The sequence below is a fragment of the Lygodium microphyllum genome, chromosome 9, assembly GCF_053477565.2.
Source record: "Lygodium microphyllum isolate KBCC chromosome 9, Lygodium_microphyllum_v1.1.10, whole genome shotgun sequence".
In the NCBI taxonomy this organism is placed as follows: domain Eukaryota; kingdom Viridiplantae; phylum Streptophyta; class Polypodiopsida; order Schizaeales; family Lygodiaceae; genus Lygodium; species Lygodium microphyllum.
The window spans coordinates 84,314,580-84,386,668 of NC_141143.1; the positions used below are offsets into that span (position 1 = coordinate 84,314,580).

The 72,089-nt window shown below is 40.1% G+C and overlaps 1 protein-coding gene and 1 pseudogene across 2 annotated transcripts; both read left to right on the top strand.

The window, feature by feature from the left end:
* The first annotated feature begins 15,777 nt into the window (after positions 1-15,777).
* On the top strand, positions 15,778-25,040 carry LOC148031249 (trans-cinnamate 4-monooxygenase C4H2-like; annotated as a pseudogene).
* A 2,132-nt stretch (positions 25,041-27,172) lies between these two features.
* LOC148031250 (uncharacterized) lies at positions 27,173-28,343 on the top strand. Of its 2 annotated transcripts, none has more exons than XM_087685707.1 (3): positions 27,173-27,266; positions 27,427-27,674; positions 27,904-28,343. In XM_087685707.1, exons 2-3 carry the CDS (start codon positions 27,435-27,437, stop codon positions 28,270-28,272), a joined length of 609 nt encoding a protein of 202 aa, XP_087541833.1. In that variant the 5' UTR covers positions 27,173-27,266; positions 27,427-27,434; the 3' UTR covers positions 28,273-28,343. The 2 variants fall into 2 exon arrangements, with proteins under 2 accessions (XP_087541833.1, XP_087541832.1); XM_087685706.1 differs by having other exon boundaries at positions 27,208-27,266; positions 27,389-27,674.
* The last annotated feature ends 43,746 nt before the right edge of the window (positions 28,344-72,089 follow it).

The following is a 72,089-nucleotide window of genomic DNA, read 5'->3' on the forward strand; positions in this document are numbered from 1 at the left end:
GAGGACCCACACAAAATACATCTCTTGATGATAACAAATACTTTGTTACATTTATTGATGATTATTCAAAAAATATATGGATATATTTTATGAAGAAAAAGAGTGATATATTTGAGCACTTCAAAACTTTCAAGGCTGCTTTTGAAATATAAACATGCTTGAAAGTTAACTTGTTGAGATCAAATGGAGGGGAAAAGTACCTATCTGATGAATTTAGTGATTTTTTAAGGTCTCACGAGATAAAGAGAAATTTTACTTACAAGTATATCTCACAACAACATGAGAATATAGAATGAAAAAATAAACATATTGGAAATTTAGTTATATGGGCTTTGATGGCTAAGAAGAATATGCCAAAATAATTTTGTTCTGAAGCTGTTCTTACTATTGTATATATTATAAATAGAACTCTCATACCTCCGGTTCATAGGTGCTAGATGAGTTGTGAATGAAAGAAGCTTGATTCAAAGGCTAAAAAATATATTTTTATTCAATACTTCTTAGAGTAGAAAGGATATCATTGTTATAACCCTATCACAAGTAAGTTCAAAGTGAGTAGGCATATTATTTTTTATCAGATGAGTAGTTGGTATACATTTAGTGATGATGGATTGGATGATGATGATAGTTACGTTGTCATAGATTTCGTGTAAGGGCTGCTGAACACGGAGTTCAAGTTGCAACAAGGGAAGAGACTAACAAGAAGAAATCGAATTTTTGATGCCAAAGTTCACTATATTCCTTGTCAAATGAGTTACATGAGGTTCATATTCAGAAAAATCTGAAGTTTCTCATAAACTGTTTTGCATTCAGGTGTATGATGACAGTTACTTTGAACAGAATAATGGGCATTATCTAATAATCCAATCAAGCATGTCCCTTAGTGCATTGACAATGAGAGAACCAGCTGTTGTTCAACACATCTGATTTCTGATGTTCTTAGAGCTTTCTATCATATACACAAAACCAGTAATATATGGGATCTCAAAGCAGTGCAGCCATGTTCTTAAACAGGTACCGGGAGGTTGGAAGAACCAATCAAGGGCCGTCAGCTGATCAATATCATCTCAAAAATGATTAGATCTTATCAGTAGTATCTCAAGAAGACTTCAGCATCTCAGAATTTCTTGGTACAAAAAAAAACTTTCTACTCTTTGTAGATAGTAACATGACTATTCACTCCTCGCTTCTGAGGGAAAGAGATGAGTTATGGCAGAGGGCAGACTAACATTTAGATCTGATGCAGCTGATACTGCTGATTCTGAAAATGATGCTACTGAGGCATCACCTGCTGATGCTCAACTAGTTGTGGATGCTGAACCTATCAGTGAAAATTCCCCTGTTGAAGGAGAGAGTTAGTAGCTTGGGCATTAGGTACAGCTGCAAGGACCTGCTGTTGTCGTAGATACTGCATTTTGGAATTATCTGGAGAGGACACATTGGTCGGTCCATATGCCTTATCTACAGTTGATGACAAGGGTGTGGCCCACTGAACTCTTGTTCAAAAGGATGGGGCAGAAGGTCGATTCAAGCTCAATACACCCCTATCAATTGAGTATTCACCTGGTTGCTGCTCTGAATGTCGAATACCAGGGTTTGAAGTCACAAGAATGACTTTGCTAAGATTGTGAGCAAGTGGACTGGTATTCCAGTGTCGAATCTTCAACGCAACACTCTCAACATTGGCTTACTTGAATTCTGATATTCATCCGAAGCTTTCTCAGCTGCTTCCAGCTGTCTTTGAAGAGACATGAGACTGCCATATCTTAAGCTCTGCAACTCCATTCAGGTCATAATCCCCTTCAGCTTTCTGTCTCTCCCTATTCACCCCTGCAATACCCTCACGATCTGCTTTTTCATTGTCAGACGTACCCTCTCAATTAGTCTTCCCTTCTCCTCTTTTAGATGAGTGACCAAAAAAAACTCCTCTTTGACAAGAATAACTCTAGTTTCTTTACATCCATAGGAGATCTATGCACCAACTTTGATTTTGCCCTTGAGGACTAACGTAGGGTATCTTTGGAGTCATCAATTGCCCCATTAACAGTCAGCTTCGAGATGGGTGATCTGTGCACAAACTTCAACTTCGGCCTTAAGAACTGGGTGGCAAAATGTTCTCTCGGTGCTTCACTAGTGCTTTACTCGCTTAAGCAGCTTTTGAGAGACTTTCTTCAACTCTATGTCATGGGAACTTTTGAACTTAGATGATCGGCTTCCACAAAGCTTCCTTTGATTCCACAATTCCCTGCACTTTTCTTAGAGATCATCATTGAAATAATCAGCTTGATAATTTCCTTTGGCATGAGTTTTTTTTATATTTTTCTAACACACACACACATCATGTATCCAAACAGAAACACACACACACACTAGCGGAATATATACATTGGATGCGGGTACTGAAAGGACGGATTATCATAATGCATCAATCACACACACAATGAATCACACGTGGAAAAATAACACAAATGCACAACAAAAAAAATGGAAGTGTATACGGCTCGGATGCGCAGCAGCACGACATCCACCCCCTCTAAACCTGCGCATCCTCCAGATGAGCCAACTATCCAGGATCATTCAATTCCACAAACAGGTCGAGTCCTTCATCAGTTTCTAGTGGACTTGTTTCTCCATTTGCTTCATCATCCATATTCTCTGCTTCTTCTGCTTGACTTTCTTCTACCTGCTCTTCTTCTGCCAATGCTTCAAGTGAATATTCTTCATATTCTCTTCTCTTGAAAATCTTGACTCGTTTTCTAGCAATGGGCACCCTTAATACTGTTCCATCTAATTCAGCCAACTCATAGGTACCATTGCCAAAAACCTGTTTCACCTCATACGGTCCAAACCATCTTTGAACCATTTTTCTCATGCTACTATGCTGATTCTCTAGACTATTGTCGTAGACTAGAACCTCAATCTCCTTCTTTTATGGCTCTAGGCCTCAAGCGATGCCTCAAATCAAACCTGTCCTTGTTTCTGAGTCGGGCTGCCTTCAAACGATCAACTGCTAGCTGCACATCTTCTGTCCTTCTCTCTAGTTGACGAATCCGAAGAGCTAGAAGCTCCTCCCTTGATAAATTCTCTTGCCATGGAAGAGCACTCCACGTGAGAGCACAGATTTCTGTAGGCATGACAGGCTTTTGCCCATACATCAACTCTGCAGGCATATATCCAGTAGTCACACTATGTGTAGAGCGGTCTGCCCACAATGCAAAAGGTAGTAATCTCGGCCAATCCCCAATCCGACCTCTACAAGCTTTTGCAAATGCTTTAACTATCGGTGGATGTCCTCTTTCCCTCTTCCCATTTCCCTCTGCATTATAAGCAGTAGTAAGAGCCAACTTAATCCCAAGCTGTGAGAAACATTCTCTAGCTTCGTCTGCATCTAGCTCTCCACGATCAGCTGTAATCTTGCCTATACATCCATACCTGCAAAATATTTCTTCCAACAAGAATTTGCATACTGTAGTGGTGGTCTTCGTCCGCAAAGATCTGCCTTCAACATAATTTGTAAGATCCTCCCTAGCCAAGACAAGATATCTCATCTGCCAAAGTCCCACTGGCAAAGTAACCAAGTCTACCACCCACTTATAAAGCATACATAGTGGATAGGTCGGATGCAACTCATCACGATGAAATTTCTGCCCCTTTCGAAGCAGCTGATAGAGAACATCTGCTATGTGAGCAAAATGAGGAATCCAAATCATGTAAAATACACAAGCTCCCACAAATCTCCGCACCTCTGAAGTAGTCGAGCAATACTCTGCAATCCTGCTTATGGCATCCACCTTTGCAGGTGAAGGCTTCCTGCCATAATAACCAACCATATGCCCAACTATGATGACTTCATTAACACCAAAGACAGATTTCAGCCCTGAAAGAGTCAAGTTTACCTCCTCTAATCGTGTCAATATTTGCTCACAAGCAACTAAGTGGTCAGCCACAAACTGTCTACATCCTCGCAAATCAAGACTTTCATTCTTTTCTTCTTCTGCACAACCCTTAATAAGCACATCATCTAGGAAAGGCATGGTATACTGCAGAATATAGTCTCGTAGAACTCTATGCATAGCATTCATCATATGAGCAACTGAGTTGGTAGCACCTTGAGGCAAGGTACACATCCTCACAAGACCAATAGGTGTCCACATAGTAGTAATATCCCTACTTTCCAAGGCAAGCTGAAACTGATCATAACCAGAATACAAGTCACCTAGAGAATAGATGGCTCGTCCTACAAAAGCCTCAGCAAATTCATCCACAACTGGACCTGTTCCCACATTCCTGATTGTCACTTTGTTTACGGGCTGCATATCCTGAATAAACCTCAAAGTACCATTCTTCTTTGGTATAGTAAACCACCTGTTAGAATAGGGCGCAGAAGAGGGTTCCAAAATCCCCATCTTAATCTTCTCATTCAGCAACTCTATCAGCTTTGGCAAGTGTGCTTTAGGCACAGGTATAGGACGTATATTCCATAGTACATGAGGGACAGTGAAGATGACCATAGGTGCAACCAATTCGGGACTAATGCAGCCAATTTCATGAGGAAAGAAAGCAAATGCCTTACCATGACGTCCAAGCATCTCTCTAAAACATTCTTTTTCCATTGGAAGCAAGAAATCATCATTTCCAATCTTCAATTCTGCAAGAGTTTCAGCTATAAATTTATGTCCAATATTTGCAGGATCTCTCAATATAGGGTGCTTCATAGCTTTTTCTATCTGCTCATCACTATCAGGAGAAAGCGGCCCTGCAACCGACTTAACCTTCTTATCAACTGTTTTATACTTCGTGTCAACCTTGGCATCAGTCAGGCACTCTTTTCTTTGCTGCAATTTCTGCAAATTTTCAGCAACTCTCAACTGTGTTGGCTGAAAGATTTTAGCCCTTTGCTCTATGGACTGCATGGGTGCAGCTTGAAACTCTGTATGCTGAAATTTTTCAGCATTAAACTCTGTTGGCTGAATGAATTCAGCCCTCTGCTCTATGGACTGCATGGGTGCAGCCTCCTACTCCATATGCTGAATTTTTCTAGCATTTAACTCTGTTGGCTGAAAGGTTTCAGCCCTTTGCAACTATGTAAGCTGATCAAGATCAGCCATAATTTCAGTTTGCTGAGTTTTCTCAGCCTCTAACTCTGTTTTCAGCATAAAATCAGAAATTTCCTGAAACATATCCAAGGTTTGCACAGGTATGATCTTTGAACCCTTACATACATCAGTTTTCAGCATTGTTTCCATCTCAAACAATGTATATGCATAAGACATCCCTTCATACAATCCATCTACATGCTCTTCTGCTTGCAAAATACCTGCAATTTTCAACTCTTTCTCCTTACGACCAATGTACTGCCTGGCAGCTCTAGGTAAATCTGAAATTTTCTGATAACTCACTGAACTATCTGAAGAAAAACCAACAAAATTAGTGGAGAAAGACTGGCTGCCAGGAGGCGAGATATCCTCTTTTCTCCACTCCGTACCACTGGCGTCTCGCAAGACAGCGGTACCTAATGAAAATCCAACTCCTTCGCAGGTAGTGGTGCCTCACGCAAGGAGTCCCTGTTTCTCAGATGATTTACCCCAACAGTCATAAACTGAACAGCTCTCATACCATCCTTACTATGTATCCGTGCATAGGCTGAGCCGTCATCCATCACTTTCGTCTCCATTCTTGCTTCTCTAATGAAAGGCTGTCCAAGAATAATCAGATAAGAGCAAGAATCCTGAACAAAGTAATGATAATCCTCTTCAACATTACCAATAGAAATTCTGATGCTCGGACAAGCAGCATACATATCACCAGAAGTATTATTGGCGACTCTCATGCGCCAGCCATGCTCTGCATCCATAGGCCACTTGCCACTTTCATAAACACCTCGAGCAATAAGATTAATCTCGGAACCATGATCGACTAAAGCGACCAAAGGAATCTGTTTCTCTCCAATCCTTACCACCGTCTCAGTGGTTCCTCTAGCCTAATGACTACGTGAAAAATGACTGCGAGGAATGAGAATAGGGGTATCATCATCTTCATACTGCATAGGCTGAACTATTTTCTCCAATTGCGGATTGACAGAAGCATTCTCAACCATCACTGCATCATCATGCTCTTCCCCAAGAGCTCCATGCCATAATCCCTGTAAAGCACGTCCTTCCATCGCATGTCATTTCCTCCGCAAAAGATCCTGCATCTGATCCTGTATTTCTCTTCTAGCAATCCCAAAAGCTTCTCCAACAGTTAAAGTGACTTCACTATTCAAAATTCTTTCATGAAAAAACTTACTCATATTCGTCTGCATATCAAGGTCTAACAAGAGCTTGAATCCTGCCTCCTTTCTCGGTTGCCTCTTCTCTTTCATCTGCTTGTCTCCCATAGGTTGTTCAGGACCTGATTGAGCTAGAGAACTTGACATAGGTGGAGCTGTAACAGGTGGTGAAACAAAGTCACCCCCTCTAGTCTTTTTGGCGGTACTGAGACCCTCCTCATCTCTTCTTCTCTTTTCCTCAACCATGGCATCTAAACCCTGTGTTTTCGCCATATAAGCAAAAATAGAATACTTGTCAACAGGAGAATCCCATCCCATTTCTCCTCGAATGCTGGAGCCCACACAAGTCATAGTAGATGCCTGAACTTTTCCTCTTCTCGCTATCTCCAAGGCAAAGGACCATAAAGCAGAGTCTCCATCTGATTTCTGCTCAAGCTGGCCTCCATAATCTGAAGCATCTCCTCTAACACTCACATAAGCTGATCGTGTAGCCATATCATCAATGAGCTTCTTCATGCCTCCCTTACCAAAGTTCGTGTCAAGAGGAGCATCAGTCTCTGTCAGCCATATCTTCCCATCTTGTCCCCAGAACACTACATTCTTCTTACGCGCTTCCTGAAAAGCATCACAATCTCTGCAGTGTTGGTGCTCTGTACTATCGCACCAAATACATCGTCTCCCTTTTCTTTGACTAGCTGGAAAAGCAGTCGCTGGAGCAGGTGCTACAACAGGTACTGACATAAGTTGCTCCTTTAACTTGCCAACTTCAGCTTTGACTGCTTCAATAGTCAAATCTGCCAAGCCTTTAATAATATCATCTACATATAAGGGCACTGGAGCAGCAGGAACTGGTGGATTTACAATAGGAGGAGTAGGCTTAGGCATAGAACTTGCAGCAGGGGTAGAAGAAGAGGTCTCCAAGGATTTTTCAGAAGCAGATCTTGTATTACGATGCAATCGTACTCTCATGCGCTGCTTCTTAACAAGAGCATTCATAGCATCAATGACATGTCTCCACTTGGTCTTTAAACCTGAATCGATAGCTTGATCTTCCAAAAGATCATCCAACTTTTCTTGTAAATCAGCATCAGTAGCTTGTAAAAATAATTCCACTTTCTGCATCTCCAAAGCTTGCTACTCAGTTCCATCCAACTGATCATAGCGGCTCTCAAACTCTCGCAGAAGGGCAGTAACTGAAAGTCCCTTATTAGGCATAGAAACCCATGCTAAGAAATTCCTACGGTTCATAAGACCTGTATCCTCCAAGAAATATTCATCTTTTAATGCCTTCTTAAACTCTGCCCAACCAGCATGTGTTTCTTAAATTTCTGAAATTCGGACTTCAAGAGCGCGCACCACGATCCGCAAGAAGTAATGGCTCCAAACATCTTGAGAAACCCCAAAAAACTTCATCTTTTCTTCATATAAATGCAGGTAAGTTGACACTTGTTGGCCATTGAATTGCTTCATCTCCTATTGGACAGCTTTCAAGGCATCCATGGCATCACTATCACGTTTTGCGTGAGCTTGCTACTGCATACAGGTTGTAAATGATTGAAACAGGTTCTTCATGACATTGTCATCTGTCATCTCTTCTTGTGAGTCTCCCATCTTGCTGAAAAGTGACGCAGCACTTTCACGTCGGGTTCACTAGAAATGTCATAGATTTCGTGTAAGGGCTGCTGAACACGGAGTTCAAGTTGCAACAAGGGAAGAGACTAACAAGAAGAAATCGAATTTTTGATGCCAAAGTTCACTATATTCCTTGTCAAATGAGTTACATGAGGTTCATATTCAGAAAAATCTGAAGTTTCTCATAAACTGTTTTGCATTCAGGTGTATGATGACAGTTACTTTGAACAGAATAATGGGCATTATCTAATAATCCAATCAAGCATGTCCCTTAGTGCATTGACAATGAGAGAACCAGCTGTTGTTCAACACATCTGATTTCTGATGTTCTTAGAGCTTTCTATCATATACACAAAACCAGTAATATATGGGATCTCAAAGCAGTGCAGCCATGTTCTTAAACAGGTACCGGGAGGTTGGAAGAACCAATCAAGGGCCGTCAGCTGATCAATATCATCTCAAAAATGATTAGATCTTATCAGTAGTATCTCAAGAAGACTTCAGCATCTCAGAATTTCTTGGTACAAAAAAAAACTTTCTACTCTTTGTAGATAGTAACAGGACTGTTCACTCCTCGCTTCTGAGGGAAAGAGATGAGTTATGGCAGAGGGCAGACTGACATTTAGATCTGATGCAGCTGATACTGCTGATTCTGAAAATGATGCTGCTGAGGCATCACCTGCTGATGCTCAACTAGTTGTGGATGCTGAACCTATCGGTGAAAATTCCCCTGTTGAAGGAGAGAGTTAGTAGCTTGGGCATTAGGTACAGCTGCAAGGACCTGCTGTTGTCGTAGATACTGCATTTTGGAATTATCTGGAGAGGACACATTGGTCGGTCCAGATGCCTTATCTACAGTTGATGACAAGGGTGTGGCCACTGAACTCTTGTTCAAAAGGATGGGGCAGAAGGTCGATTCAAGCTCAATACACCCCTATCCATTGAGTATTCACCTGGTTGCTGCTCTGAATGTCGAATACCAGGGTTAGAGGTTGGCACACCAGAGGCAGTCATGTTAACCTTTCCAAATAGTCCCGAACTAGGCTGCCCATCTGCAACAGCAGCACCATGCTGTGCATTAGCAGTCGGCCTATTGACAGCTGCTATATCTTGACCTTTAGCAGCTATTGAGTGTAAATGGTGGAGACCAGCAGGTCTCACCTCAGCAGCCTTTTGCCTTGCTGCAAGCTGTGCCGGAAGCTGTGGTGGTAGGAATTGCGAGTGCATGAATTGACCAGAGGCTATAGCACCTCCTGCATTTGAATCCACAACGCTTAAGACGTCGAAAAGCTAGAATCTGGGACTTCAGAACTAATAGTTGTTTCCTTGTGAAGCAAAAGCGCTGCTGTTGCTGCAGATTGGCCACACCTCCTTCTTTTGTCAGGCAAAAATCTGAAAGTGCACAAGCGTAACGATAGAGCAGACATGGCAGGCATAGCAGGGCGATTCTTCTTGAAGGAGGTTAACTTCCAGCATATCTTTTGGGTGTTGCGCTGAAGATTCGACACTGGAATACCAATCCACTTGCTCACAATCTCAGCAAAGTCATTCATGTGACTTCCTCTCTCAACATTGGCTTACTTGAATTCTGATATTCATCCAAAGCTTTCTCAGCTGCTTCCAGCTGTCTTTGAAGAGACATGAGAGTGCCATATCTTAAGCTCTGCAACTCTATTCAAGTCATAATCCCCTTCAGCTTTCTGTCTTTCCCTATTCACCCTTGCAATACCCTCACGATCTGCTTTTTCATTGTCAGACGTACCCTCTCAATTAGTCTTCCCTTCTCCTCTTTTAGCTGAGCGACAAAAAAAAACTCCTCTTTGACAAGAATAACTCTAGTTTCTTTACACCCATAGGAGATCTATACACCAACTTTGATTTTGACCTTGAGGACTAACGTAGGGTATCTTTGGAGTCATCAATTGCCCCATTAACAGTCAGCTTCGAGATGGGTGATCTGTGCACAAACTTCAACTTTGGCCTTAAGAACTGGGTGGCAAAATGTTCTCTCGGTGCTTCACTAGTGCTTTACTCGCTTAAGCAGCTTTTGAGAGACTTTCTTCAACTCTATGTCATGGGAACTTTTGAACTTAGATGATCGGCTTCCACAAAGCTTCCTTTGATTCCACAATTCCCTGCACTTTTCTTAGAGATCATCATTGAAATTATCAGCTTGATAATGTCCTTTGGCATCAGTTTTTTTTATATTTTTCTAACACACACACATCATGCATCCAAACAGAAACACACACACACACACTAGCGGAATATATACATTGGATGCGGGTATTGAAAGGACAGATTATCATAATGCATCAATCACACACACAATGAATCACACACGGAAAAATAACACAAATGCACAAGAAAAAAAATGGAGATGTATACGGCTCGGATGCGTAGCAGCACGACAACGTGTAGAAAGAGAAGCAAGAACCATGGAGCCCTAGTGGACCAAAAGCATCATATGGTACTACATCTATATTTAGTCCTTCATCTCGAAGACTAAGGAGTGGCCTCACACCTTCAACTACATTTACAAGTGTTGTAGGTAAAGACAAAGAGAAGAAGAAAGTGTCAAATGTTAGTGATGCATCGACTAGTCCTTTGGGATTTGATGGAGATTCTAGTGGTTCAAAGAGTTTGGATGATGAGCTTGGTATTCCTTCAATGAAGACACCAGACATATAGAGAGCACATGGTAATGTAAAGGCTCCACTAAGTGAACTAGTGGTGCGTAGGTCTAGTAGGGTTAGATGTCTTGTTAAAAGATTGGGTTTTGAAGGTTATGAAGCTCACAATTATGCTTATATGATAAAGGTGGTTGAGGATGTTGAGTCAATAAGACTTGGGCTCTAGTACCTTTAAGTAAGGGCAAGAAATCTATTGGCTATAAGTGGGTTTACAAAATCAAGCATAATACATATGATTCTATTAGTAGGTATAAGACTAGGCTAGTTACAAAAGGCTATGCTCAAACATATGGCATAGATTATGAAGAGATATTTAGTCCAATTCCTAGGATGTTCATTATCTCCTCTTTCATGTTGATGGAAACCAATGATATGTCCTAGTAAATTCTACACATGCTTCTTTTATGTCCTAGTGTAGATTATGATCCCTATTATGATGGGCTATCCTCTATGCTAGCCTAGCAATAATCATTTATGTGTCCATAAAAGTACAACTGATCGTCATCATATAATGCATTATCATATAAACATAATAAGGATAATCTATGTTAACTTATATGCATGCATTGCCATCTTTCTATCCTATGCAATCCATGCCACCTCATAGCTATAAGTGCTAGTCATAACTTCAAGGTATGACAATCATGTATAGTGAGAGTAGTTATATGTCAAGTCGTAGCAAGAAGCATTGGGAAGTATTGAAAGGCATCTAAAGATATTTGAATGGTACAAGAGATATGTGCATATAATTTGGGTGAAGTAATAGTTTTGTACATGGGTATAGACGCTCAGACTATGCAAGGAATATTTACAACAGAAGTCAACCACATGAATGGTTTTGCCTTGTATGTGGGTGTAGCCTCACAAATATTTCACTTGCACAAATACATGGCATTCTCTACCACTTAAGTTGAGTATATTGTAGCAATGGAGGCATGCAAAGAAGCCATATAGGTTACTCCTCTAGTTAAAGACTTGGGCCTCAGTGAAGACATGCCATTTTCATGGTGATAGCTAGAGTGCCATCATGTTAGCAAAGAAGCCTTTGTTTCATGTGAAGAATAAGTAAAAAGAGGTCAAAGATTACTTCATTCCTTATGTGATTGAGGATAAGCAAGTTAGTATCATCAAAGTTCATACTAATGTTCATCATGGCAAATGTCTCACCAAGATTGTGCCCAGGGAGATGATGGGCATTGGGTGATAGTAACTCACATGTTTTATATGTCACACATTCTCTCATTGTTTTCTCTTCCTTAAAGCCACATTGAGTCTTTTAGTGCAAGATTATTAGTGTAAAGGCCAATGTGGCCTATCACTCACCTTACTCATTAATCCAAACTATGTATATCAAGACTTATTCTTTATTCTTTGAGTGATAAGATAATACGTTCCTTCTCACAAGAGGACTATTGAAGAGAACTATTGGAGGCACCACAAACATAGCATCTTCTCTCTCTCTCTCTCTCTCTCTCTCTCTCTCTCTCTCTCTCTCTCTCTCTCTCTCTCTCTCTCTCTCTCTCTCTCTCTCTCTCTCTCTCTCTCTCTGTGTGCATTCTCTATTCTCCTTACAACTCCAAAAAGAAGCATGATAATGCCATACAAGATACTAGAAATAAATGAGGGTGATGATTACACATAACAATGCCTTAATATAAAGTTTTTTTTTCTACGTAGGTCTATAAATATGTAGCATATCAAATCTAAAATAGGACTTTGTGTAAGGGTGAGAAAATGTACAACACTTATTGCTCTCTAGGTAAAGTCACAAATTGGACTCCATGAGATATACACATTGGATAGGCCATGCCATCAAGCATGGTACAGAAAAACACTTCTTTCTTGTCCAAAATGCGAACTTCTTTATACTTGCAAAATCCATAAACAACGTGACAATAGAAAATTGATGGTTCACAAACAATTAGGAGACTCTAATTCAGAGAAAATGTCAAGAGGCTCAATAAGTCAATAACCACATAGAGATACTAAAAGACTTATGTACATCTCTCAAGGGACTTCATGGAAACCTTCAACTTAGAATCAAAGAACCAAGGATGAGATGAGGGAGCATTATATTTCTACTCACAATATTCAAGCTTTCGACTTGTTTGTTATGAATCTTAGACTTTTCAAGATCAAGGAAGAGTAATTCCTTGTAACCAAGAATAATAGACAAAGTACAAGTGCTTCCACCTCCTTCTAACTAAAGAAACTCAATATAAAATTTTTAGACTGACAAATAATATAGCTCACTCACTTACATAATTAGGCCCAAACGCAAATGTGAGCCTTATATAAGAATCTTGGAGTGGTTTTTTTTTTCATGACTTAAATATTGATTTATATTTACTTTGTCAAAAAGCATGTGTGTAATATTTTGGAGGTAGAGTATAAGATAAAGCTTTGTTTTATGTTACAATGTTGTGTCGCTATGTGGACAGAGTGTGAAAAAACATAGAGTGCATCATCATCCATCTTTCTTATGAATCTAGAGAGTAAATTCCAACTTAATCATCAGTGCTATTGTCCATAGTATGGTTAGTTCCAGAATACGGGATTTTTGGATAATTTTAGCATTTTTTTGATATTTTCGATATTATTTCTTATAAATATCCAATAAAGGTGTAGAAAACTTCTAGAATAGGGTAAAAAGCAAGTTGCTTTTTCAATCGTTTTTGGAGATCCCATGTGAAAAGAAGGGCTTTTGAAATCACGTGATGCACGATTGTACTTTACAGGTAGCAAACAACACTCTGAAAAAACAAGGAGAAGAAGAAAGAGTGATCTGGGAGAATTCTAAGCAGTTGTCCTAGAGTTTTACCCCCCTTTTGGAGCCAACATAACCATTAGATTTTCCGTTTGAGCAGCAAAGAAGAAGCTAGTTTTTAGTGCACATTTTTCGTCTACTAGGGAGCTCTAGGAGATCTAATACTTCGAGATTGCTTCTAAGTAGTCCGAGAAAAGGATTTTGTTTATCTTCTTAGGTTCCATCAATATAGAATACTTTAATTCATTGAGCTTTGTCATTATCATGTGTACTTCTTGTCTTTTCTTTTTCCTCTCTTCTATCTTCTATTCTCTACTTCCTTCTCTCTCTCATCCCTAGTGGACATGACCTCTCGACTAAAATCCCTCTGACAATGGATATTTATAAGAAAAACGTACTAGTATCAATGAAAGCATGCTCTTTTCTCATGCTTATGCATGCAAGCTTTACTGGTCAAAATCTCATATTGATCTACTCTCAATGCTACTATAGATATGGTAGACCAACTCTACACATAATAGGATGGTCATGATCTCTTCTTTCACATTGATGCACAACAATGATCTGTCCTGGTGAATTGTAAATATGCTTCTTGATCTATTCAACTCAATTGTAAACATGCTTATTTTAGGTCCTAGTCTAGATCACAATCCCTATTATGATGGGCTATCCTCCATGCTAGCCTAGCAATAATTGTTTCTGTGTCCATAAAAGTACAACTGATCATCATCATATAATGCATTATTCTATTAAACATAATAAGGATAGTGTATGTAAACTTATATGCCTACATTGTCATCTTTCTATCCTATGCAATCCATGCCACCTGACAAATATAAGTGTTAGTCATAGCTTCAAGGTATGATAGTCATGTATAGTGAAAGGGAACACATGTGAAATCCTAGCAAGAAGCATTGGAAAGTAGTCAAATGAATCTTGAGGTCATTGAATGGTAGAAGAGATATGTACATATACTTTCCAAGTAGTAGTAGTGGTATATTTGAATACAAAAACTTTGACAATGTAGGGAATGTTGATAACAAAAAGTCAACCACATGATATGGTCGCACCTTGTTTGGTGGTGCAATCTCATGGATGTCTTGCTTGTAGAAATACATGGAATTATCTACCACTTAAGGTGAGTATATTGCAACAATAGAGGCATCAAAATAATCCATATGGCTTATTTGTCTTGTGAGAATCTTGGGCCTCAATGAAGACATGCTATTTTTCATAGTGATAGTTAGAGTGCCATCATGTTAGCAAAGCAGCCTTTGTTTCATGTGAAAACTAATTAGATAGAGGTGAGATATTACTTCATCTCTTAAGTGCTTGAGGATAAGAAAGTTAGTATCATCAAAGTTCATACTGATGATAATCACACAAACCATCTCACAAAGAGTCTACCCCTTGAAATGTTTGTACATTGTGAGGAGTTGATGGGCATTGGGTGAGAGTAGCTCACATGTATTATAGGTCACATATTCACTCATTCTTTCCTCTTTCTTAAAGGCACATTGAGTCATTTAGTGGAAGGTGATTAGCATAAAAGCCAATGTGGCCTACCACTCATCTTACCCATTAATCCAACTATGCATATCTAGACTTATTCTTTACTCTTTGGCTGGTAAGATAATGAGGTGCTTCTCAAAAGAGTACTATTGGGGGTACCACAAACATAGCATCTTCTCTCTCTCTCTCTCTCTCTCTCTCTCTCTCTCTCTCTCTCTTTGTGCAATCTCTATTCTCCTTACAACTCCCAAAATAAGCATGGAAATGCCACACCAGATACTAGAAACAAATTAGGGTGATGACTATCCATAGCAATGTTGCAATAAGAAGTATTATTTTTTCCTCCATGTAGATCTTCAAATATGTAGCATATTGCCATATCCCTAGTAGTGGCCCAAGAATAGGCGCCCAATTCTGATTGTTAATTGTTGAGGGAGCTGGCTAGTTCTTGGTCTAGATAGATGCACATATATATGCTATGTGAATGAATGGGAAATGTTCGGGGGGAGGGGGGGTGGGGGGGAACTCTCAAGCATCTTTTCCTGTAGTATAGGCATGCTACATTGGTGGAGATGCGAGGCATTTTGATTTCTTAGATTATGTGCCTTCTTGCACTAGTATTCTTGCGCCTCCGCTACTCCAAAGTGTAGTCGCTGGTCTTCCTATGATCTTGCTCGGTCAAGTACAGCCTTTCAATCGTCCATCCCTCTCCAAATTCTCTGCACAAAATTGATTCTCAGCCCTATTTTCAACCCTCATTTTTCTACCCAATGAGTCGCCCTAGCTCTCCACGAAATCCTGTTTCCCCAACTTATGAAGACGCATCTATGCACCCGAAGTTCTCTCAAGAGTCACCCTCTATGGCACATTTAGAGCACATGTTTGCAACCCTTTCCACTATGATGGCTCAAATCAATACAACTAACCAACACTTGGTTGGCTACCTGTCTGAGAAACAATACCCACATTACAAAGTGGATGCCAAAGTTCGACCCAAAAGCTTTGCTGGACTGCCGAGTGAAGACATACTCTCATGGATTGACCATTTCAAAAATGTGGCCAGCTATCATAATTGGGATGACAACTACAAAGCACTTGAGGTCCGCTCAATGCTGGAAGGAGTAGCCGCCACACGGTTCATACAACAATACGACCAGATAAAGGTATCTTGGCAGTTAATTAAGTAGCACCTCATTCAAAATTTTGCGCATCAAAATTTGACATAGTAAACACTTCATCAACTAACTCAACTCAAACAACAAGTTCATGAACCTATTGCACAATTCTCTGTCAAATTGAATTAGCTACTTCTTAGAGCTAATCCAACAATGTAAGAAGACATGAAGCTATTTTTCTTATGGCCATGCTTACATCACGACATTTCTCAGTGTATTCGAGATCAAGGGCCTCTTAATTTTCATGAAGCAATCCAGATCGCACAAATGAGTGAATCCAATATGCATCTGGAGTTTTCGTCTACAACAATAGTGAATCCTCCCCACAATAACAGACCTCTGCTGGAAACACCAACCCCAGTGGCCTTTGATATTCAAAATGCCGAAAGGACTCAGAAAAGGAGGCTACCAGACTGTGATGCTCAAGGACGACCCCGGTGTAATCAATGCAACCGGTATGGTCACGTACACAAGTATTGTCGTGTGCAATGCCTCACCAAATTCAGAATATTCAAGTAAATACAACAGGGCCGGTAGTCTTTGTCACAGAGGAGGAAAACATTTGAGGAGGTGGTTGCTGGGAGACACCCATCTGCATGTTATCGCTTCTAATTCTTCCAGACACATGGTCTCTACAGGCCTTCTTTGATCTAAGGGCCACGCCTTTGAGGTACTCCTCGACTCGGGTAGTTCTATATCATCTACAAGTTCACATATAGTTCAGCAATTCGATCTTCCCACCAGCCCAGCCCTTCCCATTTCTGTCCTTTTTGGTGATAAACAAGTTTACCTTAGCCAAACTATCGCTCATCTCTCCTTCTCGCTGCAATCTGGCTACTTTACACATAGTCTCTATGTTCTCCCTGCCCAACTATTCCCTATAACCATAGGATGCGATTGGTTGGTAAAACACCAAGCCAAATTAGACTTCTCCTCTCAAACTCTCATTGTCTCCAATTCTCTCATCATTCCATTTCAACAATCATTGTCTATCAAACCCCCTCGCATTAACACTCAGATCCATTATGTAGATATACAAGCACGCACACAATCAATCCGATCTCTACTGTCCCTATTCCCATCCTTGTTCAAGGCCTCAACAACAGGTGACACAATTACCTTCCCAATGCAACACTCCATCCTTATAGACAGCCTCGACCCTATCAAAATGGCTCGCCGGCGTCAGTCTCCAGAAGAGATCGAAACCATCAATGAGGTAGTGGAGGACATGCTCACCAAGGGTATTATTCAACCCTCACACACTGAATGGTGTTCCAAACCACATCTAGTCAAGAAGAACAATGGTAAATATCGATTCTGCATTGATTTTAGACCACTTAATGTAGTCACTCAGCATGACCTTTATCCTCTCCTGCAATTGAATGAACTCTTAGATCAGTTAGGGCACTCTCGGTATTTCACATCACTTGATTTGGCCTCTAGCACAAGGAACTTTAGACACTAAACTAGATAGTAAAAAGACTCACATCCAGTAAATGTATAAAATTTTCTAGTTAGCATGTAGGGAATTTTAGATCTCAACTAGGTTTTTAATTTTACTATATAGATATGAAGTTAGAACTAGTAAATAGACTAGTATCTAGCAAATGCATGTATTTTTCTAGTTACCATGTAGGGAGTTTTGGATTTAAACTAGGATTTTAATTTTATTAGATAAACATAAAGGCATCTATAACTAGTAAAATAAGTGTTTACTTAACAAATAAATCTTATAACTTATAAGTCATAGAAAATAGTCATTATCATAATAAGCTAAGTAACACTTCTTAAAACCATCTTATGCTAATGTGTTGGGCCCGAACCTATATTACTAAGTCTTGGACAACTATTAATGTAACTTACATCTCAATCTCCTCTTGCATGCTTTGCATTTCAAAGACACTTTTCATGTGTAGGCAGTGATAGAAAAACCATTTCATATAGATATTGTTTGCACCAAACATAGTTTTATGTACTAATCACATGATGTGTAGAACTTTTAATGTGATGTAGTATTGCGAAGATTCTATTATGGTAACATAGGAAACTTGCAAATTTATCAAGGTGTAAACTAGCCAATGTAATTTTTTCATATCCTATGTATTTATTCATATTCTCATGCATGGTTTATATATCTAATGTCTAGATAATCATGCATTTGCATATACACTTATTTATTAAAGTCGCACATACACATGATATATATTGTGTCACAAGGATAGTTGGGACCACCTTAAACCTTCTATTCAACCCTAGTGTAGCACAAGAAGGTGGAAGATGTGTTTACTTGGCACAACATGTTACAACTATATATATCATCTCTCACTTGACTTGGGTCTCACCTATATATACTAACTCTACATCAATATCAATCATTCTTTGGGAGCATGTCTTGTGTATCTCTCTCGTACTCTCTCTCTCTCTCTCTTAATATTCCTCCCAAATCGTGTTCCTATCAAATGTAAATGGGTTTATAAAACCAAGACCAAAGCTGATGGCTCGTTTGATAAGTTCAAAGCACGACTTGTTGCAAAAGGTTACTCGCAGATTGCAAGAGTAGATTATCAAGAAACATTTTCTCCCATTGTGCGCTCCACAACTATTCGTATGATTTTGGCTTTTGCAACACTATTTGATCTAGAAAGTCACCAAATGGATGTTAAAACGGTTTTTCTCAATGGAAATCTTGAAGAAGATATCTATATGGAGCAACCTGAAGGTTTTATGATTGCACGAAAGGAGCATCTTGTATGCCAGCTTCATCGTGCATTATATGGATTGAAGCAAGCCTCTCGTGCTTGGTATATTAAGATTGATCAGTTCCTCACATCTAAAGGTTTTGTTGCATGTTTTGCTGACCCAAATCTTTACATCAAAAGGAATGACAAATGTTTTATTATTCTTGCTCTATATGTTGATGATACTATTCTTGTGTCAAATAATATTGCTTTCTTGGATGCTATGAAGAAGCTTTTATCGACTGCATTTGAAATGATGGATCTTGGTGAGATACATTCTTGTTTGGGTATTCAAGTTCAACGACACGAACAACAAGGCATTCTTCTTCTTCTCCAGACAAAGTTTATTAATGATATTGTTGAGAAGTTTGGGTTGACAAATGCACACTCTGCCAACACTCCCATTCTTTCGAGCTCTACCAAGGGTACATCTACAACATGCAATGAAGAATCAGCCATTCATCAACCTTTTGCTAATCTTGTTGGTTGTCTTCAATTTATTGGTTTAAACACAAGACTAGATATTTTATTTGCAGCTAACTTTTTGGGATAATATCTTTCTTCCCCTTCCACTATTCATTGGAGTGGTGCAAAACGTATTCTTAAGTACCTCAAGGGTACTAAGGAGTTTGGTCTTATTTATCATCATCGAGAGGATTCTTCTTTATCTTCTTCAACTTCTCTTGACCTTATTAGATATACAGATGCTGATTGGGCAAGTTCACATTTATCCATACGATCTACAAGTAGGAATTGTTTCTTTGTAAATGGATGTTCCATCATGTACACCTCTTCGATGCGACAACCAAAGTGCTATTAGTCTTACCAATGACTATATACAACATAGTAAATCAAAGCATATTGCTAGTCATTATCATTATGTTCAACATGAAGTCAAGAAAGGTTCCATTATGGTGGAGCATTGTCCCAGTGATCAAATGGTTGCAGACATCTTCACAAAAGCTCTTAGTGAAGCTCGCTTTAGTTCATTAAGACATGCACTTAGTATTGTTCCAAGTTCTTGTCTCACTGATTGAGGCATGTATCATTGTATTCAAGAAAACTTTATAATAAATCATTTTTTTGTATCCTAGGTATGTGAAGGGGATCGGGTTTTTCCCTTGTTCTCCCCAATGATTTTTTCACTCATAGCTAGAGACCTTTGTTTGAGTGGGGATGTTACAACTATATATATCACCTCTCACTTGACTTGGGTCTCAACTATATATACTAACTCTACATCAATATGAATCATTCTTTGGGAGCATGTCTTGTGTATCTCTCTCGTACTCTCTCTCTCTCTTAACACAAGAGACACCAAGGAACCACATGGTGCACTACTGGCTTGTACAGGTGCTATGCTAATATACATGCATGGTGGATCTCCAATGGTCTTTGGGTCCTTTCCATCCTCTCAGAGATGGCATCCAACCATATCCCCTTTTTAATCTCCCTTAGGGTGATCCTCTTAGGTAAGACATCTAATGGTCCCTCCCCATTTAGACCCAACACCTTTTCTCGATGATAAACAATTTGTTCAATCCCTATGTCGCACATGGGAAGGATTCAAGGAAAACATGCGATCTCCTATGTTCGGATGGATCAAATGCTCAGAGAGCATTGTTAAGGCCTCAAAGATACATGGCACCAAGATGGTTGCTTGTAGAAGAGGGAATTTCCCCCTTGTTGCTAAGGCATGAGAAGTTGCTATGAGTGCTCTTGGCATTACTCTTTGAGATCATGTACTGCAATTGGAATCGAGGAGTTTTTTCGAAAGGAAGAAGAAAGGAAGGTCTCTATCGCTAAGGTCCAACTCAAAGGTATGTGGGACATCATGGGTGGTGCTCCAACTTTGGCTATGAGAATTAGGATATTGTTGTCCAAAGTGGTCTACCAGAGAAAATATGGTTTCATCCATGGGTGCTCTATACAGAATGTGGTTATGAACCTTGTGATTGGTATAGATGAGGCTCTGATTTACCAAATCAACTTTGTCTTTGTCAATATGGGCCTTGATAAAGCTTATGATAGAGTCAACTGGAGATTTATCACTACTACACTTTATGCCTTGTTTCATTAAGACCAAATTTCATTAAGATGGTCTCAGCATTGTTCTCCAATGCATTGGTCTCTATGATGGTTAATGGTTTGGCTGCCCCCCCCCCCCCTTCCCCCTCAAGAGGTCGATACGACAAGGATGCCCATTGGCCCGTCTACTGTTTGCCCTGATCATTGACCCTTCACTTAAAAGAAATGATAAGGCAATGGCTGATGCTGCTACCGAGGGCCTACCCATGCCTAACAAATAGCAATCCATGGTGCGATTTTTCGCTAATGACAATGCTAGCATATTGCAAGCTAAGAAAGCATGGATCCATTTACTGGTACGTGATCTATAAGGATTTTGCAACTCTATCGACATCCAAGATTAGTGTTAATAAGATTGAACTAATTCCCCTCTCTTTTGTAGGACATTACTAATGGTTGGAAGCATATGGTTCTAGGCTAATAAGTACTAGGTAGATTGTTAGGTACTTGGGATACCCCTTAGGTGTTGGGATCAACATCAAATAACAATTCCAGTGTCAGAAAGATAAAGTGGAGGTGAAGATAGCTAAGTGGAGAGAGAACCAACTAATGTTGATAGGTAGGTTGATGGTGGTCAAGTCAATCCTTACATCGAACACTATATATATGGGCTCTCCTTCGAATCAGCACAACATTGTGGAGCAAGTAGAAACAATGTTCAAATAGTTTATATGGAAGAGACATGATGGAAATGGTGGCCCAAATCTCTTGGGATACCCTGAAAATTGATAAGGAGGATGGGGGCTTTGGATTAGAGTCCCTCCCAAACAAGGCCAATAGATTGCTCTTTGGTCTACTTAAGAAGGTTCTTTCTGATAAACTATGGGTACACCTTTTAAGGGATTGGATTGAGTCCTCTCTGACTACTACGAGGCGCCATTGGCCACAATCCAAATGGTTTGATATTCTTGGAAATAGACTACCAATTAAAATCACACAATTTACCACAACCCAAGAATGTGATCCTGCAAGAGGGGAGCTTCCCCCCAATCACAAAAAACCTGAGGCTATCCAAGGCAATCCATATCAAGGTTTTGAAGACTTAGATGGATCTCAGGCATGGAGGAACCTAGAAAGAACTACATATGATCAATTGCTCATCAATTGGCCTTACAGAGAGAGAGTCATTGGCTTTGTAAGGTCACATCTGGACACAAAACCCAATGGTCAACTTGACCAACCCCCAAACTGGTGCAGCTAACTAAGCTTATAACATCCCCCATAGGCAACCCACTTTGGGTGTGCAAGAAAGAAAGGGATATTAAAGACCCATAGTGACACATGACAATCAATAGGCTACTTATTAGAGCTAGGATCTCCAAGATAGTTAAGGTACCTTCGTGGTGTGTATCGTGTAGGAATAACAAGGAATGTACCAAGCACCTATTCTGGGGTTTCCCCTAGTCCCAAGTAGTTTAGAACAAACATAGAGGGCCAATGACATGGTAAGAGTGCACATGGAAGTTTGTCTTATAAAGAAATAAAAATGGGAAATAGATTGAAAAATGGTTATAGAAAATACATTGGTACCTATATCCATAGCCTATCTAGTTGTCCTTCATATTCTATAACACACGCAATTTACTTGCAATATTTTGCAAGTAGCAACCAATCATGTGACAATAGCTATATGTTTCAAGGATAGAATCCATCATGATCCTAAAAGGTCAAAGTTTGAACCTGTTAGTGCAAAAAAAGTGGATTTAAGCAAGTTAGAACTCATTCTATTAGATAGTGTGGAAGGAAAATGGAACTAATATAGGTAATGCTTGTTCTAAGGGAAATATTTTGGTGAGATTTCTTAGATAGCTTTCACTCCATTGCCCAAATAAGTAATATCATAGCTTATTTTACATCATGCCATAATTAAAATGTGTAGGTGTCCCAAAAGATGTCACCCAAAAAAAACAATGCATGATGATAAGAAGGGTGCCTAAAGTGTCTCTTTTGGAAGATGAGAGGAACTACATTGTCCAAATAAATATCATCATGGTTTATTGGACATAATCCCATCATTGTAATATGTAGGTGTCCCAAAAGATTACCCACAAAAAAATGCATGATCATAAGAAGGGGACCTAAAGTGATTCTAATAAAAGGTGGTTTACACGACAAGCATTACCAATGTGGAGAGAGAACAAGATAAATCCATATACTTGGGAGTTTGTTGCTCATTTAAAGGTCCTACATGAGCAAAAAGATAAGTCTTGTGTTAATGCTTTTGGGGGTGCATTTTGTGTTAATCCTTATAGAAAACAATGCCAAGCCAGACCATGTAGATTGGTTAGCAACATTGTGAGGTATAATGTTGAACTATGTCAATGTGAAAGATAGAAAACACCATTGTCAAAATTAGATGCTACCAACAAGTAGTCCAAGAGATAGACCTTGCTGTCAAAGAGATCAGGGACATGCCCAATGTGCCCGCCACAGGTATTGTCATCCACGACCGTCTGTAGCTCATGATGTACAACATTGTCTACAGGATGATGTTCAACACAAGGTTCAAAGGGTTTGATGACCCCCTCTATGTGCAGCTCATGACCCTTAACAGAGACAATATTAGCCTTCTCGTGCAGAGCTTCAAGTATTAACTATGGTGACTCTGTGCCTTCCTTCAAACCCCTCATCCGCGGGTACCTCAAGCAGGTCTCGGACGCCAACCAGCGCAGGCTCGCATTCCTCCACGACAAGTTTCTTAACAAGCGCAAGAAGTAAGACTTACTTGTCATTTGCTGCTTTGTCTGTAGATTCCGACCATCTATTGTACTGTACCGAACACTACTTAACCTAAATGCTATGTATTGAGGATTTTGAGACCCACAGTGCAATGCTTTAATCTACAAACAGGTTCCAATGTTGTATGGGTGCAATTCCTACCATTCTGCAAGACCTGTAATTTCTTATGTATTCTTTTAATTGGCTTTGCAAGTAGAAGGGGGAGAAGATTGGAGTGGACTTCTTTCTGGACGCCTTCCTCAAAGGAGAGATCACTAAAAACAGTGTGTTGTATCTTATTCATAAAAACATGAATGTTGCAGGTAGGCTATTCGTATGTATCTTGTTGTAGCAAATTTAGTCTTTTCACATGGAGCATTGAATTATCTTCACTACTTCTGGGGGGCCTTTACAAACCTGATCTGTATATAGATAGGGAGTTCTCCTCACTCATGGTGGAAGAAAAATGTCTAATAATGGATGACACTCTACTCAGTATTGTACACTTGCAAGTGCTACAAGGAATCACTTTAGGAAAATTTGATTCTATAAAGTTCTTAGATTCTTCACCTTGTCAAACATTCATAAATTCTGTTCTTATATGATTGTTTGGACTTATTTTCATGTGCAACAATTGATACCACATTGTGATCATCGAAATGGGGCGTTGCAGAGCTAGTGAACAATCCATACATCCAAAAGAAGATAAGGGATGAATTGAATACAGTATTAGGAAAAGGTGTACCAATAACTGAGCCTGATGTCCCAAATCTACCCTACTTGAAGGCAGGCTTCCCAGATTTGTGCATAATTTTTGGACCCTTGAAAATATTTTGCATGTATATGTGGATGAAATGCAAGATATGTGCAAAAGATTATTTGGAACTGTAGCACTTCATGTGTGCAAAATTCTCTTCAAGTCAATGAAGATGAAGAAAAATCGGTACCCAGCATTGATGTTGTTTGTATTAGGCCACAGTGAAGGAAATCCTCCAAACACACATGCTCATTCCCTTGTTGGTACCCCATATGAACCTCCAAGCAGCCAAGCTATGAGGCTATGACATTCCAGAAAACACCATAGTTTTAATAAATGCATGGGGCATAGCAAATGATCTCAGGTATTGGGACAAGCTAGAGAAGTTCATGCTGGAGTGGTTTTTGGAGTGGAAGATAGAGCTCAATGGGACTGACTTCAGGTTAATCCCATTTGGCTCAAGCAGGAGGAGCTGTCTAAGGAGTATTATAGCTTTGCCAATACTAGCACTAGTGTTGGGCAAGATGGTGCAGGCCTTTGAGCTTCTGCCTCCACCTGACATAGATAAAGTGGACCTAAGGTCTGTTGGAGGAGGGCAGTTGAGTCTTAGTATTGCAGTGAGGTCCACTGTGGTGGTCAAGCCAATGGAAGAGAGAGAGAGAGAGAGAGAGAGAGAGAGAGAGATTTGATGAACATCTGGGGTGTTGTGCTTCTACTGCCTAGAAGCCCCTACATCATGTACTTCCTCCATAAATTGGACAATGGTAGTCTAATTATAGATGCACCAACAAGTAGTCCACATGTACCTATGATATATACATAATAATGCCTTGATATAAAGTATTATTATTTTTCTCTATGCAGATCTCTAAATATTTAGCATATCAAATCTAAAAGAGGACTTTGTATAAGGGTGAGCATATGTACAACACTTATTGCTCTGTAAGTAAAGTCACAAATTGGAATCCATGAGATATACACATTGGATAGGCCATGCCATCCAACATGATATAGAGAAACACTACTTTCTTGTCCAAAATGGGAACTCATTTATACTTGCAAAATAGGTAAACAAAGTGACAATAGAAAAGTTATAGTTCATAAACAATTAGAAGGAGTCTCTTAAATAGAGAAAATGTGAATAGGCTCAATAAGTCAATAACCACAAAAAGATACCAAAAGGCTACTTCATGGAAACCTTCAACTTAGAATCAAAGAACCAAGGAGGAGATGAGGGAGCATTGTATTTCTACCCACAACATTCAAGCTTTCAACTTTTTTGTTATGAATTTTGGACTTTTCAAGCTCAAGGAAGAATAATTCCCTATAACCAAGAGCAATAGACAAAGCACATGTGCTTCCATCTCCTACTAACTAAAGAAATTCAAGAGAAAACTCCTCTATACTCACAAATAATATAGCTCACTCATAGTTACAAAAATAGGCCCAAAAGTTAGTGTGAAGAGTCACCACATAGACATTTAAAAAACCTTTGTTCTATCCAATAAGAAGAGCAAACATTCCATACTCAAAGCTAACACCAAAATAGTTTTAGAACAGCCCCTATGATCATTCAAATAGAAACAATCCACTTCTTTATGTGATTATAGTTGATAGGCAATGCAACTATGGTCAACTAATCTTGTGACTCCTTCTCCACATCATGTGTCCTCCTATAAGGAGCCTCTTTCCTTTACTGAAAAAACTCTGATAACTATGCGCTTTTAGGCACAAATATCTTCCCTTATATAGGCACCTTGGAGAGTTCTTTTGATTGCATGGCACATGTATTATTTTCAATATATTTTTTGAAAACAATGCATGTAATATTTTGTAGGTAGAGTGTAAGATAAAGCTATGTGTTATGATAACACTATTTATAAGAACGAGTATTCATATCTATGAAGGTACCTCCTCCAATCATGCTTGTGTATGCACACTTTGCTAGTTCGAATTTCATATTCATCTACCTCCTATACTATACATGTGGTAGGCTTACTATACACACGACATGGAGATCATTCTGTCCTAGTCAATTGTATGTAAGCTTCTTTTAGCAACTATTGTTGATTACAATCCATATTATCATGGGCTATCCTCCATGTTAGCATACTAATAGTCATCATTGTGTCCATGAAAGCACTGCCGATGGTCCTCTTATCATGCATTATCATGCTAAGCATAATAAGGATCATGTACAACATCAGCCTGTATGCTTGCATTGTCATTTTTCTATCCTATGCAATCTAGGTCATATTGTAGATATGAGTGCTAGTCATAGCTTCAGCTATTATCGTCAAGTATGGTGAAAGATGTCCATCCTTGGTTAGCTCACCAAGTGTCTACCTTAGCTTTATGATGGCCATCATAAATAAGTTTTCTTTCAAATATTGTTGTAACTCACCATAGGAACTTGGTATATGAGATATCATGGCTTCCCATGTCACTTGTGCAGATCTTTTTTTATGAGTTGGAACAATTCTAAAACTTGATGCAAGCGGGATGTAAGAATGTAGACAAGATAGCCCGAGGTTGATTAGAGCAACCGTCTGTGCAGGCACATGAAAGCTGCGGTGGCATGTGGAGTATGTGTTTGTAGTATGCCCGATATGATGATGATGGTGGGCTCCGTGCCACCACCGTTAAGCTCGTCGAAGAGCATGGCAAGTGTTGTTGGGTGGCGAGATGCATGTGGAAAGTATCCAAGTAATATGAGTAACGAAGAGATAGTTCTTATTTTGGTACAAACGAAAATGCAACAGTCGGCCAACTTATAAGTCAAGACATACCGAGAGGAAGTCTAGCCTAAAGCGGAGGCACGCACGACTATATAACACCATGCCGATTGCCTGGATGGGGAACTCCCATTGAACGTACTATTGCTGCATATGCGAATTGGTAACGGGAGAGATCAGGTAGTCTCACGACTTATCTGACAACAGCTACCCGTGAGCTTGGTTCCTTTTGTGATCGCTTAACGTTAATTATGAGGTCCATTAACTGCCTTGTTAGTGTGCATCGGTGAATGTGGAGGCAGGGAATTAGCGAGTACATTGCATAATATTACGATGGCAGGTGATCTTATGAAGTTGCGTTATTCCACTCAAGCCAAGCTAATGGTGCGTATGTCGACGTGGGTGGCCATCATCTGCGCGTGTCTTCTTTCAGCACGCTCAGGCCGACTCGGCGCTATGGCCATGCCGACCGGAGCCAGCGGCCCGATGCAGGACCTCCCAGTGAATGACGCCGAGGTGGAGGCACTGGCCCGTTATGCGCTGGATCAATTCAATGTGGTGTATTTTGGAGCGTCGCAGGAGCACGAGGTAAGTGACTAGTTACTCAAGCACCAACAGCGAAAGTTGCGATTTTGATAACTGAAAGATGTCGATGTGAATGGTACTGGCGTTGCGTTTGTCGCATTATATTTCTAACCGGTCACTTAGGATATTAACTTACAGTTGATCATCAGCCACTGTCAATAAAATTGTATATATGATCCTATAAACAAGGTACGCTCCGTGCTCATGATTTTTCTAAACTGTTATGGCACAGAAAGATCGCATCCCGCCTACATATCTTGGATTGAGCAAGATCCTCTCAGCGAAGGTAGCAACTATGGAGGCGGGGCTCATGTACTTTATTTGTCTCGAAGCTGACGCTGCGCAAGATCTGGGCTTGCCCGGGCGCGATCACTTATTCGAGGTCGAGGTGTTGCGGCATGGGCCCCTAGATGTTGTGAGGCTCTCTTTGGAAGGCTTTCGACTGGTCCACGATCATCCTGCCGATGACGTCCATAACATGCATCATCATGTGCGCCACCCCGAGCCATCCTCCGCAGCTCCCTCACCCGCCCCTGTCAATGGTCATATTCGTCGACACGCCCATCACCGTCATGCTCCCGCGCCCGCTCATCACCAGTAGGGGATATGATCCAGGGGTAGCTGAACTAATTTCAACAGTCAGTTACTTAGCTGAACTAATTTCAACAGTCAGTTAGTTAGCTGAACTAATTTCATCAGTCAGTTAGTATCTTCTGCATTGACATGCGGTAAAGAAACTCTTTCATTATCAACATGGACATGCTGTAGTGAAACTCTTTCGATCTGTAGCTCTTTCGATCAGTGAGGTCTTAGAAACCGCCCTTGTATGACCACGTGCAGGATGTTGTTCTTCGGCCTATTTTTTTCTTGTTCTGCTGCCCTCTGTATCTCGTCGAATTCGAACCTCAAGAATGCGCTGATACGGGTGTTGAAATTTAGCTCAAGAATCCTTTCATTTGAATAACCAAGAAATTTTATCCGCCATTATTATTCTACGGACGAAGCGTTGTCCTCCTAGCTTGTTACGTCGTAAGATAAGGATTTCAAACATTTTGTAATCTTGCATTCCCAGTAGTGGCAAACATTTTCTGTTTCTGTACTTTGATTTTTATGGAGTAGTGCTCCAAGCAGTCTATCTTGGAAGTATAGACTACACTAGGTGAAAAGAGAAGACATTAAATGATGTGTTGTCATACAAAAGCGTGCCACCATGGACAATATACTTTTCAATTTCACATTATAATCTAAGTGTTTCAACCTGGTGGCCATTGATCATGCTCTAAAATTTATTCTCATACTGTATTAACTTTTTCTAATTAGTCTATGCATACATTGGTGTTGTGGCTAACACAAATGACACTATGATAATATGTTAGCCTTCATTTAAGAGAGAAGGAATAGTTCTTGTTTTCCCATGCATCTTTTTCTTTTCTTTTTGTTGGTGGTCAATTTCTCCTTATGGAGCCTATTAGAATAGCAAAATATCCACAATCAAGAAAGCCTCCTTTATGTACCCTTGTTGGCCATTTTAGGTTAGTTTCTCACTCACAAGTTGCAAATGGTCCATTATCAACTCTAGTAGATTTCTCTTGTCGGCAAAGAAATATTATGGGTGATCAAGTAGTTGACCAATATTATGTTGCAAGCTGAACCTTAAGAGCACAATTGTTTCCTCTTGATTGTGGCTATCCTACATAATGCTTATGAATGCAGAAGAAAGGTTTGAATCATCACAATTGAGTCCTCCTTTAGTATCTACAATTATCTCAAGTCTAACAAATTCTAATTTGACATGTAATTCAACATATTTCACTTTATTGGAGGTTACAGATACCCCTTTTCTAGTGTTTTGGAGGTCAACCACATAGAGCACATCTATGGCTTGGTTAAGGTTTCTATGAGGAAGGTATTGGTGTCTTAACACTTCTCTCTATCTCTCTCTCTCTCTCTCTCTCTACTCAATATACAAAAATGGTTCCTTTAAATTTTGTTTGCTTGATTTTACAAGAAGTGGATTGTTATATATAGTACCTACATAAAATGTATTCCTATCATTTGTATTAATGGCTAACTTGATATTAAGAACTATCATTTTATTTAAACACAATATGCACTAGTGAAAGTTAAAACACGCTTAACCTATGACAAGTGGACAAAATATAAATAGGTGATTGATCTTTAGGAACATTGAATGTAGATATATAACTTTCAGAATCTTTATATACAAGGTTTTGAATACAATCTCAACCAACTATTTCGCCAACATTAATGAATTTGCCATTTTCTTATATGAGCTTACAATGTACTAATATTGTAATTTGGGTATATCATTTGAGTATGGTTGCCAATGCCAAAGAAGACTCTCTATAAAGGAAATGATTTATTAATTTTACAATAGATTTGGACATGTGCTCTCCTAGGAATGTTAACAAAGAGCTAGACGGAGGTGTAGTCTTTGAACATGACAATCCTTCATGTATTCCTCTTCTAATATTGCTTCCACATCTTCTAGTCATCATGGCTAGTTATTAAGTTGTAGTGCTTTTGAAGATAATTTTGTTAAGAGACAATGAAAACGAGGAGGAGGAGGAGGAGAAGAATAAGATGATGATCATTTTGTTGAAATTAGTGTATATTGACTATTTTGAGGAATCCCCTTTTTAGAGCATGTAGTTTTAATCGAAACAAAAACTTAAGTGACATGTGCAAACCATCACTTTTAGTAAATCTATATAATTTCTTTTTAAACTTAAAGAGAGACATAAACTAACAAAGGGTATAGAAACCAATATATGGATTAATTGTTTTTTAAAATGTGTACTTTTTATTTGATATATAAAAACAAGAATAGAGAACCATTATCAAAGTCTTCACTACATCAACACGTTTGAAATCTTTGATCTTTCAAATGTTTGTATCAAAGTAAAAAATGCAAAAAAATCCTTTACAAAATGATTTTGCAGTTTGAAAAGATATGGATTACACTCTATAATGGAGTAGAATATTTTCTAAATTTGATCTTCTAAAGGTTTGCATTCAAAAGAAACCAAGAAAAACTTGCAAGGTAACCCTTCAAGGTAGTATAAATCTTGCGGAGAAGCATATCACCATATGCATTTCTAAGTGGGCACGTTATTTCCTTAGCCTCTAAGGATTGAAACAATTTCATGTTAGTCAAATTAGGTTGACAAATGAATCATGGACCAACAAATCCAAGCCTAGAATATTGAAATATGAATAGTGTATGTGATTATTGAAACATAGACTTAGTTATTTCACTCATTATCAAGCCCATCAAAAGTACATAAAGAAAAGGGAAAGGATATATAAACTAATTAAAACCTATAATATAATTATCATCAACAACTCATGGGTGTATAATAGATGTTTTTTCAAAACAAATTGAGGCTCCGACAATACCATCTTCTTACTTATCATGATCCCAAAATTGAAGTGCAATTGTGCCACAACCGTGATTTCCCTCCTTAGTATAAAAGTATAGATAGTCCATACCATTCACTCTAACAAACAAATATTTCATTACATGTCATTTTCTTTGCAATCAAGGTCCTATGGATGGCCTATGTGGTTTTTGGCATTATTTTCCCTTTAGTAATAATGTCGTTGTCTACTCTCAAAGCACATTCCACACCATTTTTCTTATTTACTACCATGGTGACATATTTCAGTCTATGACTATCCTCATCTAAAAACACAATAGGATCTGATTCCAATGGATGTTTTTTGTGAAAACTATGCATGTTCACACTTGTACACTCAATATTAAGGGAGTTTACATCGAACTGTTGAATGAATACATGAGCAAGATAAGCTACCATCTTGCTCTAGGATCACTACAAGGATTTAAGCCTATAGCGATGGCGGGTATCGACGTCGCTATTTGCATCGCAAAAGTGACGCAAATAGAGACGCTCCACAGGGAAAAAAAACAGGCCGAAATTGAGCGCGGGTTTATTTCGTGTTTTTGCATCTTATGTTTTGAGAGCGAGAGCGGCCGTCGTGAGAGAGGGAGAGGAAGAAGGCTTGCCCCTGCCGCCGCCGTTATTCGGGAAGGAGAGGAGGAGCCTTCATCGCGAAGAGGAGCCGTCCCACAGTCGCCATATCTCATCGCTGAGTCTCCCTCTTCCCTTCTTTTGCTTGTTTAGGGTTTAAATCACTTTCTCTTTTTCTTGTTTAGAAGAGGAAATGAGAGAGAAAGAGAGGGAGAGGGAGAGGGAGAGGGAGGGAAAGAAAGAGAAAGAGAGAGGGAAAGAAAGAGAAAGAGAGGGAGAGGGAGGGGGAGGAAATGAGAGAGGGAGGGAAAGAGAGAGAGGGAGAGGGAGAGGGAGGGAGAGTGCATTCTCTCTCTCCCTCTCCCTTTTGCTTTTGGAGAGTGTTAGGATATATTGTGAGAGGGGGAGGAAATGAGAGAGAAAGAGAGGGAGGGGGAGGAAATGGGAGAGGGAGAGGGAGAGGGAGAGGGAGAGTGCATTCTCTATCTCCCTCTCCTTTTTGCTTTTGGAGAGTGTTAGGATATATTGTGAGATGTTAACTATATATAGTCTGTTGTTAACTATATATAGTCTGTCTATATATAGCGCCCTAGGTCTCCTCTATATATTCCTATCATGTGTGCTCACTTGATGCACTTCTGGGTTCCACTTTCGGTGTCTCGTGTCTCTCTTCTCCTCTCTCTTCCTTTCGTCTCTCGTCTTTCGTCTTCCTCGCACTGTTCCTCGCCATTGGCCCATACCAGAGCGACCTTGGCCCCCACCATAGCTTCTTCCCGGACAATCAGGAGATAGAGCACTACAAGGCTGTCGCTGCTAAGGAGATGGAGAAGCACAAGGTCATGGCCTGCGCCTTTGTTGCCAAGTCCCTCCCCTCAGACGGACTACAAGATTGCCTACATGCTGGCCCTGGATGCCTCTTTTGTGGTGGAGGTATTCGGAAGAGCAAGGAGAGCTTGGAAGCCCGGGTCCTGTGTAAGAAATAAAGCCAAGGGCTTTTCCCTGTCTCGCTTGTACACAGGCCGCTGGACTAGGAACATAGAGGCTTCTCTTGTGTCAGAAACGGCAGACAAGGATCTCTCCTGACATGACTGATGATGACGAGAGGGCGAGGAGCACAAGAAGAAGGTGGAGTCGAAGAACTCGCTGGAGAATGCACAGGCTGACCGCCGACCTCCCGACCCCCATCCAAGCGTGTTCGCAACCACCCAGGTGAGTCCGGTCATCAAAACTCCGATTGCGGTTTGGTCCATGCAAGCCCCCCCGCAGCAGTCCGAGCCAGCAAAATCAAAGCTATGGAGCAGATCTATGCTGTGGCATCCAGCGCGGTGGCTACTGCCTATCAGGTCAATGTGTCTGCTTCAAACGGCACCAGAGCAGTTGAAGGACAGAAGGGCTGGGGTGGCCTGGGGGCGACGACGAAGATCGGAAGGCGTTTCGAACGATACTTGCGCAAGGATGACACACACAGATCGACATGGCCCCTGCTGCCACGGTGCGCACACATACAGGTGACAGATCGATTCGTGGAACCTGGTACACGATCCACCCTCGGTGCGCACACATACATGTGACAGATCGATTCGCGAAACCTGGTACACGATCCACCTTATCACCGTCCATCGTTTGGGCCGGAGCTCCCACCTTCGTGCCCACATGGACCCTTCCTTGCTAGATGATATCATTACAAGACTCCTTGAGGTCAGGTTTACCAGGCCTGGAAAACAGGTTCAGCTTTCTGAGGGAGAGATTAAGCAGCTTTGCCAGTATTCCAGAGACATCTTTCTCCAGCAGCCCAATCTATTGGAACTTGAAGCACCCATCAAGATTTGTGAGATCAATCTATCCAGAATGTGCTGCAATTTGCTTGGCTTTAGTTTGCTCAAAATATTGGGATCTCAGCTATAAAGTGGCTATAATCCCCTCAATGGAGTTGCTGGAAGTCAATGTATCCAGAACACGAACAAGTGAGAGGAATCCAGCAGGATTGAACACCTCAGTTGTGGAAGAAAGTAATCCTTCAAGATGTTTGTGGTGTTCACAATGGCTATAAGCAAACTGCATTGATGGGACACAGTTCAAAAGTTGAGAAAGAAGGCTTTGATGCTTATCCTGATTGTTCAGGATGAAGATGACAAAGTTAATCTTTAAAAACCAAGTTGTTGAGTCCTGTGATACAAGAAGTTTCTTTTGGAGCTGCTTTTGTAGAGCTCTTGGAAGTCTTCAAATGAACAGTCAGATCTGTTTTTTGGGAAAGTAGATATTACATATCCAATTCATGGAGTCCTATATTACTGATGCAATACAGTTCTGTTTGTTGGTCATGGATGGTGATGCACAATCAGATCATTATTAGGAGTCCTCTGAAAAATTCTTCAGCTAGTTGCGGTTTAGAATCACTTCCAAAGTGGGCTTTGTTGCTTCTTGGAGTTTCATCCAAGTAGAATAAGCATGACAAAGAACAACAATGCACAGGACTCGAGTGCAGAAGCACTCAAAGTATTGGGAAAACTGGTCACCGAAGTAGCCTGTGAGGTTCTTCCATTTTATTTCAGCTCTGAGGAAAGCTTCCACGTTGTCGTCAACAACATACACAGTCGGAAGCACTTGCTGGATTGCCTGTATGGCATTGCCACTCAAGGCTCCCAAGATTTTACACAATCGGAAGCACTTGCTGGATTGCTTGTATGGCATTGCCACTCAAGGCTCCCAAGCTTTTGAGAGCCACTTAGCATATAAGCTTCCTCTCTCTCTCTCTCTACATTTCAACATCAACATTACTTTTGGATGTTGATATTGCCATGCTTCATGATGATCGTTCTCGTTCATTATTCTATTGATGAGCGTTTATATTCTAGCTGATGATACATTGTTTCATTTATATTATTTCCAGCTGATGAGGATCTATATTCATGCTGATGATATTATTTCGTTTATATTCTTTCCAGTTGATGAGGGTCTATATTCCAGCTGATGACACATTATTTCGTTTATATTCTTTCTAGCTGATGAGTGTCTATATTCCAGCTGATGACAAATTGTTTTATTTATATTCTGTTCATGGGGCCCCACATGTGTTATGTTGTCTATAGAGCGGCGTCGCGAACCATCTCTATAGACCTTGTGTTGTTCTAATGTCACTGTAACATTTTTCTTTAAGTTTTGATGTGACAGATATACTGCTTACATCCCAAGTTCAGTTAAAGGAATTTCTTGGAGATTTTATCTTTTGTAGTGATGTCGCTTATCCTTATTTTATATGTTGTATATTTAGGAGTGATAAAGCTCTTTTGATGCCTCTTAATAGACTGTTGTAATTCAGGAGTGATGTAGCTCCTTTGATGCCTATGAATAGGCTCTTGTAAGTTCAACTTTGTAATTTTATATTTTGAATATTAATATAACAGTAGGCCTATATAGAGCTATGGGTTTTTCCCTTGAGGCCCCAAGGGTTTTTTTCATCCATAGTAAGGGACCTTTATTTGAGCGAGGGATACTAACTATATATAGTCTGTCTATATATAGCGCCCTAGGTCCCCTCTATATATTCCTATCATGTGTTCTCACTTGATGCAGTTCTGGGGTTCCACTTTCAGTATCTTGTGTCCCTCTTCTCCTCTCTCTTCCTTTCGTCTCTCGTCTTTCGTCTTCCTCGCATTGTTCCTCGCACTGTTCAACATGAGAGGGAGAGGAAATGAGAGAGAAAGAGAGGGAGAGGGAGAGGGAGGGAGAGGGAGAGGGAGGAAATGGAACAGGCTGTGGGCAAAACCTTTGTGGTATGAAGGAGATGCTCTCAATAAAAGGCCATCTTTGTCTCTACTTTCTATATCAGTGCTATCTATGTCTTGACATCTAATTGAGCAAGGTCTATTTTTATGACTTAAATGTACTATTAACCACCATCATCTTTGTCTTCCAAAGGTTCACTATTGATCCTCTATGCATATAAAATGTTTGCAATGCATCCATGTGTCTTTAAAAGCCCTAAAGAGAGTCTGCAATCAATACCACATCATTTGCATACAATAAAATGGATATCAATGTGCCTGCTAATTGGTCCCCCCGAGCCTACATGCCCCATGCTCTATTCTCATCTCTCTTTGCCCATGTTCTAAGCTTATATTTCTACTTAGGCACACTAACCGATTGTAATGATTTACTTTTGACATTTTACTATAACTAATTACAATTCAATTATGTTATTCTATATATAATTCTTGTGAAAAGAAAGTTTTGCTCTTCTATCAATGTGTTTTCTTTGTAATAATATTTTTAATTTGGTAAAAGTATAACATTCTACCTCTTGAGAATGTTGGGGTTTTGCACATAATTACTTAGTGCATCATTTGTACCAAACAAAAATTATTGTATGTTCTTCTTTTATGAACAAAGAGAAGTAGATGCATGATAATGCATGAGTAAGATGTAGACTCACAACTTCACAATAATACAAGTAGCCCCAACAAGTGCTACTAGGAGATCATCTAGTGTGTTTGTATCGTATACGTATACCCATTCTTATGTTTATATAATGGAAAGTACCTTTGTCACTAAAAATTTCAAGGGCATTGAATGAGTTTTTGAGTTTGTCCACAAAAAATGGCATCAGATGAGTGTTGACAAGAAAGACTACTTCTCCATCGCTACATTTGTCCTCTCCTTATGGATGCATGTAGGGGAAAAGGGTAGGAGGTGACCTCCCTCAACACTTCAAATTCCAAGTCACTTAGGATGGTGGGAAATCAAAGCATAGTCATATGCCACATAGGTAAAGGAAAAGAGTATTGATGTCGATACTATTTGTAAGGCCCTCTTCTTTGATAGGAACCAAGAAGAAAGGCATAAAATTTTTAGGTAACCTAAAGCAAGCATTCTATGTCAATGGAAGCTTTATGCACTATTGAATTTTTTTCTACTTGATGGGGAAGATGCTAATAGATACAAGACAAAACATCAAACCATCCTACGATAGGGGTACTGCATCCAATGAGTATCAAGAGAGCATGTACATGTCACAATTAGTCCTATTGTCTCACTATAATATATCTAACAAATGGCTCATGTATCATCCAATGATAAGAGGCATGAAGTGTCTTAAATTAATGCTTGATGTGAGAAGTGACAGTCAAACTCAATGAGACTAAGCTTCAATCTCAATCCAAGTGCATTCTAGAATCTCCAATAAGCAATGAGTGAAGGGTTTCCCAAATTGTATTACAAGTCATTCAATTGTTTGTTGTAACATAGACAAGATGGAAAACGAAGAATGTCCTGTTGTTCAAGATCCCGAGGCGTATCTTAATCAGTGCGTCCCATGTCCTTGCTCTCAATGCAAGTTGGCAATTAGACGAAAACGTCGATTGTCTATAGAACACGTATGACGATTTGACAAGTTTCAATCAGAGATCATTGATCAGGCAATTGCGAATTTTCAGCAAATGGTAATTTGAAGTTAATATCAATCATGCATTGTACTCGCAAGCTAATTGAATACCATATACAATAAGATTGGGTATGGCTGGAAAATTTTCTATCCAGGGAGGTGATGTCTCGTCCCAAGGGGGATTGCACCATTTGCAGCCAATTAGAAGAGTTCATGGGCATGCGATGGATGGAATGCAGGAGCCAATCCACCACTCGCAAGGCCAATCTATACCGTCAATGCCAGAGGAGACATGCAACCTTCCAGACCTATCTACAATCTTGGAGCCTGAGATGGAGGCAATGATCGATGCATTGATTCCCATGGATATCGAGACTTCTGATCCACTTAGAGAGGAAGCATCCATACCATTATATGATGGGTGGAGAGTATCTCGGCACATACGCTCCACCCATAAGTGTGCAAGCAAAATATGGGTGGAGCGATACGAGTGTGACCGAGTTGTTCAGGTACCTTGTATATACGCTTCATTGATTTCTTTTTTCGGTACTATTATTACAAACATTTGTGTTTTTTCAAGGTGTTTTATGATTTTTTTCAGGTTATTGAAATATCATATATTATCACTTGCAAATACCATGTCTGAGTCTCGTGATGATGCACAACATGTTTTATGGAAGCTTGGGATGGACTACATTAACATCCATGCATGTATCAATGATTGCTGTCTATTTCGAGGAGAATATGAGACTATGGAGACATGTCCAAAGTGTGGTGCTCACAGGTATCGACAAGACTTGCAAGGGCAAACCATCCCTCAAAAAGTTCTCAAACACTTTTCGCTTATCCCCCGCATAAACCACATGTTTCGTACGTCCGGCATGGCGAGCTTGACAACGTGGCATGCATAGAATAGGTCCACGGATGGAGTTCAACGAATATCAGCAGATTTGCGCACATGAAGCCACATTGACTCTACCTTTTCAGGCTTTGCCCGAGAGCCAAGGAATCTTCGGCTCGGTCTCGCAATGGATTACATGAACCCATTCGGTCTGTGCTCAACTTCTTACAGTGTGTGGCCTATAGTCCTTGTCAACTACAACATCCCTCCATGGCTTTCTATGAAGAAAGGACATCTCATCCTTAGCTTGCTCATCCTAGGCCGCTACAAAGTAAAAAATATGATGTGTATCTTCGTCCATTAGTCAATGAGCTTAAGATTTTGTGGGAGGAGGGAGTCACTGTGCAAGATATGAACAGGCGTGATGGTCGGCGGTCAGCCAATATTCGAGCCATTCTCATGTGGATGATGCATGACTTTTCGGGATTGGGAGAGTGCTTAAGTGAGTAGGCCTCCATCCTCATTGGTAATATCTATATTTTATCTCATTCAATCAAGTATTCACTAGGTCGTCGTGTTGGAACAGGTCTGGTTACCTCAGGTTATCATGCATGTCTATTGTGCGGGCCATAGTTAGACTCCCAAAGGTCACGAACCATGAATAAGATGGTATATCAAGGACACACTGCTTTCTTGCCGGAGGATCATAAACTCAGGGAAGGTTTCCTTGGACGACCTCCAACACTTATGAACGCCGCAAGCTGGTACGAGCTGAAAATGGTCCACACGGAATCACATCCAAATGGAATGCGACGGTTCTCAGTTTTCTACGAGTTGCCATATTGGACCCACTTATAGGTCAACCACTTGTTGGATCCCATGCATATTTTCAAGAATGTGGATAGCTTGTTATGGGACCACATCACAGGAAAGAGAGACACTACAGGGGTACGAATGGATTTGAAAGAGGTAGGTAAGATGGAGGCGCTTTGGCCGCAGTCGAGTGCTGATGGTCGCGTGCAGCTTCCTCGCGCTCCTTGGGTTTTGTCCACTAAAGAAGAGCACATTGTGAAGCAAGTAATCAAGTCTATCCGCACTCCGACGGGTATGATGCATTCTCTCAGGTCCGCATTTTCTATAGATGAACAATTATCAGGGCTAAAATCCCATGACTGGCATAAGATATATGAGGTTTGTACTACGAATGGATTGTAATTAGCGTGGGCATTTTACTATTTGGAATGTAGCCATTATTCATAATGCTTTCTCATTTGTGGCAGTTTGTACTACTAATCGCGATCGCAGGATGTCTTACTCCAGAAATTCGCGAGGCCATTTACAAGTTATCGACTTTGGTGCAATGGATCTCACAGAAAGAGATTAAGACGTCTTCTATTGAATCCGCGAGGCCGGGAGCAGTGGAGATGGTGTGTCTCTTTGAGAAATACCTGCCCACCAACATCTTTGAGAAATACCTTCTTGTGCATCTTGTGGATGAAGTGGAGATTGCCGGACCTGTCCATACGCGATGGATGTTCTTCTTGGAGCGCTTCATGAAAACCCTGAAAGGCTTTGTGCGACAACAAGCTCGGCCAGAAGGTAGCATGGCCGAAGGTTGGTTGGTGTCTGAGGCGCTAGTGCATATTTCACAATGGCTACCAATGGTGGAACCAGACAATGAAATGCTATGGTCGCTAAAGGACGATGATAGACTGACTGGAGATGTGGTGGTTGGAAATGGGGTAGAAAAAAGAATGGATGCCTCAATGGAAGAGAAAGTGAATTGCTTTTGTATGTTGCACCATGCCTCTATAGAGACGTGGCTCGCCAAGTACCAGATGGCTAGGCAAGATCGAGAGGAAGCGCGAGCTAAATTCCGATGTAGTACATGTCATCGACCGATTCGATATCCCGAAGGCATGGAGGAGATGCCGCGGTTTATGTCAACACGATGGTTGCATGGAGCCTTGACCGCAGCGTCTCGCAAAGGGACAGAGATCTCAATGGAGTGGAAATTCTTGAGGGGATGTAGTCCAAAGGTGATGAGTGGTTTAGAATCTGCCGTATCTAAATTTTATATGCGACATCTAATTTGAGTGTTTCAATGTACAGTACAAAATATATAGTGCAGTGTGGTCTCGCCGATGGCATTTTCGCATGGAGCGTATTGACAAAATGCGCTCCACAATGGACTGTGGTGTCATGGCAAGGTTCGAGCAAGAGAGCCGGCGGCGAGCAACGGATCCAAACACGGTTGTGGATGAGATGGAGTATTTTGGGAACTTGCAAAGTATTATTACGGTGGATTACCGTAGCTTCTCCATGATACTATTTGATGTGCAGTGGTTCAAAGTGGTACTTGGAGGAGCTGGAGCAACAGTTTGACAAGGTCCATCTGGATTTCTCGAAATAGATTCCGAAAAAAAATGGATGGATTTGCGCGACACCTTTGTATTGCCGGCCCATTGTGAACAGGTGCATAGAGTCATTTGCTTGCTAATTGTATTATGATATAGTTTATGCCACAATGGTTTGAACTCTCTTGTACATGTTTGTGAACATGTAATCTTCTATCCAAACCCTTGACAAGCTTGATGGTGGTATGTTATACCTTTAACTCCCCAAAGTGTGAGAGTATATGATCAAAGCGATGTTCGGAGCATAGATAAAGATAATATGCAAATAGAGGGGTCGATATTGCAAGGGGTGGAGGCCGTTGAAAGCTTGGAGCCAGCATCGGCTAACAATGATGGAAATACAGGAGTCCAAGAATTCTTTGAGAACGAGGCGGACTCATTCTTTTGTGGTGACATGTCTATCGACCTTCCAGTGTATGCAGAGTTGTGTCAGGAGATTAACATGGAACCATAGGATACTTCATACTTGGAGCATCCACTTACTCAATTCGTTGACCAATCGCTTATAAGGGTACATAAGATATGCATTTTAAGTGAGTTTTTTTTAAATGAGTTATATTACTGTACTTTATATGATGTAAATTGATTATTCTAACATCATTTTTTGTCTATAGAGGTGACATTTTCAGGATGAGTCGAGGGATGAGCAATAAGGAGTTACAGGACATTTTCGCACGCATGTCTCCAAACCAGATCGCCAGATTCAGAGAGATGACAGACCAAGAGCTGTCTATTTCTTCGTCAGGGCCCTCTGCTAGATCTGCTTCAGCGCGATCGGATGCTTCGACTTCGAGCAGACGATCTCGATGCTCACGACTTGGGTAAGAGGGAGGGAGTGCATCGGTATCAGGGGGATGCTACAAAGATACAGAGGTAGTGAGCCCGCGGTCGACACAGGATACATGTGTGACTCGCTCTCATGGCTCAGATGGATGCTGTGGAGACACGGATGTGGTGTCTCCGTCTCGTCATTCAGCTGAAGTTGCGTCACCTCCAAGATTTGTCACACCTGTGGGACGTCTACTCCAATTACTCCAGCTTTTGCGCAGCCGTCAGCAGCAGGTGGCACCCCTTTGGGTGCCACTCCGAGAGAGATTACCCCCGTCGGTACATTGGATGTAGAGGGGTCTCCTGGATATGCCCAGGAGCGTGGACGCAGATGGGAGAGGATCCATCTTAGGCAGACGCCTAGGGGTTATGGATATCTGGTCGATAGTAGGTCAGGAGTCATCATCATGAATGATGAGGGGAGGAGGGTGATGGCTTGCATGAGAGAGTTGTACCAACAAGTTTTTCGTCACAACGTCTTGGATCATTCGAAGAACATACTGGAGGGGAGCAAGGACTACATAGTAGCATCCTCGTACGAGGAGTTTTCGGTGCCAGCCGCAGTAGATAGATTCTCTACGGGCTGGATGATGGATTGCATACGTGCATACATGTCACATAGACGATCCAACACACGCAAGGCAATCAAGAGTGGACCTGCAAAGCCTGAGTGGTTAGATGCAGACGACTGGCGCCGACTGAGGGAGGAGGATACAGATTCTCCAAGACGTTGGAGTCAGCAGCGCGAGGCGGCGAGGGCATGACTTAAGGCCAGAGTGATCCATCATCTTGGGAGTGGCGGCCACAGGACATATTTGGAGGACTTTGTAAGTTTTTCTTTTGTTTTGCTTGTTTATTTTTTTTAATATTCTTTGTACTGACAATCATGTTTCTAACAGTTAGCATTTTGTTTTCTTTGCAACACTCCATTACAAATCGCGATCCAACTGGCCTTGAGACTCGATATGTAGAGAAGCACGGTCTCACTGCATTGATCGACCGATTGTATGGCCGTGGCGGCCCTGTAAGTCACTCATCTTTCTTGTCCGTAGTTACCATGAGATATTTGAATGCATTATTGTATGGTGGACTGATGTGTTGTTTCTTTTTCTGTAGAGTCCATTCGATGCTCCTTTGCGGCGGGATGAGCTTTCGGGGGATGAGGATGCATAGCTCGCCCTTGGATCCCTGGAGCTCACACACCTTTATTTTTTAGTCACTTGATCTATGTAGACGTGTTCTATGTATTAGTGATATCCTGTCATGATTGTACCAATCGTTTTTTATGGGATCATGTATTTATTTAATGTATCAGTTTTATGATTTCAGTATACATTGTTTTTTTTTGCAAGCGCATTGTACACAGTAGTACATAAACTATTTTGTATGGCTCTCATAAAGCACACACTGCTATATGTGGCAGGGCAACTTGCTGCCCTGCCACAATTTTTTTTTTTCCATGTTACCATCGCTATTAGTGTCGCAAATTTTACTGCTCGCATTGCTATTGGCGTCGCTATACACGTCGCAAACCATCGTTTTTAGCGTCAGTATTGGCATCGCTATCAGTATCGCATTGGTGTCGACGCTGATAGCGACGGTTTGTGACGTGCATAGTGACGCTGATAGCGACAGTGATAGCGACGCCAATACCGACATTTGTATGGCGTCATTCATAACGACACTTTTTGCAACAACGGGGGAAAATTTTGTTGTTTGTATTTTCGTCACTTTAAATATCGGTATAAGGCCTATATCTTGTAGTGGATGTGCTAGCACTTTATTCATTCCTGTCTCCATTGGTTTGGTCCACTTTATAATCTACCTCAATACCAATGACATCTATTTTCTGTGCACCTCAAAAGAAAATAGTTAGCTCTTATAACCAACACTAGCTATGATTCTAGCATACTTAGCTGGCTAAACAAGGTGTTCCCTACGCATAAAGACACCAAAATCAATTTTTGTAACAAACCACTAACCCCAACAAAAACTTTTGATTTCACCACTTGAAATAGGTCTCTATCATGGATTTCATTCTAAACTACATGTCTTGAATTTTGAGTCTATATGGCAAATAGGAGCTACATTCTTAGAGAATCTATTTCTTCATATAAGACATAAGGCCTTATGCTTTAGTTGTAAAGATGTTTCAATTAATTTGCATCATGCAAGGTTATGCTATTCTTACATTGAAAATAAATATATTTTCTTTCTCTAGAATAACCTTGTTTACCCCTCCAAAGTATGTACTACAAATTTTGGAAATCTTTCCAGATATAGGAAAGCCGAATCATAGCAAGACATCAAAGCTTTAGAATCATAAAGTTGAAACCGTCACTATTTGTAAGATTTTTAAGCCCTTTGAATATGATCTAGACCATCATTGTAGAATGTTGTCATGGCCAAATTGTAGTGGATTCCACATACACTATATATTTATCTTTGTCAAGACTCCAAATATGTCTGAAGTGATCAAAGATAAGGGGGATGAAATTTGAACAAAAGAGTGTCCTCGAAATCTTTGAAATGTGTATCCAATCTAGGGATTTTTTCTATTACTCAAAATATATTAGCAGCCAACTAATCAAAATGCATAAGCTCTTGAATAGAAGATTATACTAGCCTAGGGCTTACATTATGATAAAAATAATAGATGTGGAACATTTTTTTGTAAGTGTGCAATATTCATGGTCTTAATTTATATTCTACCTTAAGAAAAAGGGAAAAGGAAAAGAAAAGGTTATGAAGAAGGAAAGGTTACAAAGAACATCATTGTTTTAGTTATAATAGTCTACAATTTCTCCTACTGTGTTTAAAAGATGTCACTCTATTGTACTATTAATACAAATTACTACACGTGTATCCACCAATCTTCAATGAATAAGTTAGATGGTAAAAACTACCCAATGAAAATTTAAAATTACAACTATCCATGATTCTTATGAGATTTTGGGGATGGTTCTAAGGAGTTACCCGAAGTCAAAACTAACCCCCAACCCATCAAATCAAAGTATGATTATTCCTCGAAGCACTTCTCTCTTATGGGCTTGAAAATGGAAGAATGTGAATGCACTATGTGCCTTTGTTATACAACAAAAAAAGAAGTAATTTCAATATACACAAGTGGTTTTACAACATTAGGAATCGATTTTGGTGCATCAAGAAGCCACTCTCTTGTACTCATAATACAAATTACTACAGGTGTATCCGCCAATATTCAATGAAGAAGTTAGATTGTAAAAACTACCTAATGAAAAATTAAAAGTACAAATATCCATGATTCTTATGAGATTTTGGGGATGGTACTAAGAAGTTACCCAAAGTTAGAACTAACCCCCAACCCATCAAACCCAGGTATGATTATTCCTCCAAGCACTTCCCTTTTATGGGCTTGGAAATGGAAAGATGTGAATGCACTATGTGCCTTTGTTTAAGGTACATCATCAGTGTTTCAATGCTGATTGAGCATACAATCAAGAGTTCAAAGGCTTGGAATTCACTAATGATTCAATACAAAATACAAAACCAAACAAGGATTCAGAAACTTGATAACTAGCCACTAGTAACAAAGAAGTGTACTGAAGGAGAGATAGTAGAATCTTTCATCACTCAAATAAAACAATTACACAACTAGACTATTGGTGTAGGGATGTGTAATAGCAGTTAGAAGAGTGCTTGGAAATGTCTTCAAGTTTTCTAATCAAAGTTTTATGAGCTTCTAATTGCTCTTACCACATAGATGAGACCTCAATCTTTGAGTTTTGAGGAATTTTATATACCACTTATGGAGGAGATATTACACCTTAAAGCCAACAAGAAAGCAATCTTATAAAAGTTGCATTCTGCATAACAATAAGGTAGCAATAGTTCCTCCACCAAAAGTGAGTAAAAAAAAGTTTCATGAAAAGTAAGCGTATTGTAAGAAGAAAGGAGATGAAATTTTAGTTTTTTGTGTTAAGAATTAAGATTAATATAGTAGTACCTTGAAAAATAAAGAGAGTTAGATAACCAATATAGCTTAGGAAGAGCTAGAATTAATGGAAACTAGTGAGGAAGTGTGTTTCTCAGCAAAAGAAGTGTCTACCAATCACGCATTCTAGGTATTGGATAATGGTGTTTGCTATCTCATGACCAAGAGGAAACGTCTCTTCAATTCCATGTAGTGTCTACAAGCAAAAATCATTATGACAACTAAAAAGAATGCAAAAAATACTATGTAGGGGCACATGTACTATATTCTTGAATTGTTATGTCAAATAATGATATCAAAAAGCTTTCAAATGTATTGTATCTTCCAGAGATTAAGAGAAATATATTCTTTATCATTTTTATAATTGATCTTGATCATGAAGACTTGATATTCACCAAGAGATTTATAGCAATTCTTGGCAGTGCTAGCAAAGTTGTTGATAAAGTATATAGAAGGAGAAAACCTTATGAGCTAACCACTCTTGTAGCTACCAATGGAGTGGCCACAAATAAGATTTCAATGACAATTTGGATGAAATATACCAAATCTTTCATCCCCAAGTAAAGGGTGTAACAATTTTCTCTAGTTTTTCCTAAAATGTGTCCAACTTGCATGCTTAATTATGTATCACTTTTCCTTCTTGATTCAAAATGAAAATCCTATTATTTCCTATTTACAAATTACTTTCATATCCCTAAGCAAGATAACTAGACTTTTTAACTGATATTTTGTATTATGGATCACTTATAAGTACATCTTATACTCTTCCACTTCAAAATGCTATTTCCTAGCTTCATATCTTGCATGGCATTAGTGAAAACTTTCTAGGAGCATTACAAAGAATAGCTTTTCTAAGAGAAAATATTTAACTTCTATATGTGTGAAAACCCAATTGTAGGCCCATTGATCCCTCACGGGGTTCACTCTATGTAAATCCTCTATATCATGCACATTCAAGGCTTGTTTTGAGATACACTTATCTATGAATTTTCCTTGGATAAAACATAGCCCTTTTTTACTCAATATGTAAATGATCCCTTTATATGACAACTTATTATATGTAAAAAAGGGAAAAAATAGTATTTTAAATGTCCCTAATGTTGAACCCATGTGATACACACACAAATTTATGAGTGACCTCTCATGCCCCCAAAAGATTGATCCATATTTTAGTAATCTTATTCAATCCAAGTCATCACTTTTCTATCAAAGTATATGGGTTCTAGATACTTTTCTTGTAGTTCACCAAAATATATGACCCCAACAATGATAGATACATAAAATAAAGCCTCACAATCTAGTGGCATTACATATGGAAGAGTACAAAGAATACATTTCAACTTGCCAAATATTTCAATTTCTTTTACTTGAAGGGGGCCAGTACTTCAATACCCTAAATGGCTTAACATCCATGCCATTAGCTAGTATGACATTAAACCTTGCAATCTCCAATTGTAGGTAGCCCCAAGCCTATTGAACTAAATGGCTAAGCAGAATGACTCCCACTCCTGTGTCTACAATCCCCTTTCTCGTGAAATCACCTAGTGTTGGCATTGATAGGATCGCATGCATCTCCATGCCTTCCCAGAAAGAATTCAAATGCAAGGACTTAGGAAATGAGTTCAATGTGAGGCTCAATATCTATGTGATTGTATCATGGTCATGCAAGTGAGGTACTCTTGGCTCCCTAGATCCCTTTATCCACTACTTCAATTCTTGCCATAAGGAAGGGCTTTCCTAAGTAGATCCCGCATCAGCAATGTTACAAGGACTGATAATAATGTTGTAAGCGGGCCATTAGCCACTTCCCTTTTGTCTTGTGCTACACTCTTTTGAAATTGGTCTTTGGGAGCTTGCCTACCGATGGCATCTAAGCCTTGTCTTTGTGGTTTTGCATGAGGTGTGGATGCATCCTCTTGAGCTTATGCGTGTCGGTGAGACATGCCTACTTATAGTGGAAAAATGGTTGATATTGTCTTGTTGGATGGGCGCAATATGCTTTAGATGCTCCTAGGCTTCTTTCACCCACTCGTTAACCTTGTCAACTATTTCAAATTGGCCCTTTGGATTAGGATATTTCCCAATCTCAGCACTCCCCTTATCCCTTTTTTTTGGTGCTGAGGTCTTAGCCTCTGCATTTTCCACTTGCTTCCCTCTCGTTAGTGTGGTTGGACTGTCCATTTTTAGTATTAGTCTTCTTTTTCTTCCTTTGACAAGTCTTCTTTCCTATTTTGACTACATCTAGATTGCTAGGTCCTAGCAATGATATACAAGCCTGCTTTTTTTGTGCTATAGTCATGATGTTCCACGAGATGGGAGTGACCTCACCATCAAGTGTTTTGACTCCAAATAGTCCCAAAGGTACAGAAGGTACAATGGTTGAGCTAGTAGATGGTATTTGCATGGGAAATTAGACATATAAGTGAGTGATTCCACACTACTTGAGGCATCTCAAGTAGGTCTTTTCTCTATTAGCTTGTGCCCATTTGGGGCAATGAGAAAAGATATGCCCTTGGTGGTTGCAAGTCCAGCATGAGATTGGGTCTTTGGATCTTGGCTTTGCTATCCTAGGCCTGTACCCCTTCCTTGACCTAAGGCCATCATCGATACACTAGGGAATGTCCATTAAGATGGGATTTCCCTCATCATCTTACAAGACATAAGGTTTTACATATGTCTCATCCTCATTCGTCTCCTCTAAATAAAGTATTGGAGTATCACCCGGTGGATGGGTCACAAAGGGTCGAGGTGGTCTAGATATTCCTATAGGATTGACATTCACCATTCTAGGGACGGTTGGCTTGGCATCATTAGGCATTGGGAGAGATAATGGAACTCCCCTTTCAAGTTGTGGTGATCTATTCCCCAAGTAGTATGGCTAGTTGTAGAGCTATAGATATGGTAATTGCCTTGCCGATTGGCAACACATAGCATCATGAACAAACCTACTGATGTCGTACTGCTGCGCACCCGAGGTGTGGAATCCACCAAAAAGTTGTATGTGTGACATTTGTTACTTTGTACATACTTAGTTGTTGTGTTTGCGTTTTGTTCTACGTGGGCAGTATAGTGGAGAGGGGGTTGGAGCAAGAGGAACTTATCTATAATGCTCTAGTTGGCATGTATGCCAAGTATGGAAACCTACCAAATGCTGATACACAAAAGTGCAGTTTTCTTTCAGATATGTTTCTCTGCACATGCAAATTTTAATCAGACCAGTACAATTCTGAATGAGTTGAGACTACCTAACATTATTCTAGTTCATGGAGAGGAGACATTGAGAAGGCTATGGTTCTTGTAGAGGCACATTATGAGGCTTGACGGCCCAGTTATAGTAAGGTTCAAAAGGGTTGGAACAGGCTGCAATGCTTGATATTTTGATTCAATTATCTATTGGTTTACAAGATCCAGAAGCTATCCAGCAAATGCTTGACCAGATGACGGATGTACTATTGGAATTTGGACTGCTTCAACCAATGGCTGATATGTTTTGGGAGAATTTGGGTAATGCTTATCTTGCCCTTGGCTAGGATGACGATTCCTTGATTTGCTACCAGAGAAGCATTGAGATACAAGAGACTGTGTTAGCGTATTGCCACACTTGGATTGCACTGACTATTTGAGACTTTATATAGATGAGCTGAAAGCCCTCCAAAAAATGGTGGAGGATATAATTAGGGGAGTTAAATCCTCACATATTTGCAGTTGTTGATTCTTCTTATAGGGCTATGATTAACGAGTCTCAAAGCCAATCAATTCTTGTTAATGGGAGAGTGGTGTAGGCAAGATAGAGACAACAAAAGTTATCATGAAATATTTGGCTTATATGGGTGGAAGGCTGTAACACTCGAACAATAGGTTCTAGAGTCAAATCCGCTTCTTGAGGCTTTTGGCAATGCAAAAACAATACGAAACAACAATTCGAGGTGAGCTGGAGCAGACATATACAAAAAATATCTTGATTGCTGTCAACCCCTTTGCTAAATTGCGGCATCTATATGATTCACATATGATGGAACAATATAGGGGAACTCCATTAGGGGAGTGCCCAATTGGGGGAAAAAGGCTGCTTTTCTGATGGCGTGTTGTAAGCCTGAAGAAAAGGTAAAAAACGGAATGCTGGGGGGAAGAAACGCAGATAGAAAACAATTGTAAAGAGGCTTTTGTAGGGAACTGGATACACAGAAGTGGATGATGATACTAAGGAATACAGAGAGGGACAATACGAGGAGGCAGGAGACAGGGATGAAGTTTGTGAGAATCCCTGGTCCTCTGACACCAAGACGGATTCAGGGCCTCAAACGGAAGACAATTGTAGTGATGAAAGCAGACTTAGACTGATAACGAGAAGCGCAGAGGTTATCCTCTCCAGTTCAGCTATCATAACATTGAATGAAGCAGAGCTGAAAATAATGTTTCTGGGGGGGAAAATAAAAAGCAGGAGTCAAAGAAGGGGGCACAGATTTGCAAGAGTCGAAGAAGGAGGAAATCATTTGAACAATTGCCACCATGGATTATGAAAAGCTGTGTGACTAATCAGGGAGGGGATTGGTCTGTCGATGGCGATCGAATGTGAAAGAAGACAATAGTGGAAAGAAATTGGCTTTGTTGAGACACACAATCTGTGAGCTAACTGAATTTTCCCTGTTCTACATAGACCGAAGGCCCACTTAGCTGCGCTGAATAAAAATAACTAGTTCCAAACAGTCGCTCAAACTGATGCTGATTATTACACACACCCGAACTCTCCAAAATCTTCTGTCAATGCGAAGGCTTTTCATCTCTTTGATTGAATGCACCAAGAGGAGAATTTCCACCTGGTAGAGATACTCTTATATGCATCCTTTCTGTCTGCATCACTGAGAGAGAACTTGCAAGAGGGAAATGATGCCATACGATTTCTGTTCTTAAGGGATCAGATTGCAATATTGTCCTAATAACTGCAACTGTGAGCATGTAATAGTAACCATAGATACATCATTGAAGCTCATCTATAATTCCAAAACTTTACTGGTGTGAGATGTCATCTCATGGAATGCCATGATTTCTGCTTACACACAGTGTGCTAAGGGCGACGGATGCCTTTGTTTGTATGTTATGATGCTGCGAGAGGGAGTTTTACCCAACAAAGCCACCTTCAGTGCTATCTCGTGCAACTAATCAAGGATTAAGATATTCTAAAAGGTCAAAGAGACACAATCTTGTCACGGTTGTTGGCTACCACTTTGTTAAAGATGTATACTAGACGTGGAACATGCAGAGAGTACTACAGGGAGTTTAAGTTATGTGCAGGATTCTTTCCATATTATGCATCCAGAGACTATAGTTTCTATGAGAGATGAGTAGATAGCTGAGATCACTCAGCAAGAGATAGAGTTTGCTATTGTATGTTAGCATACTGAGACATAGGCTATGATTTTATGGTTTCCAGAGTTATTGAGGGCTGATATTTGTCAGCCGAAAGAGTTGAAGACTGATATATATCGGTCAAGAGTTTCAGAAAGCATCGAAATATTTAGCTGATTGAATAGTGGATTCTGCAGATTTTTCTGGCACAATATTAGTGCTTTTCCTGCTCACAAATCCTCTCATCTTACTTATTTGTATGATTGATCTTCTATCTTGAAATTAGTCAAGGTCCTTTGTGGTCGTGACTTTGCTTTCGAAAGCCCTTTGACATCTTTGGTGAACCTGATGTGAAAGCGTCGCATTAAAAAAATTTCAGGATGGGAGATACTTCAGCATCAGTTTCAACCTCTTCTACGATTCCTGCTTTGTCCCCTACTTCGACTCCATCATTGACTGCTGCTTCAAGTACTTCAACGGATGATTTAAAGCAAATTTTGCAGAATATGTCTATGTATATGCAGCTTCAAAATCAGCAAACACAATTGTATATGCAGCAGCAACAACAGTTACATCAACAACAGTTGTCTCAGCAAAGGCAACTATATTCGGAGCAAGAGAATGCAATCAGTGCAACTAAGGCAATTGAAGCAGTTGAGAATGAGAAGAAACTATTTGATGGCCGTAATGTATCGGCTTATTTGAAGACGTATAAGATCAATATGGGATTTTTTGAAGTACCAATAGGACTTATGAGTAAATATTTTCTTCGCCTTGTCACACCTGCCTTGAGGGTAAAAGTGACTAATCTTTTCGTTCAAAATTCGCATTGGCAAGATTTTAAGAAGGCCTTGAAAGAGGAGTATTTTCTTGAGGATTTTCGGATGGCTACACGATAGTCATTCTGAGAGTGGGTTTACATGCCAAACAAAGGTTAAGTGCTTCAGAATTGATACGAGAATTTGAAGAGAGGTATATTCAGCTTGATGCCATTGAACAAAGAGCATTGGATGTTGAGAAAGTTGAGCTTTTCTTGCAAGCTACAGATCTTGCTCTTCAAGAAGAATTAGGAGAGCTTCTTGAGGATCGCACGAAGCCTATGGGTCTTAAAATAGATTGGCAAGATGTCCAGGATGTGGTCTCGACTTTGACCAAGAGGCAGATATGGAAGACCCGCCTACAAAATGGATCCATGACACCGATGTAGTCTTCTGCTCCTATGTCTGCTTCTACCCCTGTCATTTTGCAGGCAGATATGGAAGACTCACCTACAAAATGGATCCATGACACCGATGCAGTCTTTTGCTCCTATGTCTACTTCTACCCCTGTCATTTCTTCTCTTCCTCAGCTAGTTTCTTGGCCTATGCCAGTGCCTACTGTTTCTAATCCTCCTGTTCCTCCTATTCCAAGACGGATGCCGACTCCTTCTGCTCCAAAACCATCCGCTCTATCGGTTCCTTCCTCTCTTGATGGCATAATCAAAGGCATAACGGATTTGACACTGGAGTCAGTGAAAGCAGAATTTGTGGGAAATTTGAAAGAGCAGTTTACTTCGACTGTGCCTACTATTTCTTCTAGTGCTCCTACTGCACCTAGGAGTGCTCCCAGTGCACGTAGGAGAGATCGAAGATGTATTTGATGTGATAGTACCGACCATCAATATTACAGGGATTGTGAATCTTTTCAAGATGCAAGGAGGAAGAATTTGGTATTTTGGAGACAAGATGGCAAGATCTGGTTGACTGAAACAGGAGCTCCGCTTGCTACCAATTTTGGGAAAGGCAGAATGAAGAAATTAGTAGATGATATGGTTGCGCATACTTCTTATGTGGCAGCTAGAGGAGATGCTTCTGCATATGGAATCCAGATTGAGATGGACCTATGCTATGGAGACGGCAAACAAGGGGAAAATTCAGTAGATTGTTTTGACTAGTGCAGGTTTTAGCATCAGATCTGAGATAAGTTGGGATTCGCATGTTGACAAGTACATTATTTATGCCTACTTGGCTAAGTCTCAAGGAGTAGATGTACTTGTTGAGGAGAAGCGTAAGAGAGATGAAGAGAATCCAAATGCAGCTAAAAAGACTAGAGGGGGTGAGTTTGTTACTCCACCTACTGCAGGGCCATCTTTGAGACCAGGGCCAGAACGACAGATGGAAGATGCACAGAAGAAAGAAAGGAGTAGAGAGAGAAAGCAGCTAGGGTTTAGATTGATGTCCGATATTGAGACATCTACGGACATGAAGAAGATCTTTAATGACAAAATACTTAGAAATGAGGTAAGTTTTACTAGTTCTGAGGTTTTGGGCATCTCGAAAAGAGAGTTTCAAGATCAATTCCAAGAAGTCCTAAAGAGAAAAAGACATACATTGCCTACTACTGATACACAGGGAGTTTTGATTGGGGAGTTAGATGAGGATGAGGATGAGGTTATGGTTGAGAGTGCTTCTGTTTTTTCGCAGACAGAGAAGAGGGTTCAACCTATGCATTATGTTGAAACTAATGAGCCTATCTTGGTACCGCGTAGTCACTTTTCGCGGAGTCATTGGGCTAGGGCAACTACAGAAGCAATGGTAAAAATTGGAGAGAAACAGGTGCCTTATGTTGCTTTGGTGGATCATGGTTCAGAGATTAATCTCATAGTTCGTGGAGTTTATGAAAGTAATAGATGGCCTATGGATGCAAAGCATGGGTGGCGTATGAGAGCCGCCAACAACACTGCAGGTGATTTGTATGCTGCCTGTCCCAGTGTCAGGATTTCTATTGGAGATGTAGAGGGGGATTTCCATTTCTTTGTGCAGGATTCATGCTCTTATCCCATAATTCTGGGACAGCCATTCATCACATAGATGCGCATAGAAACGAAAGTAATGGATGATGGATTTGCTTATGCACGGATTCGCAATAAAGATGGTATGAGAGCAGTCCAGTTTATGACTGTGTGTGTAAATCATGCTAGAAACAGGGATACTCTTCGAGATGCACCCTTGCCCACTGTGAGAGATTCGGGTTTTCATTAGGTACCGCTGTCCCGCAAGACGACGGTGGTATAGAGCAGATGAGATTGGAGTTCTCGCCTCTTGGCAGCAGTGTTTTCTCCTCCAATTTTGTTGGAATTTCAGCAAATAGTTCAATGAGTTATCAGAAGATTTCTAAGTTGCCAGGCAATACATATGCAAGAAGGAGAAAATTTTGAAATATGCAGGTATTTTAGAGGATGATGAGCATATAGATGGGATGTATGATAGTATGGTTTGTGCAGATACGATGACAGAGATGGAAAATATGCTAAAAACTGATATGCAGAGTTGTCACAGTAATGTATCAGTGTAGTCCCTGGACATGTTTCATGAAATTTCAGATTTTGTGTCATAGATAGAGTCAGAGGCTGAGGTGACTCAGAAAAAAGTGTTGAATGCTAAAGAAATTCAACAAACAGAATTTTCGGCTGATTAAGATCAGTCGACAAAGACACAGAGAGCTAAAAACTTTCAACTAACAAAGTTTACTACTGAAATATTTCAGCGTCCAGAGTTTAGGGCTGTTCCTATGCAATCCATAGAGCAGAGGGCTGAGGATATTCAGCCAAAGTGCAAAATTGTTGATTTACAGCAAGGTTTGAGTAATGCAGAGGATCATAATGAAGCCAGGGTTGACACGAAATACAAGACTGTGGATAAGAAGGTAAAGTCGGTGGACCGCTTCCACCTGACAATGATCAGCAAATAGAGAGGGCTGCCAAGCAACCAATTTTGAGGAATCTAGAGCATATAGACCATAAATTTTCAGCAGAGACTCTTGCTAAATTAAAAATTGAAAATTGTGATTTCTTGCTACCTTCAGAGAAGAAATGCTTTTAGGATATGCTTGAGTGACATAGAAGGGGGTTTGCTTTTTTCTTGCATGAGATTGGATGTGTGAATCCAAATATTGTTGCCTCCATGGTGATCTTTACTAGGAAACCTTCACCTGAGAAGGTGGATGCTATAGGCAAGATTACGGAGTATTGTTCCACCACTTCAGAGGTACGGAGATTTATTGGAGCCTGTGTGTTTTACATGATTTGGATACCCCATTTTGCACACATAGCAGATTGTTTATATCAGCTGTTTCGAAAGGGACAGAATTTTATTTGGGATGAGAGCCACACTAGAGCCATGTGGAAATTGAAGAAGTTATTGCAGATACTTCGGAAGATGGTGAAAAGATGGTTTGGGCCATACATAGTGAGACATGTCTTTGACAATGCAACATATGAACTGACAAAATTGGATGGGACAATGCTTAGAGTGCCTATTGCAGGAAAAAGAATCAAGATTTTCAAGAAAAGAGATGATGAGGATTATGCATTGGAAGATTTTGCAAGAGAAGAGCAACGAGAAGAAACTCCAGTAGAAGAGACAGATGATATGACAGATAATCTTGCTGATATACCAGAAATATACAATGAAGAGATTGATCTTTTCGTGGATCTTGACGACAATGATCATGGATAGTTGCCCCATCCGGAGGATGTGCAGGATCAGAGGGGGTGGATGTTGTACTACTGTGCATTCGAGGTGTGGAATCCACCAAAAAGTTGTATATGTGACATTTGTTACTTTGTACATACTTAGTTATTGTGTTTGCATTTTGTTTTGCGTGGGCAGTATAGTGGAGAGGGGGTTGGAGCAAGAGGAACTTATCTATAATGCTCTAGTTGGCATGTATGCCAAGTATGGAAAACTACCAAATGCTGATGCACAAAAGTGCAGTTTTCTTTCAGATATGGTTCTCTGCACATGTAGATTTTAATCAGAGGAGTACGATTCTAAATGAGTTGAGACTACCTAACATTATTCTAGTTCATGGGGAGGACACATTGAAAAGGCTATGGCTCTTGTAGTGGCAAATTATGAGGCTTGATGGCCCAGTTAGAGCAAGGTTCAAAAGGGTTGGAACACGCTGCAATGCTTGATTTTTTGATTCAATTATCTATTGGTTTACGAGATCCAGAAGCTATCCAACAAATGCTTGACCAGATGAAGGATGTACTATTGGAATTTGGACTGCTTCAACCAATGGCTGATATGTTTTGGGAGCATTTGGTTAGTGCTTATCTTGCCCTTGGCCAGGATGATGATTCCTTGATTTGCTACCAAAGAAGCATTGAGATACAAGAGACTGTGTTAGCGTATTGCCACTCTTGGATTGCACTGACGATTTGTGACTTTATATAGATGAGCTGAAATCCCTCCAGAAAATGGTGGAGGATATAATTAGGGGAGTTAAATCCTCATGTATTTGCAGTTGTTGATTCTTCTTACAGGGCTATGATTAACGAGTCTCAAAGCCAATCAATTCTTGTTAATGGGAGAGTGGTGCAGGCAAGATAGAGACAACAAAAGTTATCATGCAATATTTGGCTTATATGGGTGGAAGGGTTGTAACAATCGAACAACAGGTTCTAGAGTCCAATCCACTTCTTAAGGCTTTTGGCAATGCAAAAACTGTACAAAACGACAATTCGAGGTGAGTTGGAGCAGACATATACAGGAAAAATCTTGATTGCTATCAACCCCTTTGATAAATTGCCACATCTGTATGATTCACATATGATGGAAAAATATAGGGGAGCTCCATTAGGGGAGTGCTCAATTGGGGGAAGAAGGCCGCTTTTCTGATAGCGTGTTGTAAGCCTGAAGAAAAAGAAAAAAACGGAATGTTGGGGGGAAGAAACGTAGATAGAAAACAATCATAAAGGGGCTTTTGGGGGAAACTGGATACACAGAAGTGGATGATGATACTGAGGAATACAGAGAGGAACAATCAGATGAGGGGGGAGACAGGGATGAAGTTTGTGAGAATCCCTGGTCCTCTGAAACTGAGACGAACTAAGGGCCTCAAACAGAAGACAATTGTAGTGACAAAAGTAAACTCAGACTGATAACAAGAAGCGCAGAGGTGATCCTCTCCAGTTCAGCTATCATAACATTGAATCAAGCAGAGCTGACAATAATGTTTCTGGGGGGAAATAAAAAGTAGGAGTCGAAGAAAGGGGCGCAGGCTTGCAGGAGTTGAAGAAGGAGGAAATCGTTTGAACAATTGCCACTATGCATTATGACAAGCTATGTGACTAATCAGGGAGGGGATTGGTCTGTCGATGGTGATCGAATGTGAAAGAAGACAATAGTGGAAAGAAATCTCTTGTGTTGAGACACACAATGTGTGAGCTAACTGAATTTTTCCTGTTCTACATAGACCAAAGGCCCACTTAGCTGCACTGAATAAAAATAACTAGTTCCAAACATTCGCTCAAACTTATGCTGATTATTACACACACCTGAACTCTCCGAAAGCTTCTGTAAATGTGAAGGCTTTTCATCTCTTTGATTGAATGCACCTGAACCCTCCGAAAGCTTCTGTCAATGCGAAGGCTTTTCATCTCTTTGATTGAATGCACCAAGAGGCCAATTTCCACCTGGTAGAGATACTCTTGTATGCATCCTTTATGTCTGCATCACTGAGAGAGAACTTGCAAGAGGGAAATGATGCCATATGCTTTCTGTTCTTAAGGGATCAGATTGCAATATTATCCTAATAACTGCAACGGTGAGCATGTAATAGTAGCCGTAGATACATCATTGAAGCTCATCTAGAATTCCAAAACTTTATTGGTGCAAGATGTCATCTCATGGAATGCCATGATTTCTGCTTACACAGAGTGTGGTAAGGGAGAGGGATGCCTTTGTTTGTATGTTATGATGCTGCAAGAGGGAGTTTTACCCAACAAAGCCACCTTCAGTGCTATCTAGTGCAACTAATCAAGGATTAAGATATTCTAAAAGGTCAAAGAGACACAATCTCATTACAGTTGTTGGCTACCACTTTGTTAAAGATGTATACAAGATGTGAAATATGCAAAGAGTACTATGGAGAGTTTAAGTTATGTGCAGGATTCTTTCCTTGTTATGCATCCAGAGACTACAAGAGATGAGTAGATAGCTGAGATCACTCAGCAAGAGACATAGTTTGCTATTGTATGTCAACATACTGAGACATAGGCTGTGATTTTATGGTTTCTAGAGTTATTGAGGGCTCATATCTGTCAGCCGAAAGAGTTGAGGACTGATATATATCGATCAAGAGTTTCAGAGAGCGTCGAAATATTTAGTTGATTGAATAGTGGATTCTACGGATTTTTTTGGCACAATATTAGTGCTTTTGCTGCTCACAAATCCTCTCATCTTACTTATTTGTATGATTGATCTTCTATCCTGAAATTAGTCAAGGTCCTTTGTGGTCGTGACTTTACTTTCGAAAACCCTTGGGCACAGCAATTGGCACAAGGTTTCGATCTAGGATCTGTGCACTCGGGCAAGAGGTGGTTCCCTCCACAATGAACACATTGCACACAAGGTTGCACAAGTATTCTAATCAATTCCTAGAGCTTGGATGGCTCTAGCTTTACATCTTGGCTTAGGTCAACACTCTTCCCTTTCTCTTGGTTACTCTGATTAGATCTCTTGCTACTGGTCCTAGCTCTCTCTGAGGCTTTAGAGGTTGCACTATCTTGGCTTGTGGTTCTCCAAGTTCTTGCCTTTAGGAGGTCATCTACACATATGGTTTCGTCAAAGATCCTAGGTAGCAAGTCCTTTTGCAGACTCGATACAACAAAGATCACTCGCTCACTAGGTCACTTTGCGGCTATGGCTCAGACTCTCTCTCTCTCTCTCTCTCTCTCTCTCTCTCTCTCTCTCTCTCTCTCTCTCCCCACCTCCACATATGGCTTCTTCAAAGATCCTAGCTAGCAAGTCCCTTTTGCAAGTTCAGGTTGCCTACCAAGGTATTGTACAGCTCTTCACTCCTATTTCTACTTATGAATATGACAAAGACCACTTTCTCACTAGGTAACTCTGTGGCTACGGACTGGGACTCTCTCTCTCTCTCTCTCTCTCTCTCTCTCTCTCTCTCTCTCTCTCTCTCTCTCTCTCTCTCTCTCTCTCTCTCTCTCTCTCTCTCTCTCTCTCTCTCTCTCTCTCTCTCTCTCTCTCTCTCTCTCTCTCTCTCTCTCTCTCTCTCTCTCTCTCTCTCTCTCTCTCTCTCTCTCTCTCTCTATGCAATCACATTTAGCTTGCGACCCCAAAAAGAAACATCAAAATACAATATAAGATACTATTTAAAAACTGATACAAGTGATTATATATAAAAATGTCTTAATAGAATTATTATTGTATGGTCTGTATAACTCTCTCAATAGGTAGCATATCAAATCTAAAATGGGACTCAATGTATAAGGGCGAGGCTATGTACAACACCTAAAATTCTTTATACTTAGAGTATTAGTAAACAAAGTGACAATCAAATACCAATGGTTCACATAGAATTAGAAGATGCGTATTCAAAGAAAATGTGAAGAGACTCAACAAGTCAATAACTACACCAAGATTCCGAAAGAAAGATTTATGCAAACCTCCCTAGGGACTTCATGGCAACCTTCAACTTAAAATCAAAGAACCAAGGAGGGGATGAGGGAGCTTTGCATTTCAACCCACAACATCTAGGTTAGTCCTCAAACTTTGTACTCATTTTTTATGAATATTTGACTTTTCAAGATCAATGAAGAATAGTTTGTTGGTAGCATTGAACAATATACAAAGTACAAGTGCTTCCACCTCTTTCAAACTCGAGACACAACAAAAATGTCCTCTAGACTCATAACGAATATAGCTCACTCTTTTCTACAACAATAGGCCCAAAACTCCATTTGTAAAGTCAGAATGTTGACAAAAAACCCTCTATTATACCCCACAATAAGAATATGCCTTTCATACTCAAATATACTACTAAAGTTCCTCTAGAAAATCCCATACTAGCATTCCACTAAAAAAAATCCACTTCTTTACCCAATTATAACTCATAGCCAACACAAGTATACTCACCTATTCATCCATTTTTCATGTTCCGAAAACTCCATGGTATATCATAATGTCTCCTTCTTCAGATCATGTGTTTCATCTACCCCCTCCTATAGTGAGAGTCTTCCCTAAACTCAAAGGACTCTACTAAGTATGATCTTTTAGGCACACATATCTTCCATCATATAGGAATGCTGGACATTTCTTTTGATTGCATTATTCATATATTATTTTAGATTTATTTTTTTAGAAAATGTGCATGTAGTATTTTGAAGGTAGAGTATAAGATAAATATGTACTTTACAACAATGCTATTTATAAGAACAAGTACTAGTATTGATCAAAGCATGTCCTTTGCTCATGCTTGTCCATGCAAGCTTTGCTGGTGAAAATCTCATATTGATCTACTTTCCATGCTAGTATAGATATGGTAGACCTACTATACACACAATAGGATGGTCATCATCTCATCTTTCATGTTGATGGACAACAATGATATTCCTTGTCAATTATGAACATGCTTCTTTTAGGTCTTAGTGTAGATCATGATCCTTATTATGATGTGCTCTCCTCCATGCTAGCATATAAATAGTCATCTATGTGTTCAAAAAAGCACTACTCATGGTCATGATATCATGCATTATCATACTAATAAGCATAATAACAATCATGTATGTAAACATATATGCCTACATTGTCATCTTTCTATCATCTGCAATCCATGCCACCTCACAGATATAAGTGATGGTCATAGCTTCAAGGTATGAAAATCATGTAAAATAAGAGTGGGCATATGTCCAATCCTAGCAAGAATCGTTCGGAAGTATTGAAAGGCATCTAGAGGTATTTGAATGGTACAAGAGATATGTGCATATACTTTGGGAGAACTATTAGTTTTATACATGGATACATAGACTTGGACTATGCAAGGAATGTTGACGGAAGAAGTCAACCACATGATATGGTTTTACCTTTAGCAATAGAGGCATGAAATGAAGCCATATAGATTACTCCTCTAGTGAGAGACTTGGGCCTCAATGAAGACATGCTATTTTTCATGGTGATAGTGAGAGGGCCATCATGTTAGCGAAGAAGCCTTTGTTTCATGGGAAAACTAAGTAGATAGAGATGATATATTACTTCATTTGTTACGTGCTTGAGGATAAGCAAGCTAGGATCATCAAAGTTAATACTGATGATATTCATGCAAATTGTCTCATCCAAATTCTACCCTTTGAAATGTTTGTACATTGTAGGGAGTTGATGGGCATTGGGTGAGAGTAACTCACATGTATTATATGTCACATATTCTCATAGTGTTTTCTCTTCCTTAAAAGCACATTGGGTCTTTTATTGCAAGATTATTAGCGTAAAGGCCAATGTGTCCTACTACTCATCTTACTCATTAATCCAAACTATGTATGTCCAATCTTATTATTTACTCTTTGAGTGATAAGATAATAATCTTCTTCTCACAAGAGGACTATTGGAACTACGGGAAGTTACTATATGTATATCCTCTACATCACATGCGTTCAAGGTCTATTTATAAATATCCTTATCTATGAATTTTTCTTGAATAAAACATAACCTTTTTCTACTCAATCTGTAAATAAAATCTTTATATTACCCCCTTCTATATGTAAAAAATGTATAAAACTGGTATTTTAAAAATACCTTATTTTGAACCCACGTGACGCACACATATATCCATGAGTAACTTACCCGAGTATTGGAGACACCACAAATATGGCCTCTTCTCTCTCTCTCTCTCTCTCTCTCTCTCTCTCTCTCTCTCTCTCTCTCTCTCTCTCTCTCTCTCTCTCTCTCTCTCTCTCTCTCTCTCTCTCTCTCTCTCTCTCTCTCTCTCTCTCTCTCTCTCTCTCTCTCTCTCTCTCTCTCTCTCTCTCTCTCTCTCTCTCTCTTTGTGCAATCTCTATTCTCCTTACAGCTCCAAAAAGAAGCATGACAATGCCACACAAGATAGTAGAAATAAATCAGGGTGATGATTATACATAACAATTCCTTAATATAAAGTAGGGAGAGTCACTGCTCTAGGCTAGCTGTAGAAGAGGGAGCCTTAGGAATGCCTTGCTCAACTGTTGGAGGTGGTAGTTGTGGTGGGTGTCTTAGAGAACCACAAGCTTCCTCTTCTCCTCATTATACTCTAGGCTAGCTATAGAAGAGCGAGGCTGGGGAATGCCTTGCTCAACTGGTGAAGGCAGTAGTTATGGTGGGTGTCTCAGAGAACCACAAGCTTCTTCTTCTCCTCCTCATTATAGGGGTGTTTCTATTGGGTGTTGTGGAGATATATTTTTTGTGACCTCACAATCAATGATACTCCCCACTCTCATGCCAGTTCTAGGGAGGTTCAATCTAGTGGATGATTAAGAGACACTAATAAAAGTCTCCATCCCATTGGTTGAGTTCACCTCTCTACTCCAAGTTTTACTCAACCATCTGCAGGTGGCATCCCTATGGGTGCTACTCTAAGAGATACCACCCTTGCATGTATGCTAGATTGACATGGTTATGCCTAGAAGCGTGGTTGCATATGGGAGAAAGAATATCTTAGATCCACTCCACCTGGGTATTGGGTACTTAGAGGATGAGAAAATTGGTGCAATGAGCATGAATATTGAGGGGAGAAGGGTGATGGCATGCACGAGGAAGTTGTGTCAGTAGATATTTAGGTAAAATGTTCTAGAACACTAGAAAATCATATGAAAGGAAGCTAAGGAGTACATGATTGCATCCTTACATGAGGCATTGTTGACACCTAAATCAGCTAATTGGTTCTCCAATAGATGGATGATGGATTGTATACATGCATATATATCATATAGATGGTACATAAGGCAGTCAATGGCACTCCAAAGTTTTAGTGGTTGGACATAGAGGATTGGTAGAGTCTCAAAGAGAAGGCCACATATTCTCTAGGACAATGGAAGCAATAGCATTAGGTGGTAAGGGTATGGCTAGAGGCAAGGGTCGTGCATCATCTTGGGAGTGGTAAACATAGAACTTATTTGGAGAATTTCATAAATTTTATTTTGGTTATGTTCATTTTCTTATTTGGTATAGTATTTGTACTAATAGTCTTATTTCTTACAATGTAACGTTATTTTCCTTGTAGTACTCGACCAGAGACTATGATTCCATAGGGTTAGAGATTCAATATGTAAAGAAGCACAATCTCACTTCTCGTATCGGTAGATTATATGTGCATGGCGGTCTAGTAAATTATATCTTTTGCTTGTTTTTAGTTTCTAGTTGTTTTGTGATGCATTGTATTATATATGTTAATCTTTGGTTATTTTATATTGTAGAGTCTGTTTGATGCTCCATTGCATGGAGACAAGTTCTCAAACAAGGAGGACTTGTAGGAGTCACTTGAGTTTGTGGAGCATGCATCCCTTCTTTTTTTGGCCCTATAGTCCATGCAAGCTCTTTCTATGTAGGCTTTGTTCAATATATTTCTCATCTTTTATATGGACTTACATTTTGCAATATTTATTTATGTATTTGTTTGTTTTTGGATTCTCATCCCTATCAATCCATGTAATTTTATAAGATATCATTTATTGATTATGTATTTATTTGGAAAATTGAATCAATGAATATTTCTCTTCTACCATCCCATGATCTATGTGGTTCAAAAACAGTTGTCTAATCAACCTATAAATGATTTACGAAAAAAAAAAGCACATGTGAGTGAAAGGATGGTCGAGTGGTAGGACATCTACCACCCTTATTTTTTTCCTATGTAATGGTCACTATTAGCATTACAAATAAAACACGCACACATTCCTATTTGCATTGCAAATTGCATCATAATATGTGTCCCTATTTGTGTTGCTATCTATGATGCAAATAGTAAGGCAAATAGCAACACACATTGTGAGGCATATTAGGATGATTTTATAGAGATGTGTATGTTGATGGTGTTAGCAAAGATGAGGGCAATTATTTCTATGAATAACTCTACTTTGAACGTCAATATATGACTCATACCTTGTATTGCTAGTTTTTCTATCCCCAATATTGTGATGCTCTAATGATAGATTGCATACATAAAGTCCATCAATTAGAATTCACGCATATTGCAAAGGAAGGAAAAATCGAGTGTCTGGTATGCTTTCTAGAGCTAGATTTGAGGAGGATTCACTTCTTATAGAGGATGGAGAGTTTGAGATTTTAAATACGGTTACCTACATATGTCACGTTTCTTCATTTGAGGTCTTCTCACAGGATGTCTATATAAGTGATTCATTGACCATTATTTGAGTACATTAACTAAGAGGGCTGAATGGTCAAATGTAGAGTTCAAGAAGATAAAACAAAAGACTATGGATATTTCTTAAGATATGATTATGAGAGAGTTTCATGAGAGTTTATGGGCTTGTTGGAGAGGTGTGTAGCCTAAATATGAAAATATCAAAGAAATGTTACTAGTAGAAAGGATGTATAAAGATGTAGTTCACTTTGTGGAGACATGCAAGGAGTGTTTGTTATATTATTTAGTGTGGCATAGGCACGAGCTTCATCCGATATATCCCCTTTGTATACTCTACAAGTGTTTTTTTAATTTGATTACTATCTAGATTAGGATTTGGTAGATAAGATTTATTACCCTTGCAAGGGAAGATCTTACCATTCACGTTGAGGGAAGAGCCTTAAGGATGAAGGCTACTAGTATCACATGCAATGTAACGTGTCCACCTGCTCACTCGTAGGACACGTCTTAGCAGCCCATCAGGAAGATAGTCCAGAAAGTGCATCCCGACACTCCCATGGAATGTCACAGGGTTTGCGATCTAGGTCTTTCCGAGTCTACCACAAAGTGGAAGCATTCCAGCCGTTCCCACTTAGAACCGACCTGAATCAAGGTTTTCCTAGTGGTCAAATTACTAGAACGGTAGCTAGTGTCGAACCCCAAGCAAACTACTTTACGCAAAAATGTCAGGGTCGAAGTGGATTCATGCTGCACTTGGTTCAAGGATAATGGGAAACGAGAGGGATGCAAAGCTTGACCTCTCTGCCCGTAAGGCATGGTCCCATTCTGTTCCCCTAAAACAACATAAACTGGGACTCTAGTATCCTAGATTCTAGGTCATCGTTCCTTGCTATCAAATTCCTTCGAGAAAATTTCATGGCCAACCGGGATCACCCTTCCATAGGATGAACCCATGGCCACATATACCGCACTTTCCTCGGGGTTGCTTTAGTTGTCTAATTACCTACCACATTTAGTTTGACATGCAAAAATAGCTTCCTTAATTAGCCAATTAATCACTGATTCCTTCACATAATCTTAGCACTGACATAGAAAAACAATGTCAAGCAAGTTCCTTTTCAACAATTGATCTTGTTTATTAGTCTTTGAAATACATCATATAATCCAGCTCGAAGGCTAATCCATAATCCACACGAAGGCAATCCATAATCTTTCCAAAGGCAATCCATAATCCGCCCGAAGGCAATCCATAATCCTCAGGGATTACTAATCCAAGTTTCCATCCGTACACTATTATGTGGGCCTCGAGATCCAATCCCGAGTCACGTCGGCCTCTTGTGCAAGACCCAGAGACAAGGGATTTACGTCCAGAGCCCCCCCTGGCACCCAAGCATCCTCTTGCTCCAAGTAGCACCCACGGAGAGACCTCTCGCAGCAGGTACGGTCCCCTTACCCAACGCGGCTAACAACCACCTTGGATAGTGTCAGGTAGATAGTCGGGGGTAACTAATGCTGCCTCTCCCTCCAGGCCTTCAACCTGAAGCATTAATTATTTTTCTATCTTTAGTTCCTTGAGCAAAGCAATATAAACAGTACTCCTAACTATACAAACACAATCAATCTAGTAGTCGTTTGTTTGGCCAACTGCTAAGGTGTGAATCCTTCTCTCCGAATGCATCCAGCATTCGATCCGGGATCAGTTGCGACTTGGAAAGATCCCTCAAGGGTTTTGTTTTTTGTTTACCTTTTTATCATTGGGTTAGGGTTTATACCCTATTAACCCAAATTAACCAATACCTTAGGTTCCTCAAATTAAGACAGGAAATCCTAAGAAACCTCCTCACCCCAACTTGATTGGTTAATTTCTTGCTAGGCAATTCATAGTTACCCTAACTTGGCAACTCAGCCTCACAAAAGGTAATGTATCTGGATGACTACTCATCCTCTTGCAAATTAACTTGTACTTAAAACCTACCAACCCTTGTTCTAAAGAGTGGCAATTCTATCTTGTGACTTAAAAACAAAGGCCATGCGATGTTGCAACTTGTTGTACGAGACAAGTGTCGCACGTAACTTGTGGGTTCATTTCTCCCATCGCATGGTATTCCTTGGTCAAGAAATACGTTTGGTCAAGATGTAGGGTTTGGGGATATCCTCTTGACCCAACCCAACCCTAACCTTACTAGGCCAACAATGTTTGGCCCTAGGTTTCTAAACTCAAATCGGAAGTCTAGTATTAGGCCAATTTACCCTAGGGTAAAAACCCTAGATCGTTATTGTATGGGCATCTAACTAATCCTAACATTCCGTGAATGTGGGTAGGATCCTTGGGAATTGGAAGTCTTGATTTGGCATCCCAAGTGCGATACTAGGCAGAATTTGTAGCGTACTAAACTCTACCTAGTGCATTGAGGTAATCATCGTTTGAGTTACACCATTGCAAGTGAATTACCTAATCAAACCAATTGTCTTGCGACAAGAAGTGATCTTTCCTTAAAGATGCTAATAATTTTTCCAAAAAAATATGTAAATAATTTCAAAATGCAGCATTCCATGCAAATATGTGGTGCATGGACTTTTTCCTTCCATGCAACTAAAAGATTTCAACGATCATTTCTTTTCCCTTGCGCTAAAACTATAATGATGCAGTGGAACCAAGCTTTAATGATTGACAATTTAGGACTAACTTGTATAGAAACCTATGTTGAGTTTCAACAATACTATACCTATAAACCCTTTGTCCAATGCATTGAATTCATGATTTAATATGAAATGCATCTTTTCCTAAATACAAGCTTCAATAAAAGAAGTCCATACATGAATGCCATGGGACCATTATTGATTTTATTCGTCCTCCAGCACTTAGCCCAACCTAGGATGCAATTTTTCACCACATGCAATTTGCCATGTATTGTGACCAATTGGACATCAATCAATGGCGTCTAAGAATATCCTCTATACGAATCACGTTCATGAATTGAAATCCTAAGTGCAACATGCATCAAACTCTATCTTTCTTAGCACGATCCCTCTTTTAATTTATGCATTATACATTCAAGGGGATTGCAACTACCCTTGTTGACGGGAGTGCAAGCAATTTCAATTAATCAGCATGCACTAAACTTTGTAAAATGAATGGATGAATGCGTTTAAATTTTTCTAAAAACCATCGTGCTCAATGCATCCATTTCATGTGAGAAAACAATTAGAACCTAGACATGAGGACTCGCAGCGTTGTCCATGCGTGAACTTGGGTTGGATGCTCCCGCGTGTGTCCCTCGCGTCTTTAGCTTTGGGGCCATTTATGCACTATATTTTTTTTGTTGTAGCAGTTCCCCTTGGGTTACTCGCACATCTCGAAGACTCAGAGTCCACGATCTCCCTCTCCTATGCAGGATCAGCGGCCTTGGAGGCTTGGGTTTAAATTCCTTGGGAAGCACGCGGGAACCAGGCCTATGGAGGCTTAGGACTAGAAGTTCTCAGCTTCTTCCTTTTTCCAGAAAATGTGGAAGAAGTGTGATGATGGGGAGGATGGAGATGATGAGCACGAAGATGAGGTGATGATAGTGATGATGGTGATGGGATGCGTAGGCGGTAGTAGGCTAGCGTGGCGGCTAGGGCAGTGGCGTTATGGGCTGGCGGCAGCACGGCATAATGGCAGCTCGTCTCTGACTCCCCCCTCTAAGCTTAAGGGGGAGTTTATATAGTGTATAAGGGGGGGAGGATCCACACATGTGGAGGGAGGCATGATCCCCTCCCCAACTCCTCTCAACTCTTTCTAACTCACCCCCTCTCTCACTCCTCTCCCTTGCCATGCATCAGCTGAGGGGAGGGGTTATTATGAAAAAGAAATTTACACTAAAATTGTCCATTAACCCCTTTTTCCCATGAAGGGTGTTCGTGTGTAGTCTTGCGATTTTTTAGCCTCGGCCTCCTACGGTCGATGCGGTGAGCTGTTTATTGAAGCACACGAGGTAAGGACTTGGCCACTAACATTATTCCGTTGCTGGAGATGACTTAGCACTACATTTACACATGGGGCGTGTAGTGGTCAAAAACCTTTAATATTTTGTGCGGAAATAGTACATTCTCTCCCCCTTAGAGGAATCGAGATGTCCTCATCTCGAGAAGAACTGGGGGTATTGTTGGTTGAGAGTACTTTCATCCATCCAAGTGGCATCCTCCTTGGGATAATCTTTTCACTGGACAAGGTATTCTCTCAAGGTTCTGGATCTCAAATGCCTCTCCCTAACATCTAAGATCCTGTCAGACCGTAGATCAAGGACTCCTTGGCTAGGCATTACAACTTGTTGATCATCAAGCACATGACTAGGGTTACGTACATACTTCTTCAGTAGACTAATATGGAATACATTATGAACTTTTAGGTTCTTGAGGAGTTGTAGTCTATAAGCATTAGGCCCTAGGCCCTTGAGGATCTTGTAAGGTCCACAATACCTTGGACTTAGCTTTTTGTATTCACCCAAGGATAGGGAACTCTTCCTTGGACGTACACGAATGAAGACCATGTCACTTTCAACGAAGGATCTATCTTGATATTTTTGGTCCGCGTAAGCCTTTTGTCTATCCTTGGTGGCTTGGATGTCCTGTCTTATTGACTTGATTTGGTCATCCATATCTTCCAGCATCTACTTTGAGGCTTCAACCCTCAAGGTTGGATCGCCAAGTGGGAATTCCATGACAAAATCATTGACATAAATAAGAGGAAGGGTCAATTTCTTCTTGATACCACTAGTTCATTGTTACAATTTGAAGAGCAAACTAGTTACTTAGGTATTTGTAACGTATCCACCTGTTCGCTTGCAGGACACGTCTTAGTAGCCCATCGGGAAGAGAGTCTAGAAAGCGCCGCTCAGCACTCCCACGGAATGTCACGGGGTTTGCGATCTAGGTCCTCGTGAGTCTGCCACGAAGCAGAAGCATTCCGGCCATTCCCACTTAGGACCGACCTGAATCAGTGTTTTCCTAATGGTCAAATTCCTAGAATGGCAGCTAATGTCGAATCCTAGGTGAACTACTTTACGCATAAACGTTAGGGTCAAAGCGGATTCATGCTGCACTTGGTTCAAGGAGAATGGAAAATGAGAGAGATGCAAAGCTCGATCTCTCTGCCCATAAGGCATAGTCCCATTCCGTTTCCCTAAAACAGCATAAATCGGGACTCTAATATCCTAGATTCTAGGTCAACGTTCCTTGTTGTCAACTTCATTCGAGAAAAGTTCCCGGCCAATTGAGACCACCCATCCGTAGGACGGACCCATGACCACATCGACCACACTTTCCTCAGGGTTGCTTTAGTTGTCTAATTACCTACCGCATTTAGTTAGACACGCATAAAACAGCTTCCTTAATTAGCAAATTAGACACCGATTCCTTCACATAATCTTAGCACTGACATAGAAAAACAATGTCAAACAAGTTCCTTTACAACATTTGATCTTATTTATCTTTGGAATATATCATATAATCCAACCCATAGGCTAATCCATAATCCGCCCGAAGGCTATCCATAATCCGCCCGAAGGCAATCCAACAATCCCCAGGGATTACTAATCCAATTTTTCGCCCGTAGGCTAGTATGCGGGCCTCAAGATCCAATCCCGAGTCACGTTACCCTCTTGTGCAGGACCGGAAAGGCAAGGGATTTATGGCCAAAGCCCCCCCTGGCGCCCAAGCGTCCTCTTGCCCCAAGTAGCGCCCAACGGAGAGACATCTCGCAGTGGGTTCCGTCCACGTTCCCGGCGCGGCTAACAACCTCCTTGGTTAGGGTCAGGCAGATAGTCGTGGGTAATTGATGCTGCCTCTCCCTCTAGGCCTTCAACCTAAAGCATTAATTATTTTTCCATCTTTAATTCTTTGAGCAAAGCAATACAAACAGTGCTCCTAAACTCTATAAACACAATCAAATCAGTGGTCGTTTATTTTGCCAACTGCTAAGGAGTGAATCCTTCTCTCTGAATGCGTCCAGCATCCAATCCGAGATCAATTGGGACTTGGCAAGATCCCCAAGGGTTTCGTTGCTTGTTTACCCTTTTATCCATGGGTTAGGGTTTATACCCTATTAACCCAAATTAAACAACACCTTAGGTTTCTTAAGTCAAGACAGTAAATCGTGGGCAACTTCATCGCCCCATCTTGATTGATCCTTTGCTTGCTAGGCAATACATAACTTCCCCTAACTTGGCAAATTAGCCCAAGAAGGGTGATGTAGTAGGATGACTACTCATCCTTTTGCAAGTTAGACATGCGCTAGAACCTGCCAACCTTGTTCTAAGGAATGGCAACTCTACTTGGTGATTTAACACAGAACCATGCGACGTTGCAACTTGTTGCATAGGAGTTGCATCTAATTTGTGGGTTCAATCTCCCATTAACGGCATTTCTAGGTCAAGAAATACACTTGATCAAGATGTAGGGTTTGGGATGTCTTCATGACCTAGCCCAACCCTAACCTTACTACGTCACAACACTTGGCCTAGGGCTTCTAAACTCAATCGGAAGTCTAGTATTAGGTCATTCAATCCTTAGGGTAAAACCCTAGATCGTTTTTGTATGGGTGTTCCATTTAACCCAATCATTCCATGAATGTTGGTAGGACCTTTGGGTTCGAAAGTCTCGACTTGGCGTCCAAGTGCGATACTAGGCAGAATTTCTAACGTTCTAAACCCTAGCTAGCACTTTGAGGTGTTCGTTGTACTAACTACTTATGCTTTTGAGAATCCATGTGGGTTATGTCATTACAAGTGATTTAGCTAAATCGGTCTACTTGTATTGCGACAAGAAATGATCTTTTCTTGGAACCAACTAATAAACCATATTATAGTTATTATATGGTAACCTATGCCCTTTTCATAGAAACCCATTTGCATTGGGATCAAGAGACCCAAGAAGGATAAACCTCAACATAGGTACCTAAAACAAGTTAATATGCAACCTTAGTCAATCAGCAAGAGCCTTAGAAGTCGAACCTAATCTTGGGAGGTAAACTTGCTCTAGCATCAGCATTAAGGTGAAAAATTAGAACCAAACCCCTAGGAAAACATCTAAAATTTGTGAGGATTCCTTAAGTTAATCAAACTCACAGTATTACTCTAACTTAATAGCTGAGTATGAATCCCTTGTTGATGGCCAATTATAATGTTTTTTTTTTAATTACTACTGAGTGCTTATAAAGATGTACTATTATGCAAAGACTATCACTATGAGATTGTGAGGAACCTAGAAAAAACAGTTCCTACATATGTGCTTATTTGTTCATTATTCTTAAGATATTGTTTCTTAAAAATTCCCTTTCAATGTATGGAATGTACAAATTAACCTACGTAGGATCACAAGTAGAATTTATGGTTAGCTAACATGTGTGTACCAATAACCTATGTATTAATCCCTAAGGAAATTACACTCCTTGGGAGATAAGGGCTATGGACTATATCATTCCTTGAAAGCATTCAAATAAAATAGTTTTGGTTTATGTTAAAATAACTTGGGATACACTTGGTTGCTAGTTAAAAGTAGATTGTTTTTCTTAACTTTCGATTGAAATGGGAGAACTCCTTGAGGTGGGAAAGTTTGCTTGATCTGAGGCTTCCGAGGTTTAACAGGCCTTAGAGATGATAAATTTGTTCTAAAGGCGTAAATAGTTGCAAGACATCACATTACGTGCAAATAGTCGATTCATTACTTCTATGCAACTATAAGGTTTGCAATGACCATTTCTTTTCCTTGCTAAAATCATTATGATTGATAAATTGGGGGATAACTTGCATAAATCCTACATAGATTTACATCAAGAGCTTTGCCTACAACTTTTTGTTTAATGCAATTGAATTTCATGTTCTAATATAGCATGCAACGTTTTCTAGATGCAACTTTGATAAATAAAGTTCATGCATGACGAATATCTGACATGCAACCTTTTCTAGATACAACTTTGATAAATGAAGTTAATGCATGACGAATATTATAAGACTAATGTTGACTTAATCCGTTCTATGGCAATTAATCTGACTTAAAATGCACACATCTTCGCATGTAACACGCAAGTTCATGGTTTCATTTCCATGCAATGCAACAATGATTATGTCATACAAAGCTACAAGTAGAAAATTACTACCTAAATGCCTTATGCGCTTTTCTTTTCCACAGCCAATCAAAGATGCATTTAAACAATTTCATCTTTTAAACCTAAGCAATATGCGCTTTGGGATTTGCAACTTGGAAATGCAAGCAACCCAATTTCACGACATGCACTAACTCTTGTAAATCGTTCAAGGAGATAATTTCCCAAATGTATTTTAACTAGACTACGTGAATTAGAAACATGCGTAAATGCATTCTTCCCATGAAGTTAAATGTGCCTAATGCACTGCTTTAATGCAGAATCATTCTTTTAAGAATATGGGCTTGAGGACTCGTAGGGATGTCCATGTGTATGCTCGGGGTAGAAAATCCCGTGTGAGCGCCT

Excerpts from the sequence above, each read along its gene's own strand:
- LOC148031250 (XM_087685706.1), top strand. The coding sequence starts at position 27,420 with ATGGCAGGTGATCTTATGAAGTTGCGTTATTCCACTCAAGCCAAGCTA. Across the intron at positions 27,675-27,903 it reads GAGCGTCGCAGGAGCACGAG|AAAGATCGCATCCCGCCTAC; the intron begins GTAAGTGACTAG and ends GTTATGGCACAG.